Here is a 72,089-nt window from a genome sequence, read left to right as displayed (position 1 = left end):
CTGTGAACCATGCAAATTCTCCAGCCCGTAATGGTTCTCGTAGAGAGCAGTTCATTGTTATTATTTTTTAACTATCGTCATGCCACCCTTTTTAGGTACACATTGAACCGGGCTAACCCAACTGCTGTTATATATTGGAAAAATGATTCCCGCATCTAACCACTTTATCACTTCTTTTTCACTACTTCTTTCATGTTAGGGTTCAACCTTCTTTGGTGTTCCCTGGAAGGTTTGTGTCCCTCTTCTAGGAGAATTTTATGCATACAGTAGGCTGGGCTGATCCCCTTTATGTCTACCATGGTCCACCCAATGACAGTCTTACACTCCTTGAGTACCTGCAAGAGTTGTTGTGCCTGCACATCTAACAAACTAGATGAGATAATAACATGTAACGTGGAGTCAGGTCCAAGGAACTCGTACTTGAGATGGGCGGGCAATGGCTTCAACTCCAGCTTTGGTGGTTCTTCTATGGATGGCTTGGCTGGAGGAGTTTCTCTATTTTCCAAGTGCAAGGGCTTAAATTTAAGAGTTTTATCCCAGAACCCTCAACCCTCTAATGCCATCACCCATTCTGCTAGTTCTTCTCCATTTACCTCATCTAAATTCATCAGACATGCAGCAAGAGGGTCCTCAATAGTCAGCATCTCATCATCAGTCTCTAAGATTATATCCATGGCATCAATAAGAGAGCAATTGGCGAATTCACTTGGTCGTCTCATAGATTTCTGCACATTGAATGTTATCTCTTCGTCGTTCAATCTCATCTTGAGCTCCCCAGTCTCACAATCAATGAGAGCTCTCTTAGTGGACAAGAACGGACTTCCCAAAATTATAGGAATCTCTTCATCTACCTTGCAGTCTAAGATCACAAAATCTGCAGGGAACACAAATTTCCCTACCTGAATCAACACATCATCCAAGATACCTGAGGGTTGCTTTACAGTCCTGTCAGCTAGCTACAACAACATAGAGGTGGGTCTAGCTCTTCCAATGCCCAACCTCTTATAAATCGCTAGGGGCATAAGATTAATGCTGGCCCCTAGATCACACAGTGCCTTAGCAAAAGCAAAATTACCAATATTGCATGGAATTGTAAAGCTCCCTGGGTCAGACAACTTTTCCGCAATTGGTCTAGTCACCACTACACTACAGGTCTGAGTAAGAGTAAATGTGGCCAAGTCTTGGAAATCAAATTTTCGGGACATTAAGTCCTTCATCATTTTTGCATACCTAGGCATCTCTTTCAAAGCATCAATCAATGGAATATCTACATGGATTTGTTTCAGCATCTCCAAGAACTTCTTGTATTGCTCCTTCTTTTGGTACTTAGCCAGCCTCTGAGGGAAGGATGCAGGAGGTCTCTTCTTCCCAATCATTTGAGATTGATCTTTATCAGCTGCCACCTCAACTACTGGTTCCTGAGCTATCTTATCTTCTTTCTCGGTCTCAATCTGAATGTTATTTTCTTCCTGGGTAGGCTAGACTGTCACCTCTGTCAGTTTCGTTGACTCATCCAACTCAATGGGCATTGGTATGAGTGTCTCCGCTTGTCTAGTTTCTCAATCCCTCTCTTGCTCTACATCCAAATCTCTTCCATTATGTAGACTCACCGCCATCAGCTACTTCGAGCCTTGATCTTTTGGATTTATTTTGGTGTCTGTAGGTAGTGTCCCTTGAGGATGATTGTTCAGAGACATCGAAATTTGGCCCATCTGCATTTCAATATTCTTGATCACTAAATCATATGTATCTACTCTCTCACTAATCTTTGCATTAGAAACAATAACCTGCTGCATCATTGCTTCAAGTCTAGCAAACCCATCTTCCTGCCTTCCACCATGCTGCTGCTAATGAAGAGGGTGATATCCCTGCTGCTGATTCTGATTATTATATCCCTGTAGCCTTGGGTAAGGTGCCATATTGTTAGAGGGTCTCATACCTCCCATGTTCCCATTGTTGAACTGTGGCTGGGCTGGCCTGTACTGCTGATTCTTTTGGCCCCAATTCTGACCACCTAGTCTCTAGCCTCCATAATTCGACACATAGTTCATGTCTTCAGGGTAGTGATGATGATCATGTTCTACATTCCATTGGTTACCAATTGACTGACTAATGCATGATGTGCACAAGCCCCAATTGGTAGTATCTACAATATGTACCTGCTATTTCTGCCCCAACTCTTCTACCTTTTTGGTGAGTATGATCATCTGTGTTAATAAGGTGGTCATATTTTCAGCCATAGAGTTGGATGGATCTAAGGGCATTGAGTGTACCACTGGAGTGATAGGTGCATTCCTGGTTATCCATCTTGAATTTTGTGCCATCTTGTCAAGCAGACCCTGTCATTCTCTTTATGTTTTGCTCAAAAATGTTCAGCCAGCTGAAGCATCAACAATGCTCTTCACGCTATCTGACAATCCCATATAAAACCGCTTTCCCAACATCAGATCTGGAATACCATGGTGCGGACATATAATCAACATCCCCTTGAATCGTTCCCATGTTTCATGCAATGTCTACATTGGTCTCTGTTTAAAACTCAAAATTTTATCAATTTGTTGAGCGGTTTTGTTGGGTGGGTGGAACTTGTTCATGAATTGCTTGACTAACTCCTCCCAAGTTGTTATGGAATTTATAGGGAGTGAGTTTAGCCAGGTCTGGGTAGCTCCTGTCACTGAGAATGGAAACAATAACAGCTTGACTGCTTCCGGAGTTACGTTGGGCTGCCTTTGGGTTTTGCAGATTGACAGGAAATTCTTCAAGTGTTGTTGAGGATCTTCGACTTGTGATCCCGAAAATAGTCCCTTGTTCTGCAACAAGTGCAGCATGTTATTCGTGATTTGGAATGATTCAGCCTGTATCTGTGGGACTAAAATCGAGATGGCCAGATTTTCAGCTGTGGGTTGTGCCCAGTCATAGAAAGTTGCCTCTGGCACAAGAGGTGCCACTAGCGCTATTGATACAGCTAGGTTCTCTTCGTATTTTTGTCTTGAAGTGTTCAGTTGTTTGTTTTTCCGGTTGGCCTGGTTCAAGGCCTTGAAAACTTTCTCGGGATCTGATAATGCTTCAAATATTTCACCAGTTCTCGATGAGTTTCTAGGCATGCACCTGTGCAACCAAGTCAACAAACGTTAAAATTTCAATGCTTTGGGTATAGAGAAAATTGACTACACTAAGAATTTTTTTGTACTTCTTTTAATTGTAATTGATAACACTGTTAAATTCCCCAGCAACGACGCCAAAATTTGATCACACCCAACTATGCCTTATATAAAGGACACGCAGACGTTGCACATATAATCTGAGTATTTAGCCCAGCGTCGAACCCACAAGGAATTAACCTATCAATTACTTCTCGTTAGACTTACTAAATTTCACGGAATCAACTTCTCAAATGTTGTAAATAACAATTGAGTGTACTTCTACTAACTACGAATGAATGTAAATAAGCACCTGAAAAATAACTATAATTGAGTTGTAAACTATTAAGAGAAGGTTCTAAGGTTATGATTTCCCCTATTGATGTACTCCCTTTCGGTTATGCTTCACATAGATTCACCAAATCATCTCTATCAATCCTGAGCACTCTTACTACCATAAATCTCCCCTGAGTAATCACGATAATCTACTAGATGCACTCTCCCGAGTTACGCTAGCTGGTTTATTTATTACAGCTCACTTTAGATTACACCCAAGACTTCGTTATCCCTAATCCCGCCTTTAAACCCGTAATTACTGATCCCTCATATATTTTAGGAGTGGTGTTGTTCAACAATTACCTAAATATGCACTCTCTCCCGAGTTATGCACATTAAATAGGCACAACTAATTGAGGATCCTGTCAATTAACTACAACAAGCATGTAGTTGAACAAATAGAGATTAAAATGGCAAACTATATTAACATAATCAAGAAGTTCATCCTTCAGTAGGTTCCATCAAACCTTAGACTAAATATTTAGCTATTCATACTAGTGTTCATCATAACAATAATCAAATTCATTACAAATCATAAAACAAAAGGAAGAAAGGAAGAACTTGATATTGAATTCTCCTCCTTGCCTCTTGCCTCTCCTTTTCTTGCACTAAGCTATGAAAAGCTGCATAGCCCCTCCTTGGGCGAGCTTGACCTTCTATAGGTTAAGTCAATTTCCCCCCCAGACTTCCAAGTTTACCCCTGAAAATTAATATTCCGGAACTAGGCTAGCGCGGCCGCGCTAATGCCCTATCATTCTGCCTCGACCATCTGGTCTAGCGCGGTTGTGCTAGTGGACGCGCTAATGGACGCGCTAGTCCAGGCCTTCATTTTAACTATTCTTTTTCTCGCCTTCTTGCGTACTCAGCTCCTAGGTTTTTTTTTCTTGCTTCAATGTAGCTCCAATCACAGCTTTAAGGCCCTATACAAGCTCCTCACTCCTGCAACGTGTGACATTCACAACTAGAGCCCATTTTTGATCATTTAACTATATTATAACATTAAAACATAACTAAGCTTGGGCATAAACAATCGTCAAATTACATAAATTTAGCCTATTATCTGGTTACCATGTGTTAATATATCTCCAAGTTCCTCGTCTTCTAGGCTATCAACATCTTCACATCCTTAATTTCTTCGTTTCGATCTAATCCATTCTCTGAAATATACTAAAACTTCCAAAGCATTGCTTCCCAAAGAGTGACGGATGTCTCCAAGTTGTTGTCTTGCTTGGCTAAATGCACTGTCTGATGCAACATTTGAAATTGGCACATTCAGCACTTCCCGAGCCATAGCGAAAAGAACAGGAAATTGCTTTCCATTCTCATGCCACCATCCCAACGGTGAAAATTCCTTTGTGCGAGGCTCTTTTTGCTTCTACAAGTAGAATTGAAGTTCATCAATATTCCTATTACTGGTTTGAGTATTAGAAAATGTAGAAAAAATATTAATACTATCAAAGCCTTCTTCATCATCCACAGTAGCAGAAGTAGTACAGTGCATAGTGGGATTAACATTGCCTATATTAAGAGCAACATCATCAATTATATTTGCATAATAATTATATCATTGTTGTAAATATTCATTTAGCTTGTTCATACAAATATATAAATCTGGGGTTTCAGTTGGTCCAATCTCCATATAAGTATATAAAGCATTCATTAATTGAGAGATGAGTGAAGAAATGAGGAAGAGGGGGGGGGGATTTATAGTTTTTCAAATGGGGTTAATTTAAAAAAATCAAAATTGGGCTATTTGTGCAATTCAACCGTAGGGCAACGACCATTTTCTGAAATGGACCGTTGCCAACGATCAGATTTGGGCCCATTTTTAAAAAATATTAAAGTTTTTTTTTACCGTTAAATCGGTCTGGGCCGGTCCGAGTCGGGCCGGTTAAACTATTCATCGATCGGGTTATACCGAGCCGGGTAACCGGTATTTCAAATGTAAACGGTGCAACCCGCCAGTCGCTCTTAACCTAGCCCAACCCAGTCACCTTCTACCGGTCCAGGCCGGTTCCGATTTTAACCGGTCTGGGCCGGTCCGAAACTGGGCTGACCCGGCCCGTTTAACACCCTTACTTTAGACCATACAAAGATATTTGCAATTTGACTGAAAATATTTTCCGGGACTTTGAATTACGTGCGTTAGACATTTTAAATCCATCGGGAATTTTCATGTGTATCTCATTATCAAGTGAGCCATAAAGGTAGGCGGTAACCATATCCATTAAATGCATGTCAAGCTTTTTATGTACATCAAAACTAATTAGATAACAGAACGTTGCAACATCCATAACGGGTGAATATGTCTCTTCATAATCGACATCAGACCTTTGTGAAAATCTTTGTGCAACAAGGCATGCCTTATATCTTTGTACCTTATTTTTCTCATTCCTCTTGCGTACAAAGACCCATTTATAGCCAACAGGCTTAACACCATTAGGTGTTTGGACTACAGGCCCAAAAACTTCACGTTTTGCAAGTGAGTTCAACTCTGATTGGATTGCTTCTTGCCATTTTGGCCAATCACGTCTTTGTCGACATTCTTCAATAGATTGAGGTTTAATATCCTCACTATCTTGCATAATGCTAGATGCAACATTATATGCAAAGACAAATCCACTACTATATCCAATCGATTCAAATTTGTCTCAATATCGATTGGATTTATTGATAGTTCCTTATTTTCTTGAGTCTCGAACTCAGTGATTTCCTCATGAATATCAGGATTGGTTAAATTGTGGATTTCTTCATAAGACTCTTTCGTAGTGTCATCTTGATCATTTGTTTTTTTTCCTAGGATTTCGATCCTTAGAACCTAATGGTCTGCCACGTTTTAGGCGTGCTTTTGACTTATTAGCTATGACACTAGTAGATTGTCCAATAGGGACATCAATACAAATTGGAACATTCTTTGCAGTGATATGTGATTTTGTTATCCTTTTCAGATCTACAAATACGTCTGGCATTTGATTTGCTATTCTCTGCAAGTGGATAATCTTTTGCACCTCCTTTTCACAAATAAAGGCACGTGGATCAAGATGAGATAATGATGGATTTTTCCACAAAATTTTCCGTTTGGTTTCACCAACTTCTCCCCCTAATTTTGGGAAAAGTGTCTCATCGAATTGACAGTCTATAAATCGCGCAGTAAATAAATCCCCCGTTAATGTTTCGAGGTAGCGAATAATGGAGGGCGATTCATACCCAAATATATTCCTAACCTTCTTTGGGAACCCATTTTGGTGCGATATGGCGGTGCTACAGGCACATATACTGTGTATCCAAAAATTCTTAAATGGGATATATTAGGTTCATGACCCAAAATTAATTACAACGGGAATATTTATGATAATTTTTCGGTGTGAGCCGAACTAGCATTACTGCATGCAAAATGGCGTGACCCCAAATAGAAGTGGGCAACCTCGTTTTCATTAGTAACGGTCTTGCTATCAATTGTAGACGTATAATTAAAGACTCTGCAAGACCATTTTGAGCGTGAACATGAACTACAGGATGTTTCACTTTTATCCCAATTGATAAGCAATAATCATTAAATGTTTGGTATGAAAACTCAACAGTATTATCAAGTCTAATAGACTTAATTGGATTATCGGAAAATTGCGCCCGTAATCGAATTATTTGTGCCATTAATTTTTCAAACACGAGGTTACGAGATGACAATAGGAACACATGAGACCATCAAGAAGATGCGTCTATTCAGACCATAAAATATCTAAACGACCCACTAGATTGGTGAATAGGTCCACAAATGTCCCCTTGTATACGTTCTAAAAATGCAAGGGACTCAATCCCAACCTTTGTTGGTGATGGTCTTATAATTAACTTGCCTTGATAACAAGAAGTGCAAGAAAATTCATTATTTAAAAGAATCTTTAAATTTTTTAATGGATGCCCATTTGAGTTTTCTATAATACGTCTCATCATAATTGATTCATGGTATCCCAATCGATCATGCCAAAGTACAAAAGTATTGAAATCAGTAACCTTTTGGTTTACAGTAGAATGTGCCTCAATTGCACTAATTCTTGTCCAATTCAAGCCACAAGATAAAGATTGAAACTTCTCAATGACCCTCTTTTTGACAGAGACATTCTTGGTAATGATGAGATATTCAAGATTATTCTCATCTATTGTCTCAATATGATATCCATTTCGGCGGAGATCTTTAAAACTCAACAAGTTCCTCTTGGACTTGGAGGAGAACATTGCATTCTCTATGATAAGTATTGTTCCTTTAGGCAGAGTTATAGTAGCTCTTTCAGAGCCTTCAATTAATTTACTACTACCAGAAATTATAGTAACATCTACCTTACACATATTTAAATGAGAGAAATATTTCTTCTCTTTGAATATTGTATGTGTCGTACATGAATCAACTAAACAAATATTTTTACAATTGAACTTTGATCCAAGTTTGCTTTGTGAGATATCCATATTTGCTTCTCATGATTTGACATACAAAAGAAATAAAGGAATAAACATTAATATTTTCAAAGAAAAAGGGGACCGGTTCTTCATATAACTCTGAACGAATTATGCACAATATTTTGCAGGTAGCCTAACATGTTGCTTATAAGAAACATAAGAATACTTTAGCGCAAAGCAGAGGACTAAACAAGACTTGGATAATAATTTTAATGCAAATTGTAATGCTGGAATATTCCACGCGGAATGTAACTAGTACTTGCATAGTGAAAAAAAATGCAGCTTGTAATGCATCTATTCTCAAACGCTAGAGCAAAATATGCTTATACAAATATTACCAACTAAATATTAACAAAAATTTCATGAAAATCTAGCCTAAAAGTCGTTGTAGATAAAAGTTGATATATAAGCCACCATGTTTAATGATTGTATAAAGTTGGGCAGAAACTTTTAACCAAAAGATTTGTCAGTACAAGTACTAGAAATTCAAAATTTGGAGGAGAGACTCATCATCGAAACATTAATTGCATGACAGTAAAAACAAAAAGGAATAAGATTTAACTATTAGAATTATATTTAATCAGAACGAACTAACACTATTTTCATAAAATCATGACTACTAATATGAGCATACTTCTTCTGAAATAGACAATGAACGTAAAAGGATAACTAACCTTGAGATGAGAATTGGTGGAAAGGATAACTAATCTTAAAAATAAAACATCATCAATATGATAGAATTTGCACTAGAGTCAGTTGACTTTTGTTTATTTACAAGTTTTTCTGGTATGGTTGCTACAGTTTTACATATTACAATTATCCTAACAAGGACGATCGTGTGTTGGAGAGTAAATTAAAGAATTATGTTTCACGTCAATAGTAGTCCCTCTAGTAAAATAGTTCTGTCAAAGATTCAGCATTAACAAGCACTTAATTTATGTGATGTATCAGTCCATTTGCAGCAACATAAATTACTTTCCTTGAACTATCGTTAATCAAATCAAGTTTCACCTTCTCTAACCCTAACGGAAAACCATCCATCTACTTTGATGCGCGAACGACAACTTCTATGATATAAAACCAAATTGCTTAATTTTATTTCTAATTTGTCGTCTTGTGAATGGCATTAAATATACAGACAAACAACAATTTGACAACATGTACATCATCCACACTTTGCTGTCTTATCCGTGGCATTTAATAAATGGACAAATAGTTTTTTCTTCATGCACTTAACGCAAAATTCTATAATAAGACCCTAAATGTTAACCCTGATTTGTCTCATTCTTTACCTTGATAAACAGATACAACTCCTCAAATAGATGATAGTTACATTGCCCCCAAATTTATTTATTTTTTCTATATCCGCTGTTCTTTAGAACTATTCCATTTCTTCCCCAAGAAGCTAGGGCGATTGTAGTATTTTTAGCTGCCATAATTGTTTAACATCATTATGCTATGCTATTACCTTGATAAAATTCTTTATCTCTCACCATTCTATTATTCATTCATGATACGTGATATGTGCCTTTTAGTTTTGTTTGAAGACTAGTAAGGCTTAGCTCGACTAATCCACAACATAGAGTTATACTATCAGCTTTATCTATCATATCATTAATCACCTAGAAGATCACTTGCTAATGGAAATAGAAGAGAGAAACCAGATTAAAGTAAATTCAAGTACTGATCATTGTCTTTAAGTATCAACATTAAGTTAAAAACCTTGGGCGATGGTCAATAAAACCATCTCTAACCTTTTCTTTTGTTGTATACAAGATATCCAATATGGTTCACTTCAATAAGTTACCTTTTCCTGAAACAATAATCCTGCAGAATAACTTTTCTTCAGATCTACCACTATCACACTAATGTTATCATAGCTTTTCCGTCTCAGAGCAAGCTGAGTAAGTAGTGCTGCTGATAATGCACTTCGGGAAGAATATATAGCTTCTCAGGTAACCACCTACTAGACAAGTAATGTATTTCAAAACCTCTTATATATATATAATGCAGTGCAGTCTACAACAATTTTAGTCACTCTTGAGAATAAAAGAAAACTCATTTACTCTGAAGTGTCCACAGAAGGGGACAGAGAGAGAGACCAAGTAAACATTTGGAAACCTCTTCTTATAGTATAATAATACTGAATTACACAGGGGGACACAGTAAGGCATAGCAAGCAATCTATAAGTAAAGGTTTGACCTACTGTACTACATATTACACATTACTAACGGCTGATATTTTTCACAAATGCAAAAATAGTTAATTCATGTAGCAGTTTAACATGTTAAATTTGACAACCCATCTAGACATATGGACAAGCTTACAGATCCAACATACCTCTAGAAATATCGTAATGCAGCTTCTTATATAAATCGGGTCTTGTGATTTAACACATTAAGCTCAAAAAACTTATTTCATGAAAGGGAAGTGCATTATGAAGTGTCAACCATGCCTTTTATTAGAAGTAAAATAATCCAGTATTAGTATCCCCAAACATATATAATTTCATCAAGTATAATACTTACTGTTACAATATCACATAACAGAAAATCACATTTGTAAAACAGGCTTTATGCAAATATTGTCATAAACAATTGAACAATAAAATATAATTTAAAAATAACTAAAGATCGTAATATATTTATGCTCCATTTTCACCTGTAGGATTATAAAAATCTAGATATATAAAAAGCCTGATGTCACTAGATTGTCCAACAAAATTAAATGGTTTTCAAAAATAAAGAAATCACTATTTTTCATAAAATCATGACTAGTACTATGAGCAAAGGTCTTCTGGAATAGACAATGATCGTAGAAGGATAACTAACCTTGAAATGAGAATCGGTGGAAAGGATAACAAATCTTAAAAACAAAACATCAATACGACGGAATTTGCACCAGAGTTAGTTGTTTCGTTGTTTAAAATGATTTTTGTTTATTTACAAGTTTTCCTGGTATATATCCAAGAGGTAGTTTCAAGTATCTTGGATCTATAATACAAGACAATGAGGAGATTGATAAAGATGTCACGTATCGTATCGGAGTAGGATAGATAAAGTGGAGGCTCGCTTTTGATGTCTTATATAATAAGAATCTGCCGCTTAGACTTAAAGGTAAGTTCTACAAGGTTGTAGTTAGACCGACTATGTTGTATGGAGCAAAGTGTTCGCCGGTCTAGAACTCTCATACCCAGAAGCTAAAAGTAGTTGAGATGAGGATATTGAGGTGGATATGTGAGCATACCCGGTTGGATAAGATTAGGAATGAAGTTATTTGGAAAATATTGGAGGGGCCCTATGGAGGATAAAATACGGGAGGCGAGGTTGAGATAGTTCGGGCATGTTAAGAGGAGAAGTATAGAATCCCCAGTTAGAAGGTGAGAGCGGTTAGCCTCGGTGGGCAGCAGGAGGGGTAGAGGTAGGTCTAAGAAGTCTTGGACAGAGATTATTAGGTGGGCCATGGAGCAGCTGGAACTGACTGAGGACATGGCCCTAGACAGGAGGGTGTGGAGGTCAAAGATTAGATTAGGGTAGAAAGTTCGTAGGTAGTCGAGCGTTTCTCTTTGTCTTACTCAGTTCGCTAGCATTAGTGTTATATGATATCTTTTATTCATAGATGACTATTACTACCTAAAGTTTGATTGCATTCTTGGATTCAATCTTATTTCATCTTACTATTATTCCTAATTGTTGCAATTACCTCTTCTTTTTCAGTTGTTTTCTAGTCGAGGGTCTATCGGAAATAGTCTCTCTTCCCTTCTACGGGTAGGGGTATGACAGCGTAGATCTTACCCTCCCCAGACCTAACTTGTGGGAAACTCCTGGGTTTTGTTGTTGTTGTTGTTGCTACAGTTTTACACATTACATTTATCCTAACAAGAAAGATCATGTGTTGGTGAGTAGACTAAAGAATTATGTTTGACATTAATGGTAGTTCCTCTAGCAAAACAATTATGTCAAAGATTCAGCATTAACAAGTACTTAATTAATTTGTATCAATCCATTTCTAGCAACATAAATTGCTTTCCTTGAACTATCATTAATCAAACCCAGTTTGACCTTCTCTAACCCTAATGAAAAATCACCCATCTACTTTGATGCACAAACGACAACTTCTATGACGTGCAACATACTTGCTTAGTTTTATTTCTAATTTGTTGTCTTATGAATGGCATTAAATATACAGACAAACAGCACTTTGACAACATGCACATCATCTACAACTACTCAACTTTGTTTCCACTTTGTCGTCTTATCCGTGACATTTAATGAACGGACAAATAGTTTTTCTTCATGCACCTCATGCAAAAGTCTGTAATAAGACACTAAATGTTAACCCTGATTTGTCTCATTTCTATACCTTGATAAACAGGTACAAATCCTCAAATGGATGATAGTTACATTTCCCCATATTCATTTGTTCTCTCTATATCCTCTATTCTCTAGAACTATTCTATTTCTTCCCCAAGTATCTAGGGCGATAATGGCGTTTACATCTTCCATAATTGTTTAGCATCATTATGCTATGCTATTCCCTTGACAAAATCCGTTGTCTCTCTCCATTTTGTTATTCATGCATGATACATGATATGTGCCTTTACGTTTTTGTTTGAAAACTAGTACGGCTTAGCTCGACTGCTCCACAATATAGGGTTATACTATCAATTTTATCTATTATATCATTAATCACCTAAAAGATCACTTACTAATGGCAATAGAAGATAGAAATCAAATTAAAATAAATTCAAGTACTGATCACTGTCTTTAAGTATCAGAATTAAGTTAAAACCTTGGGCGATGGTCAATAAAACCATCTCTAACCATTTCTTTGGTTGTATACAAGATATCCACCACTATTATGCTAATGTTATCATAGCTATTCCGTCCCAAAGCAAGCCGAGTAAGTAGTGCTGCTGCTGATGCACTTCGGGAAGAATATATAGCTCATCTGCTATCGCCTTCTACCAAAGGACTGAATCTATGTTCCTCGGCTAGATTTTCCTCTCGAAGACATTCACTAGCCATCTCACACGATATTTCATTTGATAAAATATCCCACAAGCTATCACTAGCAAAAATCAAACACTCATCATCAATACGACAAAATTTGCACCATAAATTTGCTTGGTGGAAAGGATAACTAATCATAAAAACAATACATCAATACGACAAAATTTGCACCAGAGTTAGTTGCTTCGTTGTTTTAAACGACTTTTATTTATTTACAAGTTTTTCTCGTATGGTTGCTGTATTTTTACATATTACAATTATCCTAACAAGGAAGATCATGTACTGGTGGGTAGACTAAAGAATTATGTTTGACATCAATGGTAGTCCCTCTAGTAAAACAGTTATGTCAAAGATTCAGCATTAACAAGCACTTAATTAATATGATGTATCAATCCATTATCTTGCAACATAAATTGCTTTCCTTGAACTATCATTAATCAAACCCAGTTTGACCTTCTCTAACCCTAATGAGAAACCACCCAACTACTTTGATGTGCAAATGACAACTTTTATGACGTACAACCAACTTGCTTAATTTTATTTCTAATTTGTTGTCTTATGCATGGCATTAAATATACAGACAAACAGTACTTTGACAACATGCACATCATCTACAACTAGTCAACTTTGTTTCTACTTTGTCGTCTTATCCGTGGCATTTATTGAACGGACAAACAGTTTTTCTTCATGCACTTCGTGCAGAATTATATAATAAGAACCTAAATATTAACCCCGATTTGTCTCATTTGTATACCTTGATAAATAGGTACAACTCCTCAAATGGATGAATTTATTTGTTCTCTCTATATCCTCTATTCTCTAGAACTATTCCATTTCTTCCTCAAGAAGCTAGGGCGATAGTGGCATTTCTAGCTGCCATAATTGTTTAACATCATTGTGCTATGCTACCTTGACCAAATTCTTTGTCTCTCGCTATTCTGTTATTCATGCATGATACGTGATATGTGCTTTTAAGTTTTTATTTGGAAACTAGTAAGTCTTAGCTCGACTGCTCCATAACATAGGGTTATACTTATCCCTGTGGAGGAGCAAAAATTAATCCCCATTGTTTTCAAAAAATGGATCTTTTTTATTTCCTTTTTCTTTATGGATGTCAGATGGGACAGATGGATAACTAGAAGAAGAAATATGTGCTTTTTTTCCTATGCTTTTTCCACATCTTAGTACGACTCTCTATCTTCAGTTTGCTTTTTGTGTTTTCCCTTTCCTTTGCGCTATCAAGAGAGAAGGAAAAGACAAGAAAAAAAAGAAAGGATTGCAGAAGGGGTAGTAGTAATTGATTTGAGCATGAAAGGGAAATAGAAAACTAAAGGGACTGAAACTCTCTTCTCTCTCTCCCCCCCCCCCCCCCCCAATTTTCCCCAAGCCGTGTGTGTGTGTGTGTGTGTGTTTGTTTACGGGCATGTACAACAAATCAGGGTCGAGCGGCTATGAATTTCCAGCAAAATTCAGTCGCACTGGCGTGAGTATCCAAACAGTAGGGTTCCAGTAACACAATGGGATCCGGCTAATACAGTCAATTTTCCGATGTGCCCATTTCTTTCCGGCGACATTACATCCAGGGGTCTTTTCTAGTAGCAGCGTCTTACATTTCCGGTTGACTTCTAGGTTCTATCCTTCTTTAATTCTTTTCTTTCCTATCGTATTTGTACATTTACTTAGATTGTTTGCTCTAGCACTTACTTGCTTTACTATATTCATATTAGAATCTTTGTGTTTTTTTTTTATGTTTTTTGTTCTTAGTTTGTCTTTGTGTTTTTTCATAGTAGACTAGTTTCTTTCTCTAGTTTACCTCGTTGCGTATTGTAGTGGCACTAGCATAGTATCCTTTGATTTAGTGTGGCTGGGGTGTATGATGGTGGAGTGAGGTCACGTCCTCGGGTGGGGCGGGGGGATGGGGTTAATGGGTGTAAGCGGGACACTAGGTTGAGAATTGGATTTTGGAATATTGGGACATTGACGGGGAATTCTATAGAAATAGGGAGGATTCTCCATAAGAGGAAGATCAATATAGCGTATGTCTAGAAGACTACATGGGTGAGTAATAACGTGCGAGATGTCAACATGTATAAACTATGGTATTCAGGACGTTCTTTAGGCAAAAACGAGGTAGGAATTTTAGTAGATAGAGATCTTAGGGAGCTGGTGGTAGATGTTAAGAGGGTGAACGATAGGTTGATGGTTATTACTTTAAGCATGATTAGCACATACGCGCCGCAAGCAAGCTTGGACGAGCAGGTAAACAGGCTTTTCTGGGAGGATTTAGATGAGATGGTGCCTGGTATTCCGCACACGGAGAAGTTTTTCATAGGAGGTGATTTTAATGGCCATACTGGAAAGATTGTTTGGGGTTATGATGATGTAACAATCCGGCCGGTTATTTTGATAAATTAAGCTCTGTTCGGCGGCTTAAGGTCTGGAACAACTTCATAATATGAGTATCGACTTGCGTGCATGGTTGAATTCAGTTAATGGATGATTAGAGTCACATTGGAAGAAAGAATCTAGTTTTGGAAGTTTAAGCGGTGAGAATTTGACTTTTGAGTAAACGGCCATGGAAAGAGTTTTGGGTGATCTCAACAGCTTCGTATGGTGATTTTCGACTTAGGCGCACGTCCGGATTCAGATTTGGAGGTCCATAGGGTAGTTTGAGGCGTTTCGGCAAAAGTTGGAAAAGTTGAAGTTTGGAAAATGGAGAAGTTTGACATAGAGTTGACTTTGGCGATATTGGGGTCGGAATGTGATTCCAAGAGTTGGGGCAGCTTTGTTATGTCATTTTGGACTTGTCTGCAAAATTTGGCATCATTCCGGATTGATTTGATAAGTTTTGACGCGAGTTTTGGAAGTTGGAATATTTGAAAGTTGCTAAGTTCGATTCATGGTGTGAATCACCATTTCGGTGTTGTTTGATGTGATTTGAGACCTCGAGCGAGTTCGTGTTAGGTTATATGACTTTTTTGTGTGTTTAGACGGGGTCCCGGGGGCCTCGGGTGTGTTCCGGGTAGGCTATCGGGTCATTTTCCCCTATTTTTGATTGCTGATATCCGTCAGCTGGTTTTTTCCTTTGCGTTCGCATCTGCTTCTCCGCTTTTCCGAAGAGTAATCTTGGAGGAGGAATTTATTGTTCTTCGCGTCTGCGTTTAACTTCTCGCATTCGCTAAGGTTTGCCTTTCTCCTTCTTCGCATTCGCAACCACTCCATCGCGTTCGCGTAGTAGAATTAGGAGCTGGGGGCTGGTAGCTATCTCTTCTTCGCATTCGCGTCACTCTCCCCGCGTTTGCGAAAGCTTCTGTTCCTTACTCTCCGTGTTCGCGTCCCTTAACTCGCGTTCACAATGGGCTTTTCTTGGCAGCTTCATTTTTCTTCTTCGCGAACGCGATTGTTCTTCCGCGTTCACGATGCACAAATACCTGGGTGGACATAATATATTCCCAAATCGAGGGTTACACTATTTTTCATCATATCTTGAATTGTGGTGCTCGGTTTTGAGCGATTCTTTGAGGGTTTTTCAAACAAATCGATTGGGTAAGTATTCTTCACCTAGTATCTAATATATGTCATGATTTTATCCTTGTTTTTATTATTTAAATTGTGTTTTTGGTTGGGGAAAATATTGGTTTCTGAAGAAAATTTTTATATCATGATTTGGTATCGGAATTTAATAAATTTTGTATAGTTGAAATAGTATCGGAATGAGTATTCGGTTTTTGTAAAATTTGTCGGGTTCCGAGGTGCGGGCTCGGGTGTCGACCTTGGACCGATATTTGGATATTGTTAGAGATTGAGACTTTATGATCCGGAATGGTTTCTATGTGTTTTATTTGTGCTTTGAAGTTATTTTTGTTGGATTTGAGCTGTCCAAAGGTCTTTTCACCTCAGAAGTGCATTTTAGAGTATCGGTCTGTCGTCTTTGAGGTAAGTATCTTGCCTAAACTTGTGTAGGAGACTTTCCCTTAGGATTTGAGTCTTCTATGTTTATTGTAGTTCGGGTACGCGAGGTGACGAGTGCGTGCTCAGACTTATTTGTGGAAAATTGACCTTTTAGAGTTCTTAGGTCTTTATATTCAGTGTGTATGAATGTGTTCTTGACATGACTGATTTTCTTATTTACTAGTTTCACCTCTACATGCTTAATTAGAATTAATTGCTTCATGATTCACTCTTATTGCCTAATTGACTCCTATTTGATTTAATTGAAGAATTTTGCCTCTCCTATTGTCATGCTATCTTTTCATAGTTGCTAGCCTTATTTGAGAATTATTATTTTCCCTCTTAAAATTTTTAGTCTTAAGTGAAGCTAAGATCATATTTCCTTAATTGAATTATCGAATATCCTCGAAATTTTCCAACCTTAAAAGGAGTTTAGATAACCTATATCTTTGTTGACTTGCCCTTATTTGGGACTACTTGATTCGTGTTGATTTTCTTGTTATTGACTTGTATATTGTGAGATAGTTACTACATGTTAGTTTTTCCGTTGTTGAACTGTTCCTTTTATGCCAGCATTCTTTTCTGTGGTTATTCCTTGTCAGCTGGTTCTACCGTTTCCTTGTGATTTATAGTCCTTGAGTTGATTTACTTGTCTTACCTTGTATTATTGTCATTGTTGTTGTTAGACGTATTGTGGTGATGTACGAGTTTTCTGTTGTGTTATAACTGTTGTTTCTGTTAGTTGCGCTGCGTATTTACTTTGGAACTGTGTATTCCGAGAGATTCCCCCTACATGTTTACTTTGGGACTATGGATCGGTATTTCTGGAGACCTCCCTGCACATTTATAATTGGGACTACAGGACGATATCCCGGGAGATACCCCTGTACTAGATATTTACTTTAGGACTACGGATCGGTATTCCGGGAGATTCCCCTACATATTTACGATTTGGACTACGGGATGATATCCTAGGAGATCCTCTACACATTTACATTTGGGACTACTAATCGATATCCTGGGAGATCCCCTGTTAAAATCACTATATTCTGAGCTGTTGTTTTCATTGATCCTATCTATGTGTAAACATTATATGTGTTGTCCATTCTATTCCTTATACTTACTAGCTGGTATGAACTATGTTAAGATACTTGCATAAGCATACACGTGGCTAAGCACCTTAATCGGATAGGAGGCTTCTTAGTATTGTCGAGTATAGCCGCATACCATTGTTTATCTGTCTTCCATGTGAGAATGGCTCTATTTGGTATGTGAGTTGTCAGTATGATTATGTGGTGTGATGAGGCCACATGATGCCAAGTGTTAGGGTTTAGGTATTGGGACCGTATTATATGATTATGAGATGAGGTGTCACAAGGTGACTTATATTCGAAGGTTATTTATTTGAGAAGATTATACTCGAAAGGTATTTACTTTGAAACGATTATTTTTGGAAAATATTTATTTGAACGAAGTATATTTAGAAACATTTTTATCACTTGAAGGATTTGAATAATCGATTGAAGTTTGCTAGCTAAGACTAAATGTGAAAAATTGTCGTAGTTGGTGAGTTATGACTTGTCTTTGCTGTATTTGTGATTTCGCATTTGGGTTGTATTTTCATTCACTTTTCTATGTTCTTATCATGGTGTTTCGCTGTTACTTGTTGTTTTCTTTCCTTATTGCAATTATTTTTTTGTTAGCCATATCGCATAGTCTTTATATATATATATATATATATATATATATATATATATATATATATATTATGTTCTGTTGTTTCTATACTTATACTTGTTCTGCTTATTAGACCAGTGGGTGTCTTGACTGTTCCTCGTCACTACTCCACCGAGGTTAGTCTTGATACTTACTAGGCACCACTGTGGTGTGCTCATACAACACTTCTGCATATTTTTTTGTGCAGATCCAGGTATTGTTCAATAATAGCTGTGTGGATTCTTGCCGAGGGGATTCAAGGTAACCCTGCTGCAGCGTTCCCAGGCTTCGGAGTCACCTTACTCTTTTGTATTCACACTGTTGTACTTATTTCTATACAGTTGTGTTTAAAAGTTGTAGCAATACTCTGTAGAGCTTATTACTTGTACCGCCAGTTTTGGAAAAATGTATATTCTATAAAGATTTCTATGTCAAAGCTGTTAGAATTTCTTTATTATGGTTAATATTCAGTAAATGTTAGGCTTACCTAGTCCCTAAGTCTAGGTGCCTTCATGAAACCCAGCGGAGGGAAAATTGGGATGTGACAGACGATGTGCACTGCAGGTTTGATTTTGGAGTTAGGAACGAGGGTGGTGATTCACTATTGGATTTTGCTAAAGCTTTTGATCTAGTGGTAGTTAACTCGTGTTTTCAGAAGAAGGAGGACCGCTTGGTCACATTCTGGAGTATGGTGGCGAAGACCCAAATTGAATATCTTCTCTGCAGGAAGAGGGATAGAGGTCTATGCACGGATTGCAAGGTTTTACCAAGTGAGTGGCTTTCGACACAACACAGGCTCCTGTAATGGACTTGGAGATTAAGAAAGTGATCAAGAAGAGAGCAGTGAATGGTAAACCCAAGATCAAGTGGGGAGCCTTGACTAAGGACAAAGATCGAGAATTGGGGGAGAAGTTGTTGGCTATGGGGGCTTGGAGGAATAGTGGGGATGCGAGTAGTATGTGGACCACGACAGTAGGCTATATTAGGGAAGTTGTGTCACGACCCAAAATCTAACCATTGTCGTGATGGCGCCTATCGTGTTACAAGGCAAGCCTATTCCCAAATATTACTGCTAATTTGATTATAAGAATTTAATAAAATATTTTCAATAATTTAATTCCTGATAAACTAAACCAACTCTAAATATAAATAATATAAAATATGGAAACGAGCCCCAAACATCAGGGTGTCACTAAGTCATGAGCGTCTAAAACTATGAACTAAGATATATAAACTATCTAACTGTCCAAAATAAGAAATGACGAAAGGAGTAAGAAGGTCCTGCGGACGCTGGCAGCTACCTTGCAATTTATACAGGTAGCCGACCTGAAATCAAAGACCATTGTGCTCTAACTCACCTGGATCTGCACATAAAGTGCAGGGTGTAGTATGAGTACAACCGACTCAGTAGTAACAGAAATAACTAAGGAACTGAGCAGTAGTGACGAGCTAAGTAAAATAGTCCAATTATTTATTTTCACAATTTCAAAAAAATAAATAGAAATAAACAAGTAAATTCCATAACTCAGTAAATACCACAAAGAGATTTAACAGATAAAGGAAATAACAACACAGATAAATACAACCTCACAGCAGTGTCACTCCATCACTCATCACTCGCACTCAGCACTCAACACAGTCAAAACACTCAACACTCTGCGCTCATTGGGGGTGTGTAAAGACTCCGGAGGGGCTCCCAAAGCCCAAGCACTAAGCACGGACAACTCACGTGCCATCATATCAATAACTGGATCAGCATGGTCAACTCACGTGCTACGCGGACAACTCACGCGCTTTGGTATCAATACCTGGACCTGCACGGTCAACTCACGTGCTATGCAGACAACTCATGCGCTATGGTATCAATATCCTCACAACCAGGCCCCCGACCTTACTCAATCATATACCTCACTAGCCTCACCATCATCAATAAATAAGGAAACACAACCCACATCAAGTATCACAACATATTACCAAATAATAGAGACTGACGTAAACATATACAATAATTTCTGACTGAGTAAAATAATGTGGGCATGAATAAAGCCTAAGCATGATCTCTAACATGATGGCAGACAAGTTCAACAACAAGTAAACATGTAACCACAGATAATAGCTATTAGGCCTCGTAGCCTCACGTGACGGACCAAGTCTCAATCCCTCGAGGTATACACCTACACGCCTGTCACTTAGTATGGGTATCACCTCCAAACAATCACATGATATCAAATTGTCCGAGTTTATACCCGCTAAGCTAGAGTTAAAATTGTTACTTACCTCAACAACGTAAAATCCTACTCCGGGATGCTCTCATCTCTGGACTCGGTATCCAAAAGCTTCAAATCTAACACTAATCATATTAATACCATAACCATATTCTAAAGAATCAAATCCCACAATAGAAACTACAAATATGCCAAAAATCCAAAATCGGCCAAAACCCGGCCCCCGGGCACACGTCTCGAATTCAATCAAAAATGGCAGAATAAAAACCCTCGTCCTCTCCCGAGTCTAACCATATAAAATTTACCAAAATCGGACTCCGTTTGGTCCCTCAAATCCCTACATATAACTCTCCAAAACTCAAGCCATAATTCCCTCAATTTCACTTTGAAATCATCAATCAAATCCCAAAAACGAAGATGGATTCATGAAATATAACCAAAACCGAGTAGAGAATACCTATCCTAATTCATATGGTGAAATTCGCCTCCAAAATCTCCCAAATCCGAGCTCCCCAACTCAAAATATTACCGAATGAACAAACCTAGTTTTATATATTTTTCTGCGAGCTGTTCTACTTCGGTTCTCGTGCCAAACGATCCCAAAAGTCATTTTTATGCCTCCAATAGATTCCTTGTAGTATTCTAGTCAAGTTAGGCTTTTGAATCACTCAATTTGACCTTATAATAAATGATATATGTAGGTTTTAATATTTGCAAATAGTGCAGATTTTTAAATACGCCGCCAGTGACAATTTCGTAATTAATTTGAAAAGTCTGACAATTTAATTTTTAGTAAAATGACCATAAAATCGTCATACGATGTCTAAATTCGATGATTCTTTTTGCTACGGGTCCGCAATTACGATACAAATCTAATGTTTTAATCAAAAAAGAAATTGGAGCTTGTTCAATATGATATCATTTATGCTTGAAGAAACGACGTCGAAATATAAGAAAAACGAGCGCAACACTACCCAAACCTATCCGAAACTCACCCGAGACCCTCGGAACCTTAACCAATAATTCCACAAAGTCATATATCACTATCCGAACTTAGTTGAACCTCTGAAACACCCAAAACAACACCCAAACACCAAATCAACCTTGAATTCAAGCCTAAGAACTTCTAAACTTCCAACTTCCACCAATTCAAGCCTAATTCTATGACAGACCTCCAAATTACATTCCGGACATACTCCTAAGTCTAAAATCACCCAACGAAGCTAATCAAATAATAAAAATCCAAATCCGAATTTGTTTACTCATAAGTCAACTTTCGGTTGACTTTTCTAACTTGGCTTTCTAACTACGAGACTAAGTATTCATTTCACTCCAAAACTACTACGAACCCAAACCTACCAACTCAATACAAATCAACATAGCTAAACAATACATAAATAAGCATAGATGGGGGAAGTGGAGCTATAACTCTCAGAACGAACGACCGGGTCGTTACAAGCTGCTAGGGAGGTGTTAGGGGTCACGAAGGGACACTTTAGATATCACAAAGGGGACTGGTGATGGAATGCAGAGGTCCAAGGTAAAGTAGAAGCCAATAAAGTGGAATTTATAAAGCTAATGGAGAGCATCAACGAGGAGAAGAAGAAGACGAACATGGAGAACTATTAGAAGGCAAAGAAAGAGGCGAAGTTAACGGTCATGGCAGCTAAAACTACAACCTTTGAGCACTTGTATAAGGAACTTGGGGCAGATTCGGTGACAAGAAATTGTTTAGGTTAGACAAGGCGAGGGAGAAGAAGGCTCGAGACCTGGACAAAATGATGTGCATCAAAGACGAGGAAGGCAAGGTGTTGGTGGAAGAGGAGTTTATTAGGCAGGTGGTAGACATACTTCCAAAAACTCCTGATCGAGGATGGGGACATGAGCATTGTGATCGGGGAGTTGGAGAACTTAGAAAGTCAGCGAGATTTCAGGTTTTGTAGGCGTATTAGGATTGGGGAAGTTGCGGAGGATATGCAGAAGATTAGTAGGGGTAGGGGCGACCACACCGTTTGAGATTCCGGTGGAATTTTGGAAGGACGCATGTCAAGCAGGCTTGGAGTGGTTTACTTGATTGTTTCATGTCATTTTTAGGACGAAGTTAATGTCGGAAGAATGGAGGTGGAGTGTGATGGTCCCATTGTATAAGAACAAGGGTGATGTCCAGAATTGTACCAACTATAGGGGTATCAAGCTGCTGAGTCACACCATGAAAATTTGGGAAAGGGTAGTGGAAAGGAGGGTGAGAAATATTGTGTCTATTTCAGAGAATCAATTTAGATTCATGTCAGGGCGGTCAACTACAGAAGCCATCCATCTTGTGAGAAGGTTGATGGAGCAATATAAGGAGAGGAAGAAGGACTTACATATGGTGTTCATTGACTTAGAAAAAGCCTATGACAAAGTCCCCAAGGAGGTTCTATGGAGATGTTTGGAGGTTAGCGGCGTTCCGGTAGCATTCATTAGGGTGATTAAGACCATGTATGATGCAGATAAGACTCAGGTGAGGACTGTGAGAGGGGATTCAAATTATTTTCCAGTGGGGATGGGATTACATCAGAGATCAGCTCTTAGCCCATTTTTATTTTCCCTAGGCATGGATGTGCTGACGCTTAACATTCAGGGAGAAGTGTCATGGTGTATGTTATTTGCAGATGATATAGTGTTTATTGACAATACGCACGACACAGTTAATACTAAGCTGGAGGTGTGGCGTCAGACTTCGGAGTCTTAAGGTTTCAAGTTGAGCAGGACAAAAACAGAATACTTTGAGTGTAAGTTTAGTGTTTGGAAGTGGACATGAAGCTTAATACCCAAGTCATCCCCATGAGAGATAGTTTCAAATATATTGGGTCTATTATATAGAGTAACAGGGAAATTTACGAGGATATCACATACCATATATGAGCGAGGTGGTTGAAATAGAGGATTACTTCTGGTATTTTATGTGACAAGAATATGCCATCTAAACTTAAGGGCAAGTTCTCCAAAGCGGTAGTTAGACCAGCCATGTTGTATGGAGCCGAGTGTTGTCTAGTCAAGAAATCTCATGCCAGAAGATGAAAGTAACAGAAATGAGGATATTGCGATAGATGTGCGGGCATACAAGAAAAAATAAATGTAATGACCCAGCCGGTTGTTTTGATCATTCGCATTTCGTTTAACTATTTGAAGTCTTGAGCAACATCGTATGATGTATTATGACTTCTGTGAATCGTCGGTTTTGGTTTTCAGGTTATTCAGAATTGATTTGGAAGAATGATGCTCAAGTACGAAACTTTAAGTTGGAATGTATTTTCTTCATCCAAATGAATTCTAAAATAAACTCACTTTTCTCATTAATTTCCTACTTGGTTCAGAAACTGTATTACAATATATAAATAAATCTATTGAACATCCTAATTAGCATTTAACATAGATATTATGTACCGAGTAGCACGTGGATTTTGTCGTGCGAAGTGAGATAAAAATATGGTCACAAGGTGCCATGTGTGTTAAAGGTTTGGAAGTAGTGATTTATGATATGAGATTAAGATAAGAGGGATTATTGAAATTCATGTATTAGAAATGATTTAATTGGTTGAGTTGACATCGTTATCCCTACTTGGTCACATTCATACTCTATCCGTACCCCGACTATGTTGTTGCTTAATTACTTAGTTATATCTCGTTGCCATTCGTGTTCCCCTTATCTTCACTGTTGTTTGTAATTTGAATTCATTCTAATATTGGAATTACATTGATATTCTTTCCTAGTTAGCTTTAAGTCATATCTACATGTCCGGTTGGTGTCTTGACCTGGCCTCATCACTACTCTACCGAGGTTAGGCTTGATACTTACTGGGCACCACCGTGGTGTACTCATGCTACGCTTTGCATATTTTTGTACAGAACCAGGTACCTCAGACCGAGTTGGTTTTGAGACTTATGCATGTGCGGCTGGAGACTTCAAGGTACACCTGCTGGACCTTCGCAGGCTCTGAAGTCACCTTCTATTGTATATATTTTCATTGTTTTCTTTTATTCCGGAAGAGTGATGTATTCATTATGTATAATTACTCCTTGAAAGTCTTATGACTTGTACTACCGGTTTTGAAATATTATATCATGTTGAGACTATTGGTTTATTTAGAAATTTTCGGTTCATATTTACTAGCTGTTTAGTAGAACCTGTTGTCATTTAGACATGTGTTAGACTTACCTAGTTTTAGAGACTAGGTGTCATCACGACTCCTTTGGAGGGATTTTGGGCTGTGGCTTTTGACAAGTTGGTATCGGAGCTCTATGTTCATAGGTTCTACAAGTCATAAGCAGGTTTAGTAGAGTCTTGCGGATCGGTACAAAGGCGTCTGTGCTTGTCTTCGAAAGGCTACTATCACACCCCCTTGTTCCGAAGAAATATAAAGTTTTTCAAATTAAAGTGTCATTATTCGAAATGAGATTATTTACTTAATTTAGGGTCGCCACTTGGAATAATTATTTTGGTGTCCCAAGTCACTGATTCATTTTAAAATCCCAAATTGAGGAAATTGACTCTATTTTTGTCACGACCCCGGTTCGCCCTTCGTGAACCATAATGATGGATCCTAGTCTCTACGACTAGATAAGCCTAAAATGCGGAAGATAAACCAATTTGCGGAAGAATACAATTTAAAATAGAAATAATATAATAAAATAGAGTTTAAAAGTGCCGCTCGGCATACAAAATATAACTCTCAAATCTAATATATGTCTCTCCCAAAACCCGGAAACCCATGAATCACAATCTAAGAGATGCATAAGAAGCTCTAACTCCAAAAATGTCTAACAAAAGGGAAGTATTGAAGGGCTATACTATTACAGAAAGATAGAAAGAGACTCCTTAGTCTGCGGACACGACATGTATGCCTCAAAGTCTCTACATAAGCGTCTCGCCTCAGGAATGATAACACTGAGGGAAAGTACTTGGATCTGCACATGAAAAACATGCGCAGAAGGGGCATGAGTACACCACATCAGAACTCAGTAAGTGCCAAGCCTAACCTCGGTCGGGTAGTGACGAGGAAGGTCAGGGCCCTACTGAGGTTAAATAAAATACAAAGTATAACAGTGTAGAACAAGACAATATAATTAAGTGCAACGGTAAGAAATAACATAGAATAGAAAGAGCAACAACAACTAGAACGGAGACAAAATAATCACCGAGGGAACACAGCTCAACACAAAGATAGCAACCGGGGATCTACCAGTATACCGTCCTGTAGCCCCCAAATGTAAATGTCCAGTGGATCTCTAGGGTGGCGTCCTGTAGTCCAACACATAACGGGGATCTACCAGAATCCCGTTCCGTAGTCCCCAAATGTAAATACCCAGTACTAGAGGAATCTACCGGGTGTAGTCCCGTAGTTCCATATAACTGTGCATGGGGATCTACCAAAATCCCACATCTGTAGTCCTAAATAAACAGATAAGGGGGATCTACCGGAATCCCACATCCGTAGTCCCAAATAAACAGGCAAGGGAGATCTACCGGAATCCCACATCCGTAGTCCCAAATGTAAATACATAGCATCAACATAGAAATATATTCAGCAAATGTCAGTTTCATATTAAGGTACACAGGTAATTCTAGTCTAGCATGTTGTACAGAATTCCGGTAAAACAGTTTGAGCAAATAAAGCAATTAAATCACTTAGGCATACTTTTCTAAGCTAACAACATGCTTAAAGTGCAAATAATATAAACAGGAAAGGAAACATACTAGTAGTTACTTAAAGAAAATCAGATTTCCAACAATTAGCATAAGTACACACTCGTCACCTCACGTACAATGCATTTCAATTACCAAATATACCAAGTCCTAAGGGGAAGGTCCCCCACACAAGGTTAGGCAAGCCACGTACCTCGAACCGGCTAAAGTCAACCCGAAACCACGCTCTTGCCATGAGTACTCGACTCTAAATGGCCCAAATCTTTTCAATTCAATTGCATAATGTAAATAACACTTCAAGTAACTGATTCTACAATTAAATTCTAAGTTAATACGCAAAATTAGGTAAAATAACCAAGATGCCCCTCGGAACCATGTCTCGAAATCGGGTAAAATTTATATTTTCAGAATCCTCATACTCTCACGAGTTCATGCATACCAAAATTATCCAAATCTAAGGTAAAATTTCCAATTAAAAGTCGAATTCCAGGTCTAAGAACTTTCTTCCAACTTTTCCTCAATTTTTATCTCCAATCCGAAATTAAATGATGAATTCATGTTTGGATTAATGGGTTACAAGCAAAAAGGAGTTAAGAATCGTTACCCAATCGATATCTCTGAAAATCCCTCAAAATCTCGCTCAAATTCGAGCTCCCAAGCTTAAGTTTTGATAAAAATGGCTAAACCCTTGTCACACCTCCTTTTTGCGCGCCCGCCCCAAAGGGTAAAATGCGCGAGGGAGTTTTTCCAATTTAAGTGACAATATTCGAAATGGGATTATTTATTTAATTCAGAGTCGCCACTTGGGAAAGGTTTGGCTTTTGGTGTCCCAAGTCACCGGTTTATCTTGAATCCCAAATCGAGGAAATTTTCGACTTTCCAAATGAAGTCTGCGAACCAGAAATTCTAAGTAAGGAATTCTGTTGACCCGAGGGAAGGTGTTAGGCACCCTCGAATCCCGTGGTTCTAGCACGGTCGCTTAAATTGTTATAATGGCTAAATATCTGATTTAATACGTGTTATAACTTATGTGCTTTTATTAAGTTTAAACCGCTTTTATTATTATTATTTTTATAGAATTGCAACGTCGTAAAAATGCATCTCGAACCACGTCACAATCAATGCACCCGTGGTTGTTAATACATTCCGACTCCGTTGAGATTTGAATTTGGGTCACATAAATGCGCACCCGAATTTAAGAATGTAATTTAATTAAGTCGCGCCCAAAGAGTCTAACGCGTTATTATCTTTGGGGAAGACAGTTAAATTCACTAAACAGTCCATCCCGAATTCTAAGTATTTTATTACGACCAATTATTGAGGGCCCCGCAATTTGCATTTTTTTTTATTTGGCGAGGCTCGTCTCATTTTTTGAAAGGATAAACCTACAACGAATACATTTTCTATTATGTTTGTCTCTAAAAATGAAGGAAAATACACGCTAATTAAATTAACATGTTTGGCCAGCTCCGGCCTCTTATTAATTATCAGATTAATTATTTATGAGGCGGGGAGTTGTTTCATGCCTTATTCCATGAGCGAACATGCTTTTAGTTTAATAAAGAAAATTGCATACAAGATTAATAAAATGCTAAACTCACGCTAAACATTCTTCAAGTTGAATTTAAACTAACTTATTTAAACTAGATTAATGGAATTAACTACTAGATGATACTACTAATGGTATTCGAACACTGCCTAATGGAATCCGAGTTTGACAGAGTTAGCTCAAATGACTTAAAACTATATTGCATTTTTTGCCAAATTAGAAACAACCTGCCTTACGTATTTAAAATAGGAATAGAGATGAGATTTAGCTATCGATATACTAAACACCTGTGCATTCCATGTCATACAAACAGCTAAATAACTAAGATCACAGTATTAAACAAAGTAAGTTTCAATTAAGTACAAGCTACCCAATGTATTTTCTATTGAGCTACAAACTAAAGAATTACACAAATCTAACAACATTTATAAAGCTGTAAGTACAACAACAAATGATTAAACTCCTTCGCATCTTTCATTTCATGTTTTTACTGTTACATCAGTGTGAGATTCAAATGTGTACCTGGAAAGTGCTTACAATTGAAGAAGAAGAAGGGTCAGTAGAGCACTAGTGGCATACACACAGCAAAACAGTATGTTCGACAACAACAGAACCAGTAAAACGAGCAGTGACAACAGCAGCAATCTCAAAGACAGATTAAACCAAAGAAAAAGGGCAGTAGCTTGAAGAACAATGCCCGAAAAACCAACAGTCAAAACAAGCTGCTAAATGAAAGCCCAGCAATACCAAAAGATCACAGGCAGAGGCAATAAAATAGTGATTTCTGATTTTTGGATGTTTGAGCAGAAAAAAACAAACTCAAGCTCTTTGATGTGGAACCTAGCTTTAAGACCCTAAAGTCCTCGAAAATTCTCTCTTTTCTGATTTTTGACTCTTGATTATCTAAATGTTATCAAAACTCTCTGCCCCTCACTCCCTCTATTTTCTGATCTCTTTTTTACTCTTTAAACTTTTGATGTCTGACCCCCTAAAATCAGTGGAAACCTTCTGTTTTTATAACCAAGAATCAACCCATTCCCCAGCCTGTTAAAAAAAACTGAACTCCCCCCATGTTCTCTTTTCTGTTTTTCTACTCACAAGTTAAAAGAAAAACCCTCCCCATGAGATTCCCCCTGACAGCCCCCTTTTCATTGTTAAAGTGGTCTATCCTTTATTAAATTAAGCAAGTATGGGCAGCATGAGTGTGTCCTGACAGCACATGCTGTCCATTCTACTTTAATTCATTAACTAACAATGCACATGCTGCCCAAGGTCCAAAATGAGTAAACATGCCATCAATTCAAACTAAATTCTGAAATCTATACTAAAACTAACAGCTATAACCAATCCTTAAGTGATTTTGATTCAACTAAATAGGCTAACACACAGAGTAATCAATTCTCTAAAGCCTCAGTAAACAAATCAATAGTACGAGTCAGATTAATACCATTCCAAACTGGAACTAATTGACGACATATATCGAATCGACTACGCAAATTACAACACATTCAATCAATACCACATGAATCAGAATCGAACAGTATTAACAGGGGGTTCAAATTGTACTGTCAAAACAAAGAATGGCCCTAGGAACTAACTAATCGATCGAAACTCATTTCAATCGATTATATAGTTAAACACATACACTCATCAATGAATAGAGAAAAAAATTCGACCAAATAAAAGGTCCGGGCAAGGTGGACAGAATAGTCGACACAAAAAAATGAAAACAAATCTACTAACATTTAAACACATGAACAAACATTAACAAAACAAACAACATGAACTGGCAAGGAAAAGAAAAAGAAAAATACCTTAAAGAACTGAAAATCAGACGACCATGTCTCGGATTTTGAATCAAACCTCTTTTGGGGTTGAACGGACTTTAATCGAAGTGTTCTCAACCGAGAACACTTCGGTTAAGGTCTATTAGACCCCAACCCTCCCGTTTAAATGGACAAAAACCTCAGATTATGGATTTCTAGGGTTCTTAGGGCGGATTTGGGACTCGGGGTTTTCTAGTTAGATTCGGACCAAACCAAGCTTGGTTTGGTCACGAGGGAGGTCAGAGGGGTACCTGGTATGGATTTGGGGGGGGGGTGGTTGGCATAGGTTGGGGTCCGGCTCGAATCTTCAAACGAAGATTCGTGACGGTGGGGGAAGATTCGAGACATATGGTTTGTAGATCCGTGTTCAGGGGGTCGAGGTGTACTAGGAGTGTTAGTCTGGTGGTCACCGGCATCGTTGCCGCCGGATTTACGGTGAGGGAAAGGGGGGGCGGCGCTAGGGTTCTTGAGGATGTCTGAGAATGGGACGATGTTGGGGAGGGGGGTCTGGCTTAGGGCACGGGGTGAGAGGGGAAGGCTTATATACGGGACGGGGGGTTCAATTGTGGCCGTTGGATCATCGATGATCAACGGCCTTGATCTTTCCACTTAAGGGGACGACGTCGTTTGGTCTCAGAGGAGACTGCGTCGGTTTTTGACGGGAATGGGTAGGGCTAAGGAGGCGTGTTGGAGATCGTAGTATTGAACAAGATGGACGGCTCTGATTGAACATCTTTATACGACGTCGTTTGGTGAGGCCATAGAGATCAGGGAACCGGACTAGGTCATGAAATGAATTGGGCCTGATCCTTGGTCTCAAATTTGAGCCCAAATCCGGATTTTCCTCAATTTAAACTCATTTCTCTTTTTTCTTCTTTTAATTTCTAATTTAAACACAATTCCTAATTAAATTGTAAAATCAAAAATAAAACTACACAAATATTAATTAACACTTAACAACAATTATCACACACATTAAATATTTAATTAACATAAAATCACTCAATGACAACAAATAGAATAAAAAATACATATTTTTGTGATTTTTCCTTTTAAAACCAAATTATGGTTTGATTAATTCCTAATAGTAGAACGATATCCTAAACTTACACGCGACATATATTTTTTTGTATTTTTATTTGACAAAACTAAACAATCACACACAAAACTACAAATAACTACCAAAAATTGTACAACAAGACCATTTGTTTTATTTTTCGATTTCTTTTGGAGTAATTGTCGTGTAAACAAAAATCACGTGCTCACAGCTGCCCCTCTTTGTCCGAAAACATGCGAGGTTTTCGTGCAAAGATAAAGTGAGCGGATATGAGCAATTTTTGCCCGTTGGACTACTCCGTGTGAAGCACATTTTTGAAAGATTTGACCGAATCTTTGCTTCAAAGATTTCCTACATATCCTGGGCTAAACATGAATCAGGTCAATATAGTTCGGGAAACTTTGGTAGCTGGGACTGCCATGGGATTGCAATGCTTGCTGTTACTGCTGCTGCTGTTGCCACTACTGCTTTACCGACCTCCTTATTACAACCAAAGGAAATTGAAACTGAACTAACTACTTATGCCTGCCAACCACTAGTTACAAGATTCCTATCTATAATTCTTTTGCAACTTGATCTTGGGTCTTAGCTGATTCTTCTTGTAGACTTCGATCCGAATCTTGATGCTCGCAAGTTGTAGGTGCTTGTTTATTTCTGCAGTATTGAGTGAAACGGGATTGGCGGAGCTCGGGAATTTAATCAAATTTTGAGCGACCTGCCCTTTGTTTGTTCCAATATTTGGGAACATCTTCTTTTTGTTCTTTTCTTCTTTTCTTTATTCTGGATTGAGACTCAAACCGTAGGTCATCTCGATCCATGCGCCTCGAGGTCAGACCTGCTGAGACGACAAAACAAACGAACGAAATTTTCTGCCCCAGTTTCACTAGGAAAATTTCGTGAGTTAATTGCCATAAAATTCTACAGGATTGATGAGGGGATTGTAAACCTCTAGTCTAAAAAGCGCAACTCAGGGATTGGAGCCCTAACGTCGAAAAAGGTAAAAATGCACAACTCAGGGATTGGAGCCCTAATGCTAGCTAAAGGAAAGTTGTTCAACTCAGGGATTGGAGACCTAATGCTGGCTTAAAGAAAAATTGCTCATCTCAGGGATTGGAGCCCTAATGTCGGCTAAAGGAAAGTTGCTCAACTCAGGGATTGGAGCCCTAATGCTGGCCTAAAGAAAAATTGCTCAACTCAAGGATTGGAGCCCTAATGTCGGCTAAAGGAAAGTTGCTCAACTCAGGGATTGGAGCCCTAATGCTGGCTAAAGAAAAACGCTCAACTCAGGGATTGGAGCCCTAATGTCGGCTAAAGGAAAAATGCTCAACTCAGGGATTGGAGCCCTAATGTCGGCTAAAGGAAAGTTGCTCGACTCAGGGATTGGAGCCCTAATGTTGGCTAAAGGAAAGTTGCTCAACACAGGGATTGGAGCCCTAATGTTGGCTTAAAGGAAAACGCTCAACTCAGGGATTGGAGCCCTAATGTCGGCTAAAGGAAAAGTGCTCAACTCAGGGATTGGAGCCCTAATGCTGGCTAAAGGGAAAACGCTCAACTTAGGGATTGGATCCCTAATGCTGGCTTAAAGGAAAACGCTCAACTCAGGGATGGGAGCCCTAATGTCGGCTAAAGGAAATGTGCTCAACTCAGGGATTGGAGCCCTAATGTCGGCTAAAGGAAAGTTGCTCAACTCAGGGATTGGAGCCCTAATGTTGGCTAAAGAAAAACACTCAACTCAGGGATTGGAGCCCTAATGTCGGCTAAAGGGAAAAACGCTCAACTCAGGGATTGGAGCCCTAATGCTGGCTAAAGGAAAAATGCTCAACTCAGGGATTGGAGCCCTAATGCTGGCTAAAGGAAAATGCTCAACTCAGGGATTGGAGCCCTAATGTCGGCTAAAGGAAAGTTGCTCGACTCAGGGATTGGAGCCCTAATGTCGGCTAAAAGAAAAATGCTCAACTCAGGGATTGGAGCCCTAATGTCGGCTAAAAAGAAATATAGGGGATTCTAACTAACCCTCTTTTTTTTGAATTTTCTTCTTACTTCCCTTTTTCGTTTTTTAGTATTATTATTATTTTTTCATTTTTTGTTTAGTAAAACGCATGAGAGAATTTGGGGAAACTTCCCTTTTGGGTTGATTCCTGACTGCAAAGCTGTTTCTTGCATTCACGCATTTATTTTCCTTTTGGGCGGCACCTGCTTCTTGCACGGTTGTTTTGGATCGCACCTGTTTCAATTTTCCAAACAAAGAACAATTGTCAGTTTGAAAATGGTGTTTGGTTCGGTGGCCTTGATTGTTTCAATTGCTTGGTCCCGTCCTCATTCCTGTTGAGAAACTCTGCCGTCGATTGGATTCACAAGCGATCCCCTTTAAAACTGATCAGACTCGCATTCCCGAATTTTGCGATGATTTGCCCATGTAAGGCTTTGGTTCTTCCATCCCATTCTCCTTGGGGATTTTTACCGAGGCAGACTCAGTGGGGATTTTTACTGGGGCAGACTCAGTGGGGATTTTCATTGGGGCAGACTCGTTGGGGATTTTTACAAGGGGAGACTCTGTGGGGATTTTTTTACAAGGGGAGACTCTGTGGGGATTTGCCGGATTTTTTTTTATTCTACTTCGAAAGCAATCAACATCATGATCAGTCGGGATTGGACTGACGTACCACTGAAGCGGGGTATTTTCTTTACTTCCTACTAAACGGAGCTCCGTGAAACCAGTCCTTCCACCTTTTCTTTCCAGCATATTTTGGAATTTAGGTTTAAACGAAAGGGATTCAAGGAAAGGTAAAACAAAGAGCGGAGAAAACGAATTTATAAAGAGAAGTGTCCCTTTAGGGACAAGAAAGACTTATCTGAGGCAACATGCTGACTTTAAATTGACATGACATGCTTTTTGGACTGGATGCCCGACACTCATGAACTTGCATTTCCTCATGAACCAAAATGGATCTATGTTTCCGAACCAGGGAACCTTGCCAGAACTTTCTGAGGTGGAATCATCTTTTCGGCCAACAACGCCCTTGGCGGGTTTTCGCTAGTCGACCTTTCTCATTTCTCTTCTCACTGTCGCCTGATAGCACTCTTTGCGAGTTTTTTACTAAACAAGCTCTCTCATTTTCGATTTCTCTACTCCCGTCGCCTTATGGTGCCCGAAGGTTTTCACCGACAAGACTCTCTCATTTTACTTCTCTCAATTTTAGAATGTATCGGCTTCCAACCATGATATTTCTTGGTTTCCCCTGCCTTTGGCAATTGATCCGAAGGACTTGTACTTGGTAAAAGAATTGTGGATGAAATTACAACTTTGGAACCATTTGGTGGGCCCCAGTTTCAACTTCAGGGTAAATTGGATTTTATTTTTGGTGTGACTGAACCCTAGAGAGAGGCTGCCTATGTATCCTTTCGGAATCAAGTCAGACGTAGTTCAAGCTCAATCAATGTTTTTTTTAATCAGGTATCCAAAGAAATGTAACCGGCTCAAAGGGCTTGTAGAGAGATAGTGTTTGGATAATGGGAATAAAACCTTCATCATCTCAAATGTGCCAAGACATCACCGAAGTAAACTTAGACATAGTACCTTTTGACTGCATCCGCATTCACTGCTGTTTCAGGATCATTTCCTTTAATATCACCCAGATACAATGCTCCTCTCGGCAATATCTTCCTGATGATTTACGGGCCTTTCCAATTCGGAGCAAATTTTCCTTTCGCTTCCTGGTGATGTGGCAGAATGCGCCTTAATACCAGTTGACCTACTTCAAAATTCCTGGGTCGTAATTTCTTGTTGTAAGCACGGACCATTATTTGTTGGTACAACTGCCGGTGACAAACCGCGGGCACTCGTTTCTCGTCAATCAAAGTCAACTGCTCCAATCGAGTCTTAACCCACTCGCTATCTTCAATTTCTGCTTAGACAATGGTTCGGAGCGAAGGAATTTCTACCTCTGCTGGTATCACAGCCTCAGTACCATAAACCAACAAGTAGGGGGTTGCCCCTACTGATGTGCGTACTGTAGTGCGATATCCCAGCAAGGCAAAGGGTAATTGTTCATGCCATTGTCGGGAACTCTGGATCGTCTTCCTCAAAATCTTCTTGATGTTCTTGTTTGCTGCTTCAACAGCGCCATTGGCCTTGGGCCAATAAGGAGTGGAGTTCCTATGCGTTATTTTGAACTGTTCGCATACATCCCTCATCAAGTGACTATTCAGGTTTGGTGCATTATCTGTGATGATAGTTGCAGGAATACCGAAATAATAAATAAGATTTGAATGTACAAAACCCACCACAGCCTTCTTAGTGACCGATTTGAGAGTGACAGGTTCTACCCATTTTGTGAAGTAGTCGATAGCGACCAATATGAATCTGTGTCCATTTGAGGCCTTTGGCTCAATCGGACCAATGACGTCCATGCCCCAAGCAACAAATGGCCAAGGTGCAGACATGGGTTGCAGTTCTGTGGGAGGTGCATGAATCAGATCGCCGTGCACCTGACACTGATGACACTTTCGAACAAAACTAAAACAGTCCTTTTCCATGGTCATCCAGTAATTACCCGCTCGAAGGATTTTCTTTGCTAAAACATACCCATTCATGTGGGGCCCGCATACTCCTACGTGTACCTCATGCATGATTCTTCCTGCCTCCTCGGAATCAACACATCTTAACAAGTTGAGATCCAGGGTTCTTTTATACAATATTTTGCCGCCCAAAAAGAAACCACTTGCATGCCGCCTAATAGTTCTCTTTTGATCTCCAGTAGCATGTTCGGGGTATTCTTGTGTCTTCAAGAACCTCTTGATATCAGGGTACCATGGCTGGGTACTTGATCCTGCCTCGACTACATTACAGTAACCGTGTCTTTCCCTGATTTGGATTTCCAAGGGATCGACGTGGGCGTTGCCTGGGTAAGGTAACATTGAAGCTAAGGTGGCAAGTGAATCCGCTAGTTCGTTGTGATACCGCGGGATATACCTGAACTCTATCGATTTGAATCGCTTGCCGAGATCCTCCACGTGCTGTCAGTAAGGAATAAGCTTGACATCCCGAGTTTCTCATTCACCTTTGGCTTGCTGGATAATCAGGTCAGAGTCCCCCATAATCAATAAATCTTCTACATCCTGATCGATCGCCATATGCATGCCCATGATGCAGGCTTCATATTCAGCTGTATTGTTCGTGCAAAAGAAGCGAAGCCTAGCTGTAGCAGGATAGTGCTGACCAGTGGGTGAGATCAAGATTGCCCCAATTCCTACACCTTTGGCATTCACGGCCCCGTCAAAGAACATCTTCCAAACATGAGCGTTTTCCGAGACTACTTCTATGGTGTTTATTTCTTCATCTGGAAAATAAGTACTTAATGGTTGGTATTCCTCATCAACCGAGTTCTCGGCCAAATGATCCGCTAACGCCTGGTCTTTCATTGCCGTACGAGTGACATAAATTATGTCAAATTCAGTAAGCAAGATTTGCCACTTGGCCAGTCTGCTAGTAGGCATTAGTTTCTGAAATATGTACTTCAACGGATCCAACCTGCTTATGAGGTAAGTAGTATGAGCTTGGAGATAATGTCTCAATTTTTGAGCGACCCACGTCAAAGCACAACACGTTCTTTCCAACAAAGTGTACTTGGCCTCATAGCTAGTGAATTTCTTGCTTAAGCAATAGATCGCCTGCTCTTTCTTTCCAGTTATGTCATGTTGCCTGAGGACACAACCGAAAGAATTTTTCAAGACTGTCAGATACAAGAACAGAGGTCTCTCTGGCTTTGGCGGGGTCAAAACTGGAGGATTTGAAAGATATTCTTTGATCTTGTCAAAAGCTTCTTGACACTCAGCCGTCCATTTGATTGCTGCATCCTTCCTCAATAGCTTGAATATGGGCTCACACGTGCTAGTTAGCTGGGCAATGAATCGACTGATATAGTTTAACCTGCCCAATAGACTCATCACGTCTTTCTTCGTTCTTGGGGGAGGTAGATCTCGGATAGATTTTATCTTTGTTGGATCTAAATCGATACCTCTCCTACTTGCTATGAAACCCAAAAGCTTGCTCGATGGGACTCCGAAGGCGCATTTAGCCGGGTTCAGCTTCAGGTCGTACTTTCTCAGTCTCTCGAAGAATTTCCTCAAGTCTTGGACATGATCGTCCTGGGTCCTGGACTTTACTATCACGTCGTCCACATACACCTCTATCTCTTGATGCATCATATCATGAAAAATGGCAGTCATGGCCCTCATGTAAGTTGCCCCAGCATTCTTCAAACCGAATGGCATAACCCGATAACAGTAAGTACCCCAAGGTGTAGTGAAAGCGGTTTTCTCGGCGTCTTCTTCATCCATCAACACCTGATGATATCCAGCATAACAATCTACGAAAGACTGTATCTCATGTTTGGCACAATTATCAACAAGGATGTGGATGTTGGGCAATGGGAAATTGTCTTTGGGACTCGCCCTATTCAAATCTCGATAATCCACATATACCCGAGTCTTCCCATCTTTTTTCGGCACTGGAACTACATTCGCCAACCACGTAGTGTACTGGACTACCCGGATTACTCCTGTTTTCAACAGCTTGGTGATTTCTTCTTTAATCTTATCACTGACATCAGTCTTGAACTTTCTCTGCTTCTGTTTAACTGGAGGACAATCAGGGTAAATTGGCAATTTATGCACCACTAGATCAACACCTAATCCTGGCATGTCATCGTATGACCAAGCAAACACATCTTTAAATTCAAAAAGGAGTTGAATTATCGCGTCTCGCGTTTTTGTCGTCCGTGTGAATGCTTATTTTGGTCTCTCGAATTTCTTCAGGAGTTCCCAAATTAACCGGTTCAGTGTCATTCAAATTCGGCTTAGGTTTATTCTCAAAGTGTTCCAATTCTCGATTTATTTCCCTAAAAGCCTCTTCTTCGTCATATTCCGGTTCTTGGTTCATTATTTCACAATTAAACAGCTCGTTGGGATCTGGGCGTGAAGTCCGCAAGCATGTCATATTATTTAAAGCCGCATTATATAACTGAAAGGAAAAGATAAAGGAAAAATAGCAAAAATCAGAATAAAAGAAAAAGGAGGAAATACTGATTTTATTCCTTGGAATTGGGAAGATAACAAGGTTTATAATTCAGGAAATCAAAACAGGAAACTAAAGAAAAACATCCGAGTTACATCCTGGGATAACTCGTGATGTAGGAAAGGTGGCAGGACAGATCTACCCGGACTCCTGCCTAGTTGGGAATGGCGTGGCCTCCTAATTCCGAAGCTTAGCATTTGGCCCCACATATAGCATCTCAGCGGTGCTTGTGCCTTCTCCTGGTTGAACCATGTAAGTTTCGTAGAGCATTCCTCTCATTGCCCCATATATCTCTTCGATCTCTTCGGCCGTAAAAACCTCGTCGTCTTCTTCAATGTATTTCGGTCCGACGAAAGTCTCGTATAAATGTGGCAATGGTCAAGGCAGCTTCCAACCCTCATTTTTCCTCTTCTTTGCCCACTCTTCATCTTTTGGAGTGGGTTAAAAACCTATTCCAAAAAGTTTCTTAGTGTAGGGTAAGGTGATGGGTTCTGTTATTCCTTGCAGCGTTCGTCCAAGACCTTTCCTCGGTCTGAATCCATGTAGGATCATTTCTTTAGCCACCATGATTGAGGCGTTGGACAGGAAAGGTTGGGGGCAAGGTCTTCCTTCTTCATACTGCTCCGCTAGCACAACTTCGAAAGCCTGATAAACCGTGTGCTCACTCCCTTCCCCTGCTTCAAGATATGGGATGGATGGGTCCCGATAAATAGATTGCTCATCTTCTCCGTGGACCACAATTTCCCGATCTTCATATTCAAACTTCACCATTTGGTGAAGAGTGGAAGGTACAGCCCCTGCCGCATGAATCCAAGGTCTGCCGAGGAGAAAATTGTAAGACGTATCCATATCAAGCACCTGGAAAGTTATTTCGAACTCCACCGGTCCTATAGTCAACACCAAGTCTATTTCCCCGAGGGTGTCCCTCTTGACGCCATCAAAAGCCCTTACGCAGACATTATTGGGGCGAATTCTTTCAGTCCCAATTTCCATTCTCTGCAGCGTGGAGAGCGGATAAATGTCAACACCTGAACCTCCATCCAACATTACCTGTTTGACGTAGTAGTCTTCGCACTTAACTGTCAGATGTAAAGCTTTGTTGTGAGCCGCTCCCTCCGGAGGTAAGTCGTTCTTGCTGAAAGAAACTTGATTAACTGCGAAGAACCTTTCCGTCATTCGTTCCAGTTGTTGAACTGAAGTCTCAGCCGGTATATACGCTTCGTTCAGGGTTTTGAGCAAGATCTTCTGATGTTCGGCCGACCTCATTAGCAGAGATAGAATAGACACTTGCTCAGGGCACTTGCGTAACTGATCCACCACTTCGTAGTCAGGCATTTTCATCTTTTGGAAGAAAACTTCCGCTTCTTCAACGCTTACAGGCTTCTTGGGTGGGAAGCGCTTCCGTGTGGCGTTGTTTAACTCTTGAGTGTCTGAATATTTTCCAACGAAAGTATTCTCGGGAAGTTCCCCCATGACTTCTCTGCCTTTGTACGTAACCAATGTTCTTTGATAGTTCCACGGTACTGTGGATGGGTCTGTCATTGGCTTCTGTGGTACGCATCCGATAACCACTGGCTCATTTAGCCAAGGTGGTTTAATCGTTCCCCGGACCACATAGGCCCCTTTCGATACATACATTGGTTTTGCCCTTCTGACTTCGAATCTCTGCGGCTTCTCTGATCGACCTCGTGGAATATAAAGAACTTCATTCTTCGCAGGTACCATCGTTACTGTCTTTGTCTCGATCTTTTCTTCGAGCTCAACCATGATAGTACTAATCTTCTTTTCCCCTTTCTCTAGCTTCAGGGCGGTTTTAGGCTTTTTCCCTGCATCGACGATGGCGATTATAGCTTTCAAGGCGGGATCAAACTCCTTGTCCTCACAAATCATTCCAATCAATGACCCATTATTGTGAGTGGGCAACAGATTGTTGGTCACATTTAGGACCTCCTCGTCCCTCAGTACTATCTTTCCCTGCTCTATTAAGTTCTCAACCACCCTTCTCAAAGTCCAGCAATCATTTGTATCGTGCCCTTATGCTCCCGAATGATAAGCACACCTAACACCGGCTTTGTAAGCAGGTGATGCCGGATTGTGTCTTGTTTGAGGGACTAGTTGCAGGAAACCCATCTGGACTAGCATTGGGAACAAGGTGGAATACGGTTCACCAATAGGTGTGAAAGTCCGTCTTCTGGGTGGTTCTTGAGGGCAGAAGTTATTTTGAGGTGGTTGCGGATTATAGTGGTTTCGGTAGGGAGGCTGATTTCTGGGAGGTGGAGCTTGGCCTCGATTGGCTTGTTGTGGTGGCTGGACATAAGGCTGGGTATTCATGACCATGTAGGGTTGAGGAGCATAGGTCACATTTTTGTGGGGGTAGTAATATTGTGGTGTTCTTTCTGGAAAACGGGGCCTAGAATTACGATATTCTCTTGCTTCTGATGCCGCAATGGACGTCTCTTCCTTTTTCTTCCCTCTTGACATTCCTCCGGACCCGCTTTGGACGGCTTGGGAGGTTGCCCTTATGGCTGCCTGACTCAAAATTCTACCCGTTTTCAAACCATTCTCCACCATCTCTCCGATATTAATCGCTTCCGCGAAAGGCTTTCCCATGGCTGACATCATGTTTTGGAAGTAGTCTGATTCTTGAGCCTGGAGGTAAGTAGTGACCATTTCTATCTCGTCCATGGGAGGTTTTACCCTTGATGCTTGCTCGCGCCATTTAATAGCATATTCTCTGAAACTTTCCGAGGGCTTCTTCTTCAAGTTTGACAGAGAATTTCTGTCCGGTACGATGTCATTATTATACTGAAATTGTCTTACAAAATCTATGGCGAGATCATCCCATATATGCCATCGAGATATGTCTTGGTCCATATACCATTGTGAGGCTATTCCTACCAAGCTTTCTCCGAAGTATGCCATCAACAATTCTTCTTTGCCGCCGGCTCCACGCAATTGGTTGCAATACTTCTTGAGATGAGCAATGGGGTCACCGTGCCCGTCATACTTTTCAAACTTTGGTGTTTTGAACCCTAACGGCAAATGTACATGTGGAAACATACACAGATCAGTATAGGAAACACTCTTCTGCCCGCTTAACCTTGCATGTTTTTCAAACTCTGCTCGAGGCTCCTCATTCTTTTTGCCATCACATCTTGCTCAAAAGCTTTGGGATTTTGGTCTTGCCCAGGTGTAAACTCGTGTTGAGGTTGTTGAGGATGAGTGCTGGTGGTAAACCGAGTTGGTTCCAGTAAAAAGGATGGTGCTTGAAATGTGAATGAGGACGAGTCAAAATTTGGCCTGTGCGTAGCGGGTTGTGCCACGATTGGATAGGGCGGTGCGGTGAATATGTTTGCAGCTACATCTATTGTTGACATCCGGGGATAAGAATCAGAGGGTGATCCATCAGAGTGGGCTGAAATGGCCGGGTACCCGAATGGGGTAGTTGGATAGCTTATGGGGACGTTGGAAGTCCCACTTGTCCTGGAGAACAACTCGGGGAACCAGGGATTACACTCGGTGGCTCTTTTCCGTTATTTCAGCCGTCCAACATTTCCAACATGCGGAGCCGCAAGATTCTGTTTTCCTCAGTAGTTGCTAACTCGGGAGTTGGGACGGCTGAGATTGAACTCTCCTCGGAGACAGGAATTGTCGGCAAAGGAATTTCTGAAGACATCTCTATACTTCCCTTTGATCTCGTGAAGTAAGTGTGAATACTCCCTCTCGACTTAGCGACAGGCAACTGAACACTTCCTTTTGACCTCGTGAAGTATGAATGTAAGGCCAGACCTCCACCAAACCAAACCACCTTTTCTAAAAACCTGGAACTTAGCAGCAAGCAAACGGTTAGTTTGAAGCAAATAACAGATAGGTAATCTCACGTTGGGGCGTGATGCACCTATACAGTTAAGTGAATTTCTTCACGTTTGCAACGATGACATGCGTCATTCCGGCTTCTTTTTAGGCTTCCCTTTATTTATCATATATTATTTTATTTATTATTATTTTTTTATTATTTTCATTATTTACAGTTAAAATGTGACCGGATCCGATGAGGATTGCCTACGTATCACGATGCCACGTGAATCAGATCATTACGTAGTTCAAAACAAACAAGTGTATAAGAAGCACACATTTTATTACTGAACAATCTATTACAAACTAACATTTTTTTTTTAAAAAAAAGGAAAATAACAAGGCTTGAAATAAATACAAACTCAACAACTTGATACACCCTGATGTGAAAAGACGGACAGAAGATGCTAAGATACAGACTCGACCTATAAATACATTAAGGTTTCAAGAATTGGCGCTCACGGGGCATCGTTCGGCCTCGCTGCGGTCTTAGGTGTGAGGTCCCTTTCAAGTTGTTCCAGCTCATGCATGGTCTGTTTGACATAAATCATCACTGCCGAGAGAACGGTAATGCTGGTCATGTTTTCACATCGTAGACACCTTCTGATGATGGCATGGGCAATGGTCTTAATCTTATCCCTGGTTTGCCTCTTTTCTTTGAGTAGGTGCTCTATTTGATCATTACGGGCTGTCATAATCCGAGAATCCTAGAGATATTGATTTTGCCACTGCTGAATTTCTACTTCCATTTGGGCTAGGAGCTTGTAGCAATGTCTATTTTCAGCTTCAAAGGTCCGGGTTTGCTCAACCGCCCTGTCCTCAAGAGTGTCCACCTTTTTCTTCAGATTGGCAATGGTTTGCTCGTGATCCCTTTTCAACTGCTGCAGGTACCGGTTACGCTTTTCTGTCCTTCTTGCCCAGTGTGCTTTGAGTCCTGCTATGGTATTTTCAAGATTTTCCGACTCACTCCGGCACTCCCCAATTTCCATTCTTAAACCTTTTATCAATCGTTCATCTGACCGGCTCCTTTGTTGGTTATCAGCGTCTATCTTCATATGTTCGATCCGGGCCCTGAGCATCTCGTTTTCCTAGGTCAACCTGTTCTTTTCTCCCAGATCAGTAGCAACTTGCACGTTGTGCTCATATTTTAGACCTTCGACTTGACGTTTTAATTTGCTGATTTCGACGCGATAGCCTCTTTCTTTTGCTAACCAATCCCATTGTTTTTGTGATGACTCGGCAAACTTCAGAATGTGGGGTCTTTTAGCCGGCATTTCATGTTCAAGTTCTCTTCTGTACCACGCAAGGTAACCTGGCGCCATTCACTTTTGGCCCGATCCTGTACACAAGTATCCGCTTTCAAATATTGACATTCGTTCCAGATCTGGCAGACTTTTGCTTCAGGAAATTGTCCGTCAGGGCTAATCTCAATTGTTTGTGCACTAAGATCTTCCTCGTGTGGCACTATCTGGAATCTCCCAAGTTGTCTCAAAACTCGATATGGCGCGTAAGGCTAAATGCTCTTAAGTCCCATCAGTAGGAAGTGAGTTCTAGCCGCTGGCATATACATGACCTCATCAACAGGCAACCATCCCAGTGTCCACTGTATTTGGCTGGCAGTGAGAGTCTGAAAAAATGAAGTCCATGCCATAACTCCTTCGGGCAGACTGACCTCCTTGGTTCTCGTGTAAAACTCTTCTATGTAAGTTTTCTTTGAGGAACCATGGCTCAAAAGCTCGGAACGATATCATAGATGTTCAGTCATCCATATTTGTAGCAGCAAGTTACACCCTTCGAAGAAATTCCCCCTGGCTTTGCAGGCTGTAAGAGCTCGAAAGATATTAGATACCACCATAGGCGCGAGAGTACTTTCATTCTGAGTGAGCAAAGTACTGACGACCCCGAATATTTTCAGATCAATATTTCTGTCTTTCCTTGAAAATACCAGAAGGCCCAAAAATGTTATCATGAAAGCCACCCGTCTGTGCTCATCCCACTTCTGACGTCTACCTTTGCTGCATAACTTGTTAACCGGATTATTGAATCCTCCTACATGACCATATCTGTCATATATGGAGCACGGATTACAAAAACCTGCGGCCAAATCCGGGTTATGGACCATCCTGGGTATTTTTAGTGAGTCTAGAAATCGATGCACCGTGACAACTCTTGGGGCAACCAGGTATTTTTGCCTTAATAGAAGTTCTGCATTTCCGATGTACCCAGCTATTTCCTCCAGAGTCGGGGTGAGTTCAAAATCGGAGAAGTGGAAGACATTGTGCGCTAGGTCCCAGTAGGTGACCAAAGCTCTTATAATATCTCCCCGAGGCTAGATTTACAATAAACCTGCGAGACCTTTCAGATATTTCTTCACCTCATCTTGCCCTTCAACACCTAGATCATTCCACCATAGCCGCAACTTGACAGGGATTTTAGTCATTATCGAAAAGCGTTCATTTTGCATTGTGCTCATCCTGCACATTTATTAAGGTGACTTAAGCAAAAATGATTTGAATCAAAAATGATTTGACTATATTTTAGAAAGAAAGATTCGGTTTTCGACCACGGCCTTTCAGCACTTTGGGGATGAAGATTTTAAGGCTGTGAGGGTCAACCGATCAAAAACTCTAAAAGATGACCGAAAGTGGCCGTTTATGCAAAATCAGCCTTCCGCCGTCCCTTTCGGGAAGACAAAAACAAATCACTTGATTTATTTATGACTCTTTTTTTTAGTAATGACCCGACATGGGGAACACGGCCTCACAGAGCCTCGGGGACGAGGATCCTAAGGCCATTGGGCAATTTGGTCAGAAAAATAAAAATGACCAACAATGGCCGTTTGTGCCAAGTCAGCCTTCCGGCGTCCCTTTCGGGAACATTCGGCTATCCTTACAAAACGGCATCACCCGACTCATTCATGACGAAATTAAAATTCTAACATTTTGGCAATTTTTTTGAAAAAGGGGAGGTTGGACCCGATGAGGGTTGCCTACGTATCTCGCACCCTGTGAGAATCAAACCGGCGTAGTTCGGGCCGATCAGGAATAGGGGAAATAAACTAACCCCCTTTTTTTGAATAAAATCTTTTAAAGCAAAGGAGAAAATATTTTTTTTTTATTTTTATATATATTTTCTATTATTATTTTTGAAACGAGACAAAACTAAAGAAATATTTTTTCTTTGAATTTTAAACTTCCTTTCACTCTTTTTTTTGAAATTTCGAAAAATCTTTTAAGGAAGTATTCGGACTATTGGTCTAAATTTATGAAAGAGATACTACAAAAGAAAAACATTTTTTGAAATTTTGAATTTCCCTTTTTTTTTAAACAAATACTTTTTGAATTTTGAAAGTGATTAAAAATAAAAATCTTTTTTTATATTATATATGTTTTTTTAATAAATCAAACTAAAAGACAAATTTTGTTTTCATTTTTTTTTTTAAGAAAATTTCTGCGAGGTTTTGACACTACTTGGACATTGGTTTTATTTTTCCAAAATAAGTAATTATCTCCCTACGCTGCTATTTTTCTTTTCCCTTTTTTGAATTTTTTTTTAAAAACCGGTCAGCATGCAGAACTGAAACAAATAAATGCGCAAAACAAATGGGATGCAGCAGGATGGTCTTTTCATTTCAGGTTGCCTGTCCTAGACGAACCTAACCCCTGTGTTGAGTCCCCTATGTCAAATTCAACATGATGCAAATAAGCGTTCCTACTAGGGATCCGGCATGAGGTTTTGTTATACTAGGTTTATAACCTGGGTATTTGTTCTAGACCGTGTACCCGAGCGGACAACTCGAGTCGAGGAGGGGGCTACGTACCGGGGACCCGCGAGATCGTCCGGCTTTGTAACTTGTCCGGCCTCTTTCTTATTTCAGGGTATGACACTAACAGAATAGGGAGTCTTGACCAGCAAGCTCCTCCCCGGAGGTAAGAAGAGAAGGGTTTCAGAACAGTTTATATACAGTTCAGATAATATCAAAGCGGTAAAAGACAACATTTAGCACGTTATGCCAAAACATGTAATAAAGATTAGATAATAAATCCAAATATAACAATTATTCTAAGCTCAAATTCTTGAACCTTGAACAAGAGGTTCTGGGTTTAATCCCCAGCAGAGTCGCCAGAGCTGTCACACCTCCTTTTTGCGCGCCCACCCCGAAGGGTAAATTGCGCGAGGGAGTTTTTCCAATTTAAGTGACAATATTCGAAATGGGATTATTTATTTAATTCAGAGTCGCCACTTAGGAAAGGTTTGGCTTTTGGTGTCCCAAGTCACCGGTTTATCTTGAATCCCAAATCGAGGAAATTTTCGACTTTCCAAATGAAGTCTGCGAACCAGAAATTCTAAGTAAGGAATTCTGTTGACCCGAGGGAAGGTGTTAGGCACCCTCGAATCCCGTGGTTCTAGCACGGTCGCTTAAATTGTTATAATGGCTAAATATCTGATTTAAATACATGTTGTGACTTATGTGCTTTTATTAAGTTTAAACCGCTTTTATTATTATCATTTATTTTTATAGAATTGCAACGTCGTGAAAATGCATCTCGAACCACGTCACAATCAATGCACCCGTAGTTGTTAACACATTTCGACTCCGTTGAGATTTGAATTTGGGTCACATAAATGCGCACCCGAATTTAAGAATGTAATTTAATTAAGTCGCGCCTAAAAAGTCTAACGCGTTATTATCTTTGGGGAAGGCAGTGGAATTCACTAAACAGTCCATCCCAAATTCTAAGTATTTATTATGACCAATTATTGAGGGCCCCGCAATTTGCCTTTTTATTCGGCGAGGCTCGTCTCATTATTTTAGAAGGGTACCCTACAATGACTACATTTTCTATTATGTTTGTCTCTAAAAATGAAGGAAAATACACGCTAATTAAATTAACATGCTTGGCCAGCTCCGACCTCTTATTAATTATCAGATTAATTATTTATGAGGCGGGGAGTTGTTTCATGCCTTATTCCATGAGCGAACATACTTTTAATTTAATAAAGAAAATTGCATACAAGATTAATAAAATGCTAAACTCACGCTAAACATTCTTCAAGTTGTATTTAAACTAGATTAATGGAATTAACTACTAGAGGATACTACTAATGGGATTCGAACACTGCCTAATGGAATCCGAGTTTGACAGAGTTAGCTCAAATGACTTAAAACTATATTGCATTTTTTGCCAAATTAGAAAGAACCTGCCTTACGTATTTAAAATAGGAATAGAGATGAGATTTAGCTATCGATATACTAAACACCTGTGCATTCCATGTCATACAAACAGCTAAATAACTAAGATCACAGTATTAAACAAACTAAGTTTCAATTAAGTACAAGCTACCCAATGTATTTTCTATTGAGCTACAAACTAAAGAATTACACAAATCTAACAACATTTATAAAGCTGTAAGTACAACAACAAATGATTAAACTCCTTCGCATCTTTCATTTCATGCTTTTACTGTTACATCAGTGTGAGATTCAAATGTGTACCTGGAAAGTGCTTACAATTGAAGAAGAAGAAGGGTCAGTAGAGCACTAGTGGCATACACACAGCAAAACAGTATGTTCGACAACAACAGAACCAGTAAAAGCAGCAGTGGCAGCAGCAGCAATCTCAAAGACAGATTAAACCAAAGAAAAAGGGCAGTAGCTTGAAGAACAATGCCCGAAAAAACAACAGTCAAGACAAGCTGCTAAATGAAAGCCCAGCAGTACCAAAAGATCACAGGCAGAGGCAATAAAACAGTGATTTCTGATTTTTGGATGTTTGAGCAGAAAAAAACAAACTCAAGCTCTTTGATGTGGAACCTAGCTTTAAGACCCTAAAGTCCTCGAAAATTCTCTCTTTTCTGATTTTTGACTCTTGATTATCTGAATGTTATCAAAACTCTCTGCCCCTCACTCCCTCTATTTTCTGATCTCTTTTTTACTCTTTAAACTTTTGATGTCTGACCCCCTAAAACCAGTGGAAACCTTTTGTTTTTATAACCAAGAATCAACCCATTCCCCAGCCTGTTAAAAAAAACTGAACTCCCCCCATGTTCTCTTTTCTGTTTTTCTACTCACAAGTTAAAAGAAAAACCCTCCCCATGAGATTCCCCCTGACAACCCCCTTTTCATTGTTAAAGTGGTCTATCCTTTATTAAATTAAGCAAGTATGGGCAACATGAGTATGTCCTGACAACACATGCTGTCCATTCTACTTTAATTCATTAACTAACAATGCACATGCTGCCCAAGGTCCAAAATGAGTAAACATGCCATCAATTCAAACTAAATTCTGAAACCTATACTAAAACTAACAGCTATAACCAATCCTTAAGTGATTTTGATTCAACTAAACAGGCTAACACACAGTGTAATCAATTCTCAAAAGCCTCAGTAAACAAATCAACAGTACGAGTCAGATTAATACCATTCCAAACTGGAACTAATTGATGACATATATCGAATCGACTACGCAAATTACAACACATTCAATCAATACCATATGAATCAGAATCGAACAGTATTAACAGGGGGTTCAAATTGTACTGTCAAAACAAAGAATGGCCCTGGGAACTAACTAATCGATCGAAACTCATTTCAATCGATTATATAGTTAAACACATACACTCATCAATGAATAGAGAAAAAAATTCGACTAAATAAAAGGTCCGGGCAAGGTGGACAGAATAATCGACACAAAAAAATGAAAACAAATCAACTAACATTTAAACACATGAACAAACATTAACAAGACAAACAACATGAACTGGCAAGGAAAAGAAAAAGAAAAATACCTTAAAGAACTGAAAATCAGACGACCATGTCTCGGATTTTGAATCGAACCTCTTTTGGGGTTGAACGGACTTTAATCGAAGTGTTCTCAACTGAGAACACTTCGATTAAGGTCTATTAGACCCCAACCCTCCAGTTTAAATGGACAAAAACCTCAGATTCTGGATTTCTAGGGTTCTTAGGGCGGATTTGGGACTCGGGGTTTTCTAGTTAGATTCGGACCAAACCAAGCTTAGTTTGGTCACCAGGGAGGTCAGGGGGTACCTGTTATGGATTTGGGGGAGGGGGGGTTTGGCATAGGTTGGGGTCCGGCTCGAATCTTCAAACGAAGATTCTAGATGGTGGGGGAAGATTCGAGACCTATGGTTTATAGATCCGTGTTCAGGGGGTCGAGGTGTACTAGGGGTGTTAGTCTGGTGGTCACCGGCATCGTTGCCGCCAGGTTTACGGTGAGGGAAAAGTGGGGCGGCGCTAGGGTTCTTGAGGGTGTCTGGGAAGGGGACGATGATGGGGAGGGGGGTCTGGCTTAGGGCGCGGGGTGAGAGGGGAAGGCTTATATACGGGACATGGGTTGAATTGTGGCCGTTGGATCATCGATGATCAACGGCCTTGATCTTTCCACTTAAGGGGACGACGTCGTTTGGTCTCAGAGGAGACTGGGTCGGTTTTTGATGGGAATGGGTCGGGCTAATGAGGCGTGTTGGAGACCGTAGGATTGAACAAGATGGACGGCTCCGATTGAACATCCTTATACGGCATCGTTTGGATTAAAACGGGAGTTGAATTGGACCGTTAGATATGTTTGATCAACGGTCCAGATCTGATAGGCCTTAAACGACATCGTTTGGTGAGGCCATAGAGATCAGGGAACCGGACTGGGTCATGAAATGAATTGGGCCTGATCCTTGGTCTCAAATTTGAGCCCAAATCAGGATTTTCCTCAATTTAAACTCATTTCTCTTTTTTCTTCTTTTAATTTCTAATTTAAACACAATCCCTAATTAAATTGTAAAATCAAAAATAAAACTACACAAATATTAATTAACACTTAACAACAATTATCACACACATTAAACATTTAATTAACATAAAATCACTCAATGACAACAAATCGAATAAAAAATGCATATTTTTGTGATTTTTCCTTTTAAAACCAAATTATGGTTTGATTAATTCCTAATAGTAGAACGATATCCTAAACTTACACGCAACATATATTTTTTTGTATTTTTATTTGACAAAACTAAACAATCACACACAAAACTACAAATAACTACCAAAAATGCCACGTGAATTCCAAAAAATTGTACAACAAGACCATTTGTTTTATTTTTCGATTTCTTTTGGAGTAATTGTCGTGTAAACAAAAATCACATGCTCACAACCCTCGATTTTGAACTTAAACATTTTGCCCAGGCGCGTTCTTCTTAGCGAATGCGAGGCTAAGGTCGCTAGCACGATGCAATAAAGTTCCACTGGTTAGTCTCCCTCTTCGCGAACGCGATGCCTGAGCCGCTAACGCGACGATCATTTCTCTTCTCCTATGCGAACGTGAGACTGCCTTCGCAAATGTGTAGGCACAAAGTCCCACAGCCTCGCGAATGCGAAGCGTTAATTCCTCACCAGCCCCAGCTCCTTTTTCCGAATGCGAGACCCCACTCGTGAACGCGAAGAAGGAAACCAGAACTGTGCTGCTGCAATTTTCTGCAATTTCTCTAAGTTCCGAAATGACCCGTAGAGAATCCGAAACACACTCGAGGCCCCCGGGACCTCAACCAAACATGCCAACCAATCCTAAAATATCATTCAAATTTGTTCCAACTTTCGGAATGGTCAAAACAACATCAAAACACCTATTTTTCATCGGATTCAAGCCTAAGAATTTCAAAAACTCTAAAAATACGCATTCGAGCAAAAAGTCTATCAAACCTTGTCCGAATGACCTGAAATTTTGCACACACGTCACATTAAACACTACGGAGCTACTCTAACTTCCGGAATTCCATTTTGACCCTCGGATCAAAATCTCACTATCAAACTGAAAACTTCAAAAATTCAACTTTTTGTATTTCAAGCCTAAATTAGCTATGGACCTCCAAAACACAATCCGAACACGCTCCTAAACCCGAAATCACCCAACGGAGCTAACAAAACCATCAGATTTCTATTCCGAGCCCGTCTTCACACTATTCCGACTACGATAAACTTTCCATCACTTAAGCTCTCATTTAGGGACTAAGTGTCCCAAAACTCTCCGAAACTCAAAACCAAACATCCCGACAAATCAAAATAGCAGAAATAAACTTGGGGAAAGTAGTTAATAGGGGATCGGGGTGTAAATTCTTAAAACGACCGGCCGAGTTGTCACATCCTCCTACACTTAAACATTCGTTCATCCTCGAACGAGCATAGAGATATACCTGAAGTAGTGAAAAGATGAGGGTAACGGCTGCGCATATCCTGCTTGGTCTCCCAGGTCGCCTCCTCGACCGGCTGGCCTCGACACTGAACCTTTACTGATACAATGTTCTTTGACCTCAGCTTTCTAACCTGCCTGTCCAATATTGCCACTGGCTCCTCAACATAGGATAGATCCTTGTCAAACTGGACTGAACTGAAATCCAACACGTATGACGGATCACCATGATACCTTCGGAGCATCGAAATATGAAATACCAAATGAACTCCTGCCAAGCTGGGAGGTAAGGCAAGCTCATAAGGAACCTCCCAACACGCCTCAATATCTCAAAAGGGTCAATAAACCTCGAACTCAACTTTCCTTTCTTCCCAAATCTCATAACGCCCTTCATAGGCAACCCGAAGCAGAACTCACTCTTCAACCATATAGGAAACATCACGAACCTTACAATCCGCGTAACTTTTCTATTTGGACTTGGCTGTACGAAGTCTATCCTGAATCACCTTAACCTTCTCTAAAGCATCCTGAACCAAGTCTACGCCCAATAGTCTAGCCTCATTCGGCTCAAACCAACCCACCAGGGATCTACACCGTCTACCATATAAAGCCTCATATGCCATACGAATGCTGGACTGATAGATGTTGTTGTAAGCAATCTCCGCCAATGGAAAGAACTGATCCCAAGACCCTTCAAGCTCGATCACACATGCTTGGAACATATCCTCAAGAATCTGAATAGTGCGCTCGAACTGTCCGTCCATCTAAGGGTTAAATGTTATTCTCAGCTCCACCCGAGTACCCAACTCATGCTGAACGGCCCTACAGAACCATGATGTAAACTGAGTACCTCTATTTGAAATGATGGACACTGGAATACCATGCAGACAAACAATCTCCCGGATATAAATCTTTGTCAATCGCTCCGAAGAATAAGTAGTACACAGGAACGAAATGAGCGGACTTGGTCAGCCGATCCGCAATTACCCAAATAGCATCGAACTTTCTCAAAGTCTGTGGGAGCCCAACTACAAAGTCCATGGTGATCCGCTCCCATTTCCACTCTGGAATCTCTATCTGCTAAAGCAACCCACCCGGTCTCTGGTGCTCATACTTCACTTGCTGACAGTTGAGACACCGAGTTACGAATCCAACTATATCTTTCTTCATCCTACTCCACCAATAGTGTCGTCTCAAATCCTGATACATCTTCGCGGCACCCAGATGGATGAAATACCATGAACTATAAGCCTCCTCTAGAATCAACTCTCGAAGCCCATCAACATTGGGTACACAAATCCATTCCTGCATCCTCAATACCTTATCATCACCAATAGTCACATATCTGGCATCACCGTGCTGAACCTGGTCCTTGAGGACAAGCAAATGAGCGTTTTCATACCGCCACTCCCTGATACGATCAAATAAGGAAGACCGAGAAACCACGCAAGCTAGAACCCGAATGGGCTCTAAAAGATCCAATCTCACAAACTGGCTGGCTAAAACCTGAATATCCATCGCCATAGGCCTCTTCGATGCTGGTAAATAAGCCAAACTCCCCAACCTCTTTGCCTGGTGACTCAAAGCATCAGCCATCACATTGGCCTTGCCTGGGTGATACAAAATAGTGAGCCATAGTCCTTAAGCAACTCTAACCACCTCCTCTAGTGTAAATTAGATCATTTTACTTGAACATGTGCTTCAAGCTACGATGGTCAGTATAAATCTCACAGGGAACCCCGTATAAATAATGACACCAAATCTTCAAAGCGTGAACAATGACAGCTAACTCAAGGTCATGAATAGGGTAATTCTTCTCATGTATCTTCAACTGTTTAGATGTGTAGGCAATGACCCTATCGTCCTACATCAACACCGCTCCGAGGCCAATCCTTGAGGCATCACAATAGACCGTATAAGACCCCAAACCTATAGACAATATCAAAACTGGGGTTGTACTCATAGCTGTCTTGAGCTTCTGAAAGCTCGCCTCCCACTCCTCCATCCACTGAAACGGAGCACCCTTCTGGGTCAACCTGGTCATAGGGGTTGCAATCGATGAAAACCCCTCCACAAAACGACGGTAGTAACCCGCCAGGCCAAGGAAACTGCGGATCTCGTTAGCTGAGGATGGTCTGGGACAACTCTACATAACCTCTATCTTCTTTGGATTCACCTGAATACCCTCACTCGATACCACGTGGTATAAAAATGCCACTGAATCCAACCAAAACTCACATTTCGAGAACTTAGAATATAACTTCTTCTCTCTCAGAGTCTAAAGCATATTCCAGATGCTGCTCATGATCTTCCCGACTCTAGGAATACACCAGAATATCATCAATAAAGACAATGACGATCGAGTCAAGATACGACGAAACACACTGTGCATCAAATACATAAAGGTTATTGGGGAATTGGTCAGCCCAAATGATATGACAAGGAACTCGTAATGACCATACCGAGTCCTGAAAGAAGTATTCGGGATATCTTGCTCCCGAATCTTCAACTGATGGTAACCTGAGCGCAAATCAATCTTAGAAAACAGTCGTGCGCCCTGAAGTTGGTCTAACAGATCATCAATACGAGCCAAAGGATAATGGTTCTTCACTATAACCTTGTTTAACTGGCGATAATCAATACACATACGCATAGAACCATATTTTTTCTTCACAAACAAGACAGGAGAACCCCAAGGTGATACAGTGGGCCAAATAAAACCCTTGTCAAGCAATTCCTTTAACTGATCCTTCAACTCAGGAGGAGCCATACGATACGGAGGAATAGATATAGGTTTAGTGACCGGTAATAAATCAATACTAAAATCAATATATCTATCAGGCGACATGCCTAGAAGATCTGCTGGAAACACATCGGGAAAATCCTGTACTACTAGGACCGAATCAACTGAAGGGGTATCAATACTAACATCTCTCACATAAGCTAAATACGCGTCACACCACTTCTCAACCATACGCTAAGCTTTAAGAAAAGAAATAACTCTACTGGGAGTGTTATCTAAAGTACCCCTCCACTCAACACGCGGTACACCTGGCATAGCCAGCATCACGGTTTTGGCGTGACAATCAAGAATAGCATAATGGGGCGACAACTAGTCCATGCCCAAGATAATGTCAAAATCTACCATGCTGAGCAATAATAAATTGGCTCTGGTCTCAATACCACTAAGAGAAACAAAACATGACCGATAAATGCGTTCCACAATAAGAGAATCTCCCATAGGAATAGAAAGATAAACAGGGGAACTCAAAGAATCCTGAGATACACCTAAATGCGGAGCAAAATAAGAAGACACATAAGAATAAGTGGAGCCTAGAACGAATAGAACCGATGCATCTTTGTGACAAACCAGCATAATACCTGTGATGACAGAATCGGAGGCAACAACCTCGGTATGGGCAGGAAGGGCATAGTATCTGGCCTGGCCTCCCCCTCAAGCTGGTTGAGCATGTGGGGTAGAACTGGTGCTGTAACCATAGCCTGAGAACTCAACGGGGCACGCTGTGGCTGAGAAGTCTGTGGAGGTGCGCTCCTCCCAAGTCTAGGGCATTACCTTACCACATGGCATATGTCACCATACTCAAAGCAACCTCGCGGCTGACATGGTAGTGGGAAATATGCGGTACGGGTACTCCAAGACCCCTGAGTACCTGAAACACTGTGTGAAATCTGAGATACAAACTGAGTTGGCTGACCCACAAAACCTCTACCATGCCGTACTCTTCCTCCAAAATAAGGACCAGTGGATCTCTCCAGTCTACGAGGTCTCCTCACTTCCTTATACTCTCTCTCCTGACCTCGTTTGTGCTCTCTCTCCTAGACCCACCTAGCCTATACTCGGCGAGAAGTCCTCACCACCCGCTGAACTGGGACCACAGGCTATGTCGCTATGATACCTGGAACCCAACCAATGAGAACTCACTACTCTGGAGTGGGGGTGGCGGAAGTCTAGGTCCCTCCCCGGATCTGTGAGGTAGTTGGTACAACCTGAATCAACCCCGCCTGAACTAACGTACCAAACATGCTCAGGAACTATGCTAATGTCTCCTGAAGTGTTGGAGCAGTAGTAGCAGTAGGCGCATCCAGTTCTTGGGTCCTGGCTGGAACTGCTGGTGGCTCCGTAGTGGAAGCTCGCGCGGGTGCTCTGGCTGCACCGAGTGTGCGTCCTCGGCCTCTACCCCGACCCCGACCTCTAACAGCTCTCACAGGGAGCGCGGGTGTCTGATCATCTCTGGTAGCATGTGTCCTCACCATCTATGAGAGAATAGAAGACAGAGATTTAGGATTGTGATGTCAAAAATCTCGCACGACAAGGAAATCAAATGAAGTGGAATTTTCCTAACGGTTATATAGCCTCTCGTAAATAAGTACAAATGTCTCCGTATCGATCAGCAAGACTCTAATAAACCAGCTTGTGATTCATGACTCCTATGAACCTAGAGCTCTGATACCAACTTGTCACGACCCCGATTCTCCCTCCGTGAACCATCGTGACGGCACCTAGTCTTTACGACTAGGTAAGCCTAAAACGCGGAAGATAAACCAATTTACGGAAGAATACAATTTAAAACAGAAATAATATAATAAAACAGCGTTTGAAAGTGCCGCTCGACATACAAAATATAACTCTCAAGTCTAATATATGTGTCTCCCAAAACTCGGAAACCCATGAATCACAAGCTAAGAGATACATAAGAAGCTCTAACTCCAGAAATGTCTAACAAAAGGGAAGTACTGAAGTGCTATACTATTACAGAAAGATAGAAAGGGACTCCTTGGTCTACGGACGCGGCAGATATACCTCGAAGTCTCTACAGAAGCGCCTCGCCTCAGGGATGATAAGACTGAGTGAAAGTACCTGGATCTGCATATGAAAAACATGCATAGAAGGAGCATGAGTATACCACAGCGGTACTCAGTAAGTGCGAAGTCTAACCTCGGTCTGGTAGTGACGAGGAAGGTCAGGGCCCTACTGAGGTTGAATAAAATACAAAGTATAATAGTGTAGAACAAGACAATATAATTAATTGCAACGGTAAGAAATAACATAGAATAGAAAGAGCAACAACAACTAGAACGGAGACAAAATAATCACCGAGGGAACACAGCTCAACACAGAGATAGCAACTGGGGATCTACTAGGATACCGTCCTGTAGCCCCCAAATGTAAATGTCCAGTGGATCTCTAGGGTGTCGTCCCATAGTCCAACTCATAATGCTCCGAGGATCTACCAGAATCCCGTTCCGTAATCCCCAAATGTAATACCCAGTACTGGGGGAATCTATCGGGTGTAGTCCCGTAGTTCCATATAACTGTGCAGGGGGATCTACAAGAATCCCACATCCGTAGTCCCAAATAAACAGGCAAGGGGTATCTACCGGAATCCCACATCCGTAGTCCCAAATAAACAGGCAAGGGGGATCTACCGGAATCCCACATCCGTAGTCCCAAATATAAATACATAGAAATATATTCAGCAAATTTCAGTTTCATATTAAGGTAAACATGTAATTCTAGTCTAGCATGCTGCACACAATTCCGGTAAAACAGTTTGAGCAAATAAAGCAATTAAATCACTTAGGCATACTTTTCTAAGCTAACAACAGGCTTAAAGTGCAAATAATATAAACAGGAAAGGAAGCATACTAGTAGTTACTTAAAGGAAACCGGATTTCCAACAATTAGCACAAGTACGCGCTCATCACCTCACGTACAAGGCATTTCAATTACCAAATATACCAAGTCATAAGGGGAAGGTCCCCCACACAAGGTTAGGCAAGCCACTTACCTAGAACCGACTAAAAATCAACCCAAAACCACGCTCTTGCCACGAGTAATCGACTCCAAATGGTCCAAATCTATTCTATTCAATTGCATAATGTAAATAACACTTCAAGTAACTCATTCTACAATTAAATTCTAAGTTAATACGCAAAATTAGGTAAAATAACCAAAACGCCCCTCGGATCCATGTCTCGAAATCGGGTAAAATTTATATTTTCAGAATCCTCATACTCTTACGAGTTCATGCATACCAAAATTATCCAAATCTAAGGTAAAATTTCCAACCAAAAGTCAAATTCTAGGTCTAAGAACTTTCTTCCAACTTTTCCCCAATTTTTATCGCCAATCCGAAATTAAATGATGAATTCATGTTTGGATTAATGGGTTACAAGAAAAAAGGAGTTAAGAATTGTTACCCAATCAATATCTCTGAAAATCTCTCGAAATCTCGCTCAAATCCGAGCTCCCAAGCTTTAGTTTTGATAAAAATGTCTAAACCCTCGATTTTGAACTTAAACATTCTGCCCAGGCGCGTTCTTCTTCGCGAACACGTGGCTAAGGTCGCGAACGCGATGCACTAAAGTTCCACTGGTCAGTCTCCCTCTTTGCGAATGCGATGCCTGAGCCGCGAACGCGATGATCATTTCTCTTCTCCTACACGAACGCGAGGCTGCCTTCTCAAACGCGTAGGCACAAAGTCCCATAGCCTCGCGAACGCGTAAGCTCCTTCGCGAATGCAAAGCGTTAATTCCTCACCAGCCCCATTTCCTCTTTGCGAATGCTAGACCCCACTGGAAAACTCGAAGAGGGAAACCAGAACTGGGTTGATGCAATTTTTTGCAATTTCTCTAAGTTCCGAAATGACCCGTTGAGCATCCGAAACACACCCGAGGCCCCCGGGACCTCAACCAAACATGCCAACCAATACTAAAACATTATTCAAACTTGTTCCAACCTTCGGAACGGTCAAAACAACATCAAAACACCTATTTTCATCGGATTCAAGCCTAAGAATTTTGAAAACTCTAAGAATACGCTTTCGATCAAAAAGTCTATCAAACCTCGTCTGAATGACCTGAAATTTTGCACACACGTTACATTAAATACTACGGAGCTACTCCAACTTATGGAATTCCATTCCGTCCCTCAGATAAAAATCTCACCATCGAACTGAAAACTTCAAAAATTCAACTTTCGGCATTTCAAGCCGAAATTAGCTACGTACCTCCAAAACACAATCCGAACATGCTCCTAAACCCAAAATCACCCAACGGAGCTAACAAAACCATCGGATTTCCATTTCGACGCCGTCTTCATACTGTTCCAACTATGGTCAACTTTTGTAGCGACCCAAATCCTGGTCGTGATGGCGCCCAGCACACTACTAGGCAAGCCCGACCATTATTCAACACTTAACCCAATTTATCAAAAATAGAGGAAAGAAATATCAATTAAGCAAGATTAAAGTACTGAAGATTTTAACAAAATCCACAATATAATCTCACTAGGACCTGGTGTCACGAATTTGAGCCTCTAGAATACAGAATATCATCCTAATACACGGTATATCCAAAGTCCGATAATGCGGAAATAAAGAGATAGGATAGGAGGGAGAAGATCAATGGCTGCGAACGCCGTGCAGCTACCTCGATACTCCCAGAGGCTGGATCTGCTGATCAACTGGATCTACTGAGCCTGAGACTGCCCTGGATCTGCACACAAGGTGCAGGGAGTAAAGTGAGTACTCCGACCCAGTGAGTAATAAAAGTAACTACAGTCCGAAGATAAGAAAATCCAGTAAATACACAAAGTAAGCTACAATCCGAATATACAGCAACATATGGAACTGAGCAGCTAAACACCAGTATAAATACAAATACATGAATGCAATGCAATGCATATGATGGTACATTCCAGTACCCACTGCAGCGTGCAGCCCGAGCCATCCATATTTATTTATCGTCGACGGCGCTCACTGGGGGTGGTCAGTCATTGTTACCTGACCGGTCAGCCATTGTTACCTGACCAATTTATATCATACAGTGCCATTGTTACCACTGTTCAAGTATATCATCCAGTGTCATTGTTACCACTATTTCAAGTATATCACACAGTGTCATTGTTACCACTGTTTCAAGTATATCACACAGTGTCATTGTTACCACTGTTTCAAGTCACTTTATAATCAGTCCAGAAAATAATATAATAAGCCCCTTGGGCATTTACAAAACAGAAGTTCCCAGCCCGGAATACATTTAAAAATATCATTTAAGTTTTCAACACTTAGAATTATGGCTGAGTTTGCAAAACAGCATTTAAAACCTTGGACTGAAATTAAATGATATGCAAATCATGCTAAGCAGTAATATCAATCCTCGAAGGATTTTACAAATCGGCACAAGGCCCCAAACATGGCATCAAGCCCAGTAATATTAATGAAGTATGTGTATCAATCACCAGTATAGTATAAACATCACACGGGATGGACCAAGTCACAATCCCCAATAGTATCCGACCCCGCACTCGCCATGAACTGCGTGTTACACCTCAATATAGCGTTACTATGTGAAAGTCCGGGGTTTCAAACCCTCAGAATAGCATTTACATCTATTACTCACATCAAGACGGCAAAACGTCTACTCCGCGATGCCCTTTCCTTTCGAATTGACCTCCTCGCGCGTCGAATCTTGCCAAAACCACAAGGAATATATTACAATAGGCTAAGTGAATATAACCCAATCGAAAATACTCGAAAAATATCGAAAATCACGAAATTTACAAAACCCGAGCCCCGGGCCCACTTCTCGAAAAAATACAAAGGTCACATCACCGGATTCCTCGTCTCGCCACGAGTCTGTACATATACAATTTACTAAAATCGGAGTTCATTTGACCCCTCAAATCACCAAATCTTATTTTCAAATCCCTAGGCCTAAATCCTCAATTTTTCTACAATTTTCATGCTCAAATCCATACATAATTGATGTACTTAACTCAAAATAGGTGGGGATAACTTACCTTCACATTGATGATGAAAATCCCCTCTTGAAGCTCCCCAAAAATCGTCCATACTTTGAAGAAATGAAGAAAAGTGAGCTAAATCCGTGTATAAAAGAATCTGTCTGTGCTTCGTCGAGTTGTACCTTGCACTTGTGCTCTACAAGTTGTACATCCTATTAAAATTGTTCCTTGTCGGACACCTTCTTTTAAACATCCATAACGTCTTGTATAAATATCCAAATGACAAACGGTTTAAATATTTAGAAACTAGACTCAAAGAACTTTAATTTGATAGGTTGTACACCATATAAATCTTTATATATCCCGAGATATGAGCTTCTAAAGTGCATCGCAAATTCTGCCGAAATTGCTCCAGCAGCCCTTTTCGATCCATCGTAACTTTCTGAGATGATATCCAAATCGCAAATGATTTAACTTTACGCAAACTAGAATGTATGGGCTACAACTTTCGTGTTTTGCACTTTTTCTGATTTCTTATAGATTACAAGATATGAGCTTCCAAACTGGACTACTCGCACCTAAAATTTTCTGCAATTTTTCCTAAGTCCGAAATCACTCCGAGATACCTCCGAAACACTCCCGAGCCCTCGGGGCTCCAAACCAAATATGAACAATGACTCTAAAACATCACACGAACTTGCTCGAGCGATCAAATCGCCAAAATAACATCAAAATCAATGATTTAAGCCTTAAATCCAAGAATTCTTTCAAATTTCATAAACTTTCAAATTTTCCAATTTAAGGTCGAAACCCGTCAAACAACGTCTGTTTGTAACCAAACTTTACAGGAAGCGCTTAAACAACATATATGACATGTACCGGGCATACGAACCAAAATACGAGTTCGATACCATTACTTTCTGATCAAATTTCATTTTCATTTTCCTTAAACATTTTCAGAAAACAATTTCACAAAAAAATTCATTTCTCGGGCCTGGGACCTCGGAATTCGATTCCGGAAACACTTTCAACTCCCATATTTTTTATGGACCTTTCGAGACCAAAAAATCACGGGTTCGGGTTCGTTTACCAAAAATACTGACCAAAGTCAACTTTAACAATATTAAATATCAAAAATTTTCAAATTTTTTCCATAATTCATATATTTCAACACAAAGATATTCCGGACACACTCCTAAGTCCCAAATAACCTAACGAATCTATCCAAACCATAAAATTTGCATTCGAATCCGATATCAAAATTTCCACTTCCGGCCAAATTTTCTCAAAAACCTTCAATTTTCCATCTTTAGCCGAACGGCTCCAAAATGACCTACGGACCTCCGAATCCACTTCCGATCGCGCTCCTAAATCCATAATTACCATATGGAGCTACTCCCAGTCTCGGAATCCCAAACGGACATCAATAACACTGAAATGCATTTTAAACCAAACTGATGCAATTTCTTCTAAAATGCTATCTTCCACAATAGGCGCCAAAACGCTCCTGGGTTATTTAAAATCCGATCCGGGCATACGCCCAAGTCTGAAATCATCATATAAACCAGCTAGAACCTTCGGATCCCAATTCCGAGGTCGTTTACTCAAAATTCCAATCCTAGTTCATTTCTTAAATTTTAAGCTTTCAAAATGAGAATTTCCATTTAGATTTGACTCCAAACTTCCTGAATTTTAATTCTGACCAAACACACAAGTCAATATACCTGAGATGAAGCCGCTCATGGCCTCAAACTGCTGAATGACGCACCAGAGCTCAAAACGACCGGTCGGATCGTTACAACTTTCCAACACTTAAGCTCTCATTTAGGGACTAAGTGTCTCAAAACTCTCTGAAACTCAAAATCGAACATCCCGACAAATAAAAATAGTAGAAATAAACTTGGAGAAAGCAGTTAATAGGGGATCGGGGCATAAATTCTTAAAACGACCGGCCGGGTCGTCACAATTTTTTGGTCTACGAACACAGAAGACTGCATAAGGAATTCTATTAACTCGGGAGAAAGTGTGAGGCACTCCCGAGTTCTGTGGTTTTAGCAAGGTCGCTCAACTACTAATAATTGGTCTAATTATCTGATTTAATACATATTTAAAACCTATTGTGCATTTGTACTTTTTGACCGCTTTTAATTATTTTAAAACAATTATGGAATATATTTAAACAAATTGCTGTGTCGCGAGCTTATTATTTTTGTACACATTGTGAATCGCATCACGTGAAATGCACCCACGGTTTGCAACATGTTTGTTATTATTATTTTTGATATTTTGGTCGAGTCGCATGAAATGCATACCCGAAAGGAATTATGTATCACGACTATGCCACGTGAATCGTACCCATAATCGCAATGATTTATTTACACGCCTAAAGCAAACTATGAATATTTGTCGTTGTTTATTCCTAATACTGCTTTGACATGTATTGAGCGGTCATATGAGTTATGGAGAACCAGTGTGGATAAAAGGTGTAAAGATTGAGATAATTCTAAGATCACTTGACATAAACATCAATGAATTTGGGCTTCGATAAATTAATTCATCGTTTGAGACTCATAAGTTTGAAAAAACATGGCAAGTTAAAGAATCGTGACTAACTGGGCTCAAAATGTCACGACCCAATTTAGGATCGTGACCTGCGCTTAGGATCAAGTACTCCTAAGAAAGCCTTATCGGTTTTTACAGAAAATTGGACAGGGTTTTCTTTGTTTTTGGACTATACCAAAAAACCTTCTGTCTCAAATCAGTAACCAAACATCCTAATATCCATCCAAACAATAATAACTTTATCAATTAACCAATACCAATATCTACTATTCATAGTCCACCCACTAATAGCTAGAAATAATAATTTATCTCCAACTTTGTTAATAAAGAGCGATACTCAACATAAGTCTATAATAACAAAAGAATACTCATGACACTAAAAGAATGACTATGGAGCGACTCTAATAATTTAAAGAAAAGACTATAACAATAAATAAAATCTCCTCCCATGCGAACAAGTGCGAGGCTCACCAAGAACTATCAACTTGTACGCTCTAATTAACGAAATCCTCGCCTGCGTCAACTGCTGTCTCTATAAAACAATTAGCGAGGAATGAGTCGCTAGCTCAATGAATAGTAATACTTAACCACAACCGTTTTTATTGGGGACAAATCAGAAAACATGCCAGTATATATATTAAACAGAAAATATCATAAGAATGTCCTTTTAAAAACAATAAACAATAATCGACATCATCATATTTTTCATGTAATCTAAATCAATTGACAATTCGGTAATAAGCTCGGCAAATACTATGTAATATCAATATCATGTTTGGGGGGTTTCAATAAATGGATCATGTAATCGGTATAACTGTGGACTTCTTCTCAAGAAGTCAAATATAATGGTAGTCCCTACTCGAGGAAAATTAGTAACGATATGCTAGTTTTACCTTCCCACTAGCGAGGGCTGTAACGGTAATCGATAATTACAAGGTGCACCAGGTCTAATGAACCTGCCATTAGCTACGGGATCCTTCAAAGTTTACTCCTATTTATACTTGTCTTCGTAATTCGTATATACTCGTAGAATAATATTTTAAAATAATATAGGGCATTTCGGTTCTTATCAAATTATGAAATTTCATTTCGATAACGATAAATATTTTCTCAAGTAACGGTAAAACATATTTAGTAACTATGAGAATATTTAGAATAACGGTAATCATCTCAAATAAATATAGTGGTATCATATCAACTAAATTACTCGTCCCACATGCAAATTCAAAACAGTCGGTAATATGTTTATATTTTAAATCATATATAAATCATGCTAGTTGTAGAAACTCAAATTGCGGTAAGGTCACTACTCACCTCTTGATACCAACTAGCCAGAACTCGACTTCTTATCGATTCAAATGCTCAATTTGTGTGCAATCTACAAATCTAGTGTTACCACTCTTAAATTCTATAATCTATTTCACTTTAAGTAGATTTTTTCCCCCGCTTATAGCCAACATCCCGGTTCCACTTTACCACATCCATTAGACTATTTATCATCTTTATAAAAAAAAGGAAAATAACTATCTATCGCTAATTTATTCTTCCAAACTTAAAATATTTGCACTACTTCTTTACTAAATCATAGAGGGAATTTGCAGAATTAGTAATAATAAGTTTACATCTTGTATCCTCTTAATAACTTGTTAAAAATATAACAAATAGATTAAGTTCTTTGTTGCTATCTCCATATTATTCTAAATAATAATCTGATTTTTTTCCAACTAATCCATCAAATATAAAAAAAAAATCAGATTTCTTGTTCATGAACATTCTCGCATCCAAATCAATTGGAACTCACTGAGTTAATAGTAACACTATTTAACTGAAATCATGATAAATCAAAGATACCGATATCAATGGAATAATAAGATATACCTTGAATTTAAAAATAACAATAGTTGAGAATAATAATATTGAAGCGCCAGGTTGCTAGCAACTATAGAACTCTGTTTGATTTCCCCTACTTTGGAACCAGAAGCTCTCGTTGCTTTCTCCTCTATGGTTTTTTTCTATGCTTTAGCTTTTGTTTCTTCTTTGCTGCAACTTTGCTGCATTCCCTTTTCCCCTTTTCCCTTTTTTTTTGTTTTGTTTTCCTTTTCGTTCGAGTGGCCCTTTGCCCATGTTTTAATTGGGTTATGTTTTTTTTTCTTTCGTTGTTTCTTTCTTTTCTAATTCTTTTTTAAAAAAACTTTATTATATGCCCTTATTAATATATAGGGTATTACATTCTCCCCACCTAATGAAATTCATTCTTTGAATTTAATTCTAGCACGTACCTGTAGACTGAAATAAGTAAGGATATTTGACTCGCATAACATCTTCCACTTCCCATGTAGCTTCTTCAACTGTATGATTTCTCTATAAGACTTTCACGAATTATATTTCGTTTTACCGTAGTTTTCTTACTTGTCTATCAACAATAGCCATCGGCTCCTCCTCATAAGACAACTTCTCATCGAGCAGTAAAGTCGGTGCTTCAAGCACCTGAGATGAATCTGATATATATTTTCTTAGCATTGAGACATGAAATACTAGATGAATAAAGGACAACTCAGGAGGAAGTGCCAAACGATAAGTCACAGCTCCCACTCGGTCTAGTATCACATACGGTCCTATAAACCTGGGGCTCAGCTTACCTCTTTTCCCAAACCATATCACACCTTTCATAGGAGAGACTCGTAGGAACACTTTGTCCCCCAATTATGAACAGTAAATCTCTTACTCTCTTATCTGCATAACACTTTTATCTGCTTTGAGCCGTGAACAATCTCTACCTGATTAATTGGACCTTATCAATAGCTTCTTGTACTAAGTCGGGTCCCAATAAGTAGTCTGACTAGCTCAAACCATCAGGTAGGAGAACAACATCTTCTACCATACAATGTTTCATACAGTTCCATTTGAATACTAGACTAGAAGCTATTGTTGTAAGCAAATTCAGCTAAGGGTAGATAAGCGTCCCAACTACCTCCTAACTCAAGAATATAGGCTCTCAACATATTCTCCAAGATCTGTATAGTACGTTCTGACTGCCCGTCTGTCTGTGGATAAAATGCAGTACTAAGATCTACTCGTTACCTAATGATTCTTGAAAAGATTTCCAAAAGCGTTGAGTAAATTATGATCCTCTATCAGAAATGATAAATACTGGAACTCTGTGAAGTCGGACAATTTTGTTCATAAATATCCGTGCATACCCCACTCTACCATATATAGTCTTCACTAGAAAAAAGTGTGCTGATTTTGTGAGTCGATCTACAATTACCCATACAGAATCATAACCTCTAATAGTACGGGGTAGGCCAGTCAAAAAATCCATGGTAATTCTTTCCCATTTCCACTCTGGAATCTCAAATTATTGTAGTAGACCTGGGGGTTGCTAATGCTCAGCCTTGACCTGATGGCAAGTCAAACAGCTAGAAACAAAGTTAGCAACATCTTTCTTCATACCTTCCCACCAATAAAATTACTTTAGGTCATGGTACATTTTTGTGGATCCAGGATGTATAGTGTATCTAAAGTTGTGAATTTCTTCAAGAATAGCTTGTCTCAACCCATTTACGTCTGCTACACATAGCCTATTACCCATTTGAAGAACGCCATCACTTTCAACAATCATATCCTTGCTTTTACCAGCTAAGACCTCATATCTGTATTTGCATAATTGCTCATCCTCATATTGGGTGACCTTAATGCGCTCGACTAATGAATACTTAGCCTGAACACAAGCCAACAATGCCTCTGAATTTTCGACACTAAAATGACGCATGTACCCTTTAGTCTATGCATATCTTCAACCAAAGGTCTCCTTGTAGGAACTATATGTGCCAAACATCCCATCGATTTTTTGCTCAATGCGTCAGCCACCACATTGGCTTTTCGAGGATGATACAAAATAGAACAATCATAGTCCTTGAGTAGTTCCATCCACCGACGTTGCCAAAGATTTAGTTCCCTTTTGCTGAAAAATGTACTTCAAACTCTTATGGTCAGTATAAATATCACAAGTTTCACCATATTGGTAATGCCTCCAAATTTTTAAAGCAAATACCACGACAGCCATCTCCAAATCATGTGTAAGACAGTTTTGCTTGTGCTTTTTCAATTGTCTCAAAGCATAAGCTACAACACGAACTTTTTGCATGAGAACACATCCTAATACCACCCTCAATGCATCATAGAATACTGTAAATCTTCTAGAACTTAATGGTAAGGCTAATATTAGTGTAGTTGTCAAATATGTTTTGAGTTTCTGAAAGCTGCTCACATTCCTCCGTCCACTGAAACTTTACATTTTTCTATGTTAGCTTAGTCAGTGGTGCTGCTATTCTAGAGAAATCCTGCACAAAATGCATGTAATAGCCTGCTAAGCCTAAAAAGCTATGAATCTCTGTAGGAAAAGTAGGTCTAGGCCATTTCTACACAGCTTCTGTCTTCTTAAGATCTACCATAATTCCATCATTGGATACAAAATGCCCCAGAAATACTATTGAGTCTAGCAAAAATTCACACTTTGAGAACTTACAATAAAGTAGATGTTCTTGCAATGTGTGAAACACAGTCCTCAAATGATTCTTGTGTTCACCTGGCTACGAGAATATATTAGGATATCAACAATAAATACTATTACAAATCTATCTAGAAACAACTTGAACACCATATTGTTTAAATCTATGAATGCAGCTGGAGCATTAGTCAATCTGAAAGGCATCACAAGAAACTCATAGTGCCCGTATCGAGTTCTGAAAGCAGTCTTAGAAATATCTTCATCTTTGATTCTAAGTTGATAATAACCAGATCGGAGGTCAATCTTTGAAAAATGGGCAGCTCCTTGTAACTAATCAAACATGCCATCTATACGAGGCAAAAGATATTTATTGCATATTTTTATCTTGGTCAACTGCCTGTAGTCAATGCACATTCTCATGGATCCGTCTTTTTTTTTACAAACAGTACTGGTGTACCACATGGTGATACACTAGATCTGATAAAACACTTAACTAGCAAATCCTGCAATTGTTACTTTAGCTCCCTCAACTTTGCTGGTGCCATCCGATATGGGGGTATTGATATAGGTTGTATTTCAGGTAGCAAATCAATACCAAAGTCTATTTTTCATGCTGGAGGCAATCCTGGTAAATCCTCAGGAAATACATCAGAAAATTCTCTTATTACTGGTACATTTTCTATACTAATTGTTTCCTTTCTTGTGTCATTTACAATAGCTAAGAGACCCAAGCAACCTTTCTTCAGAAGTCGTTGAGCCTTCATAAAAGATACAACTTTGCAAGTCTCTCGAACCTGACCCTCTTTTAGAACAAAATTGGGATCGTTCGGTATCTCAAACCTAACTATCTTTGCATGAATATCGACGATAGCATAGGAAGAAGATAACCAATCCACCCCATCAGCATGTCAAAGTCAATCATATCAAGTACAATAAGGTTAGCTAAAGTATCTTTGCCCTCAACCCAAATCTGACAAGAACGCTACACATATTCAGCTAATAGAGACTCTCCAACAGGAGTAGCAACTAGAAAAAGGATCATTCAATAGCTTAGGTTGTCTACCAAACCTCAAAGCAAAGTACAAGGACATACAAGAGTGAGTAGATTCCGGATCAATCAACGCAAGTGCATCAAATGAACAGATAGAAAGAATGCCTATAATCACAACATTCGAGGCTTGAGCATCCTGTCTAGTAAATGCAAAAACTCTCGCCTTACCTCTACCAGCATTCCCTTGTCCTTGATTCACAGTAGCAAGATCTCCAGCACCTCGACCTCTATTTCCTGTACCTATAGCACTTGAAGTATTACGAGTCGTCTGAGTAGGTGCAACTGACTGAATAGAAGCCTGGTTGAAATTCCTCAAAGGCTGAGGGAAATCCCTCAAGTGATGTCCCAACTGGCCACACCGAAAGTAATCTCTAGTTAGAACAAGACATTGGCCCAAATGTGATCTACCACATGTTTGGCAGACTGGAGTAGTGGCATATATTTGCCGAGAATTACGATGTCCAGATGATGATGGTCCCCTAGTACCCTATCTATAATGTGGTATGTATGTGGACTGTAAAGACAGATGTGTCCCTATCTGAGAACCCTGTTGTTGTTGTCCCTGATTTCCTGCTCTTCGATTTTCACTAAAACCAACACTGAAAGATCCTCCTATCTTTGCCTTCTTACGTAAATCACTGGTTGCACACTCATCATGTCCTTTGTTTTCATTCTTTCTAGCGAGATCAACTGCATCAGAGTAGGAGAAAGCCTTCATCTGTGGGCTACTGCACTGTATATACAACCAACCAAACCATCAACAAACCTCTGAACTCGAGCTTCTTGGGTAGGCACTAAGTAAGGAACATATCTATCCAGATTATAAAACATGGTGTTATATGTTGACACATCCATATCTGGAGTCTGAACCAATCTCTCAAAGTCTCAAGCATATTTTTTCCTCAGGCTGTCTGGAAGAAATTGATCCATGAATAACTTACTGAATTTGTCCCATGTCAGTGGTGCTGCTCCTGCTTGCCTTCCTAGAAATACAGTTTCATACCATGTGTTGTCCATATCCTCTAGTTTATATGTTGCGAGCTCTACGGTTCTCTCCCTAGAACATCCTAGAGCACGCAGTGCCTTGAGTGTATCATCCAAAAAACTTTGAGGATCTACTGAATTATCAGAACTTGTGAATTTTGGTGATTTCAATTTCAGGAAATCTTGTAGAGATACCTCCTTATTCCTGAAAGTCTGAGTCTGTGCAGGTGCTTGTATCTGTAAAGTAGCCTGAGGAGCTAAATTTCCACCCTAAGTAGGCACCAATGCCTCTAACATATTCAATAGCCTTGCGACTGCGTCTGTAGGTAAGGCAACACTAGGTACAATAGTTGGCACATGTGATATAGCATCCTGAACCCCCTGTTCTTGTACATGATCTGGCATAGTCCCTTGGGTTTGACGCATGTTCCCAACTTCAAGTTGAGGAGCAGCTTGTCTTCTAGTTTGATGAACCCCAACTTGATCGACACCTCGAGTAGTACCATGTCCAGCACCACGTCTAGTAGATGAGGGTGTGCGTGTCCTAGCCATCTGTGAAAGAAATATTCCAAAGTTAATCTCAAGTTATCTCAACGCACGGCCAAAGAATGAAAGAAGGGAAAACATTCCTAGATGTTTAGTAGCCTCAAGATCATAAGTGTGGGCGCCTGCATACCCATGAACAAGACTCTACTAAACATTGCTCCATGACTCGGACTTAAAATCTAAGCTTTGATACTAACTTTGTCACAACCAAATTTAGGATCGTGACCGGCGCTTAGGAGCAAGTGCACCCAATAAATCCTTATAGGTATTTTACAAAAAAATGGACAGAGTTTCTCCTGTTTTTGGACTATCCCAAAAAATTTTATGTCTCAAATCAACAATCAAACATCCTAATATCCCTCCAAACAACAATAACTTTATCAATTTACCCAAACCAATATCTACCATTAATAGTCCACCCACTAACAACTAGAAATACTAATTTATCTCCAACTCTGATAATAAAGAGTGATACTTAGCATAAGTCTATTATAACAAAAGAATACTCATGACACTAAAAGAATGACTATGGAGTGACTCTAAGAGTTCAAAGAAAAGACCATAACAATAAATAAAATCTCCACCCAGCGAACAAGTGCGAGGCTCACCAAGAACTATCAACCTGTGCGCTCTAATTAACAAAATCCATGCCCTTAACTGCTGTCTCTCTAAAAAAATTAGCGGGAAATGAGTCACTAGCTCAGTGAGTAATAACACTTAACCACAACCGTTTTTATTGGGGACAAGTTAGAAAATATGCTGGTATATATATTAAACACAATATATCATAAAAATGCCCTTTCATAAGCAATAAACAATAACCAGTATCATCATGTTTTTATGTAATATAAATCAATTGATAATTCGGCAATAAGCTCGGTAAATACTGTGTAATATCAATATTCATGTTTGGGAGGTGTGACGACCCGATCAGTCATCTCATGAGTTACCACTCCATTTTTCCCATTTCTGATTCTTATTGCTTTATTTATCGGTTCTATGTGTGACCAGATTGGTTGGTTCGGGTTCGAAGAGGTTTTGGTAAGGTGTGAGACACTTAGTCTCTTTTGAGGAAGCTTAAGTTGGAAAAGTCAACCGGATGTTGACTTATGTGTTAAGGGCTCGGATGTGAGTTCCTATGGTTCTGATAGCTTCGAGAGGTGATTTTGGACTTAGAAGCGTGATCGGAATGTGTTTTGGAGGTCCAGAGTGGATTTAGGCTTGAATTGGCGAAATTGGAATTTTGGCGTTTTCTGGTTGATAGGTGAGATTTTTATATAGGGTTCGGAATGTAATTTTGGAAGTTGCAGTAGTTCCGTTGTGCCATTTGGGATATGCATGCAAAATTTCAGGTCATTCGGATGGGGTTTGGTAGACTTTTTGATCGAAAGCAGAATTTGGAAGATTTTGGAATTCTTAGGCTTGAATCCGATGCAAATTTTGTGTTTTGATGTTGTTTTGAGCATTCCGAAGGTTGGAACAAGTTTGAATGATGTTATGAGGTATGTTGTCATGTTTGGTTGAGGTCCTGGGGGCCTCGGGTTAGTTTGGGGTGGTTAAACGGACCATTTCAAGTTATTGGAAGTTGTAGAAAAATCTGCTGAAGTATTGCAGACAGCAGTGCTTCGCGTTCGCGAAGGGTTAATAGGTGAGGTTGAAGATTTGTCCTTCGCGTTTGCGAGGGAGGTCCCGCATTCGTGAAGGGATGTGCCATTAAGCTACGCGTTCGTGAGAAGGAGAGTCACATTTGCGAAGGGTTGGAGTCAGGAAGCATCACGTTCGCGAGAGGTCAGACGCGTTTGCGGAGGGGGAAAATGTGGTAAACGTCAGGTTGTGCTTCGCGAACGTGAGGCTTTGACCGCGTTCGCGAAGAAGGATTTGAATGCCTGGGTAGAATGTTTAAATAGCTATTGTCCACGATTTTGGGTCCAATTTTCACCATTTTTAGGCGATTTTGAAGCTTTTTCAAGAGGATTAAAGTAGGATTCAAGGGGGAACACTTGGAGGTAAGATTTATGGACTTAATACACAATCCTAATGTGATTTCTACCTAATTAATCATGAAATTTAAGCCTAATATTAAAGAACTAGGGCTTGTAATTGGAGACCTATGTGAACACGTGATTTTTGCCCTATATGAATTACTCCTACAGAATCCTAAGGAAATAGATTTTTCTTTTAATTATTTGCCATTTTAGGAATTTTTGTAGAATTTTCTTAATCATTTGCATTTTTCTGTGCATGTTTAATCTTTATTTAAATCATGAAAATACAAAAATACACTGCATTTGCACTTAGGATTTATTTTTTCATTTTTTTTATTAATTAGTTATTTTATAAAAAATAAAAATATCACAAAAAATGACTCACTTTGCATTTTTAACCTTTTAATTTTAAATTTTATAGTTCTTCTTTTAATTTAGAAGTTAATTAATTTTTGTAAATACTATGATGGGTAATTTTCTTAATTTAGTAAATTATTTTAATTTAAGAATTATTTTCTATTTTTAATTAATTAAAAAGGAAAGGAAAACAAGTAAAAAAAAAGAAGAGAAACAAAAGAGGGTGAAATCAGAAAAAGGGAT

General features: G+C 39.7%; 2 protein-coding genes and 1 non-coding gene across 3 annotated transcripts; 2 read left to right on the top strand and 1 right to left on the bottom strand.

The window, feature by feature from the left end:
* The first annotated feature begins 2,454 nt into the window (after positions 1-2,454).
* On the top strand, positions 2,455-2,561 carry LOC138874334 (small nucleolar RNA R71). The gene has a single exon (XR_011401373.1). It is a non-coding gene; the product is annotated as a small nucleolar RNA R71 (small nucleolar RNA).
* Positions 2,562-15,023: 12,462 nt separating this feature from the next.
* LOC104242689 (uncharacterized) lies at positions 15,024-19,410 on the top strand. Its single transcript, XM_070151146.1, has 3 exons — positions 15,024-15,320; positions 18,814-18,866; positions 19,170-19,410. The coding sequence occupies exons 1-3, from the start codon at positions 15,024-15,026 to the stop codon at positions 19,408-19,410; spliced, it is 591 nt and encodes a 196-aa protein (XP_070007247.1).
* A 9,225-nt stretch (positions 19,411-28,635) lies between these two features.
* On the bottom strand, positions 28,636-40,507 carry LOC138872732 (uncharacterized). The gene is made up of 3 exons (XM_070151145.1): positions 40,086-40,507; positions 39,173-40,025; positions 28,636-28,713 (listed from the first exon to the last, which is right to left on the bottom strand). The coding sequence occupies exons 1-3, from the start codon at positions 40,505-40,507 to the stop codon at positions 28,636-28,638; spliced, it is 1,353 nt and encodes a 450-aa protein (XP_070007246.1).
* Positions 40,508-72,089: the final 31,582 nt, after the last annotated feature.

This window comes from Nicotiana sylvestris, chromosome 7, assembly GCF_000393655.2.
Source record: "Nicotiana sylvestris chromosome 7, ASM39365v2, whole genome shotgun sequence".
Taxonomy (NCBI): Eukaryota; Viridiplantae; Streptophyta; class Magnoliopsida; order Solanales; family Solanaceae; genus Nicotiana; species Nicotiana sylvestris.
This window is presented reverse-complemented; position numbering and strand designations above follow the sequence as displayed.

Coding starts and splice junctions, on each gene's coding strand:
- LOC104242689 (XM_070151146.1), top strand. CDS start 15,024: ATGTATAAACTATGGTATTCAGGACGTTCTTTAGGCAAAAACGAGGTA. Junction 15,321..18,813: donor TTGTTTGGGGTTATGATGAT/GTAACAATCCGG, acceptor TTTTTTGTGCAG/ATCCAGGTATTGTTCAATAA. Junction 18,867..19,169: donor TCTTGCCGAGGGGATTCAAG/GTAACCCTGCTG, acceptor TGTGCACTGCAG/GTTTGATTTTGGAGTTAGGA.
- LOC138872732 (XM_070151145.1), bottom strand. CDS start 40,507: ATGTCAAGAGGGAAGAAAAAGGAAGAGACGTCCATTGCGGCATCAGAA. Junction 40,026..40,085: donor GCTTACAAAGCCGGTGTTAG/GTGTGCTTATCA, acceptor GACTTTGAGAAG/GGTGGTTGAGAACTTAATAG. Junction 28,714..39,172: donor GGTTCTTCGCAGTTAATCAA/GTTTCTTTCAGC, acceptor TCTGTCTTTGAG/ATTGCTGCTGTTGTCACTGC.